This window comes from Vidua macroura, chromosome 1 (genome assembly GCF_024509145.1).
Source record: "Vidua macroura isolate BioBank_ID:100142 chromosome 1, ASM2450914v1, whole genome shotgun sequence".
In the NCBI taxonomy this organism is placed as follows: Eukaryota; Metazoa; Chordata; class Aves; order Passeriformes; family Viduidae; genus Vidua; species Vidua macroura.
In genome coordinates, this window is record NC_071571.1 from 125,323,238 (window position 1) to 125,395,326 (window position 72,089).

At 41.9% G+C, this 72,089-nt stretch overlaps 1 protein-coding gene across 6 annotated transcripts; it reads right to left on the reverse strand.

Annotated features, from left to right (window-relative positions):
• Positions 1 to 13,431: 13,431 nt before the first annotated feature.
• On the reverse strand, positions 13,432 to 54,450 carry TPD52 (tumor protein D52). Of its 6 annotated transcripts, none has more exons than XM_053977283.1 (8): positions 54,341 to 54,450; positions 25,590 to 25,705; positions 23,811 to 23,959; positions 22,813 to 22,914; positions 21,762 to 21,788; positions 17,419 to 17,460; positions 16,004 to 16,052; positions 13,432 to 14,894 (listed from the first exon to the last, which is right to left on the reverse strand). In XM_053977283.1, exons 1-8 carry the CDS (start codon positions 54,360 to 54,362, stop codon positions 14,778 to 14,780), a joined length of 624 nt encoding a protein of 207 aa, XP_053833258.1. In that variant the 5' UTR covers positions 54,363 to 54,450; the 3' UTR covers positions 13,432 to 14,777. The 6 variants fall into 6 exon arrangements, with proteins under 6 accessions (XP_053833258.1, XP_053833281.1, XP_053833265.1 ...); XM_053977306.1 differs by lacking the exon at positions 54,341 to 54,450 and adding an exon at positions 30,718 to 30,967; XM_053977290.1 differs by lacking the exon at positions 21,762 to 21,788.
• Positions 54,451 to 72,089: the final 17,639 nt, after the last annotated feature.

Below are 72,089 nucleotides of genomic sequence, written 5' to 3' on the forward strand. Positions count from 1 at the left end.
AACCTGATAAATACTTGCACTTGCAATATACATTACATGACTTGCTTGTATTCTGTAGTACATGGAAGAACAGAGAGGCTGTGGATGCCCCATTCCTGGAAGTGCTTAAGGCCAGGTTGGATGGGGCTCTGAGAAACTTGGTCTAGTGGAAGGTGTCCTTGCCCATGGAAGGAGGGTTGAAACTAGATGAGCCTTAAGGTTCCTTCCAACTCAGGTCATCCTATGATTCTATGAAATCAGACATCTAAGATGAAATATAACTCAGGAGCATCTTTTGGACTTGAATGTGAACAGTAATGTGAAGACAGGAACCATCTCTTCTCCATCTCTATTCTAGTATTTGACAACCACTGAAAAAAAGTACCAAATTACTTGTTATTCTCTTATTTGCCACTGGCATTCATCTTGTGCAGTACTAAGGAAGACAATCTGCAAATTGCTCATTAATATATGCCACTCATATACATAAACAACACATACAATTGACACCAGCATGACACCATTGATTCAAAAATGTATAAGGCTATTTTAGAATTTTTTTTAAGCCCAATGCTTAATTCTGCAATATGTACCAAGGAAAACTTTAAAATACTATTATTTAAAAACTCCAAATGTTTATAGATAAGACAGACAGGTAAAACTATGAACAAGTAGAAAATAGGAAGATCAGATTAGGCAGAGCTGTATAAGAATAAACAAGGACACAGAATTTACCTAGCGTACACATAATTAAATATAAAAGCCACAAAATTCACCTACTAATGCTCATAAATAACAGCACATCATCCCACTTACAGCACAGGCACAGTTATAACCAAAGACAGCATGAACACAGAGTCTATTCTTTAAAGTCCACTGTCTGTTTTACATTTATCCTCCCAAGAATACAGCTCTTTTTCCTCCCCAATGAGTGGCCTGAGGTTTTGTTCCATTAGAAGAAAAATCAAAAAACTGAAGTTTATGCTGTTTCCCCACAGATTCAATTTACAACCCAGAGTGGGAAACCACAAAGGCAGGGAAGACCTCTTCAGTTTCCTTTAAACAAGAGACTTTTCCACTTTATTCTGTACAAAAAGATTAAAGTGAAGGACTGATTTAAACTTCTTGTTAACAAAAGGTTTTGAAGACAAAATACTGAACAAAGTTTAAACAAAAGCAAGATTGGTGTTATTTAATAAAACTACTGAAGGGAAACAGTCCAAACAGAAAGCATAAAACAAGGATTTGTGATTCAAAGCAGTAATTTAGGGAAAAATCTAAGATTAATGACTGCAAAGTCACAAAGAAGAGCTTTGAAAGCAGTCAAGGAGAAAACTGGAAGCTTCCTTGCTAGATATTTACTAGATATACAGATGTATGTGTATATATATATATATATATATATTTATAAAAAGCTTCATATTAATCACTTCCTATGCAACAGTTGTTATAAGGCCACACCATCTAGCATGTTCTTAATTCTACAAGGGAATTATTTTAGTTATAAGGATTCTAGTCTAATATTAATTATTTAATATCTACAGGCCAGTAAAAGAAATAACAGTGTAACTAAGAGTTCCAGCAGACACCATATTCCTTCATTTCTTCTCAGTCTGAGTAATGACTTGAATTGTACCATCAATGGTAGAAAACTCCTAATTCTATAGTTTTCAAATAAACACAGATAGTATTTTTACTCAACTTTTTAAAGTCAAGTTTTGAAAAAAGTAGGAAAGGGGAGAAGAAAACAGAACCACTTTTTAATACAATGTGGTACTACAAAAATGATATTCAAGAAGAACACAGTAAGCACCAGATTTTCCTCCAAAACTGTAGCATTTGGAGAGAAAAAAATCTTTCAGATTTTATGATTGGAAAAAGCAAGGGAAACAGCTCTGTTTTGCCTATAAGAGGATGAGGTAAATTGACTGCTATGTATTCATTCTTTATTAAATTTTTATTAACTTTCAAAAACTTTGCATACTTCAGGTTTTAATTGTCCAGAGTTATTTCTTCTAATTTTAAAACTGCTAGTACCCCTAAAGAACAACCAGAAAGCATAGCAAACTTCTGCTGTTTCAATCAAAAGAGGAACATCCATACACTCTCCTCAGCACAGTGAAGAAATATGGTTTTATTTTAAAATGCAAACCACACAAAAGTTGTCAGCTAAAGAGATTGGAAGAAGCTGAAATGAGGCATTGATGAGGAGCAGTAATTAAGTGTTTTGGCAAACCATCACTTCAACGTCCCTCCAGATATTAAGATTTTTGGTGGATTTTAGATTTTATTGTCAAAGCCTAATAGCATTTTGCAAAAACTCCCTCATGAAAGCCCTTGTTTTTGTTCATACTTCAGGATTAGGCTTTAAGGAGCACAAAATTCCACTCTCGCTGCTAACTTGAAGGTAGAATCTCGTAGTGCCTGCTGCATATGTGTGCTGGAAGTCTCAAAGTCCCAGCATACCTGTGAGCATACTGAACTGAACTCTCTGGAGGAGAGCACCCTCTCCCCTGTGGGGTATCTCAGACAGCATGATCTACTCCATAAGCCTTCTTTGCAGCTTGGACAGAAGAATCTGACAGTATTTTAAATCTTAGTTGTAAACCGGTGAACTTAGAGCTGCTCGTGCCACTCCATTTGAAATCAGCTAAGCTATAAGCATTGGAATATGAAGAATATCCTACTTAGTTATCAATTTAGACCTAAATAAACTACAATAACACTAATAAAAAGCCTCTAGGAAATCCCATTTAGATAGTTACATCGACTGGATATCCAACTGCCCTCAAAAGGCTGAAAACACCAAAGGTAACACTGGAACAGGAACTTGGATGGATGTTGCTGTCTTACACATATCACAACTGATATTTTTTTCACAGAACAGTTTGGGCTGGAAGGGACCTTAAAGGCCACCTAGTCCTAATGCCCTCTGTCAGGGGCAGGGACATCTGTCACTGGACCCAGCTGCTCAGAGCCCCATCCAACCTGGCCTTGAACACTTCCAGGGAAGGGGCATCCACAGCTTCCTATTCCAATGCCTCAGCACCCCCACCATTCTTCCTTTGGTTCAACCTAGATCGACCCTCCTCCAGTTTTAAACCACTGCCCCCATCACTACAGGCCCTACTAATAAAGACTGAGAGAGACTTTTTACTTTATGTTAAAAGTACACAGAAAGGTCTTCCCAGAGCCTTCTCTTCTCCAGGCTGGACAACCTCAACTCTCTCAACCTGTCTTCTTCACAGCAGCAGTACTCCAGCCCTGCAATCATTTTTGTGGCCTCCTCTGGACTTTCTATATCTTTCATATACTGGGGACCCCGTGACTGGATGGAGTACTCCACGTGGGGTCTCACAAAAGCAAAGGGTATTTATCAATTTTTAAGTCCACAAATTTACCTGAAAGACACGTTTGCTAGGGTAAATGCAAAAGTCTCTGGCTGAAATTCAGTGCATTATGTCAGTCAAAGTCAGCCTACATGGCCCCAGTGATCATCTCCAGCCTAAAAATCAATAGTCTAAGCTTCAGTTACATAAGTACACATTGTACTTTCAACAATACAAATACCATGCAAGCCATAAAGCCTGGCACATAACTCCTAAAGAAAAAATGTAAGAACAGTACTGCTTCACTGACTTCCACGTAGGAAGAACTGTAACTAATTAAGAAAGAGGCTACTGCACAAAAATATCTATAGGAGTATTTTGAAATTCATGTAATGCAGGAATAAATTATTTTCACTGAAGACTATCTTCATTTTGTCCAAGTTACAATTCCTGTTTACCAACCTTTCTCATCCTAAAAAGAAAAACTATGGAGAGTACTAAACTTCACTTTTACCAAGAACAGGATTATTCATATTTAGTAGCATTGTCCAAAGGAAAGCAAACACAGTTATAGGAAGTTATAACGGTTGTCATACTTGGCAAAGACCACTGGAAGATTTTGCCTGGCTACGGACACAAATGTTAAGCCAACTTCCCATAGTGAAATTATACATTTTTAAAAAGTGTTTAAAATCATATTATGATTGCAGATTAGGAAAGGATTACACTTCAATTTTAAAAACAACAGAAGTTTCACCATACACTACTGGATATAAATTTATGTTAATTAACAACCTTCCATCAAGCTCCATATTTTGGTACTCACTGCAATGCTGACTGATGAACACAGCATATTACAAACCTAGTTTAATTTTTGCACACCAAATAACTTCTAATTAAAAATATCTCAGCTGTGCAGAGAACACATGATATGCTTGAATGTATATATTTGTATAATGTTCATAATAATGAACAATGTAATACTGTGAACTAAGCACATTTTTAAAAGAGATGCAAATAACAATTAACCAAATACATATAGTACTGAAACAATAAAATACCATGGTGAAAACTACCTTGTCTCTCACAATTACACTTTTCAAGAAGGATCATGTAGACCCCAAAAGAAAAAAAAAAAAAGATCACAGGAATAGGATTTGGGTGCTGTGCCTAATATTCAACAGGTTTTCCTGAACTGTACTTTTAGTATTAAAACTACTTTGTTGCCTAGAAATCTCCATTGTTAAAGCTATTTGCAGCTTTTTCTCTATTTGAAGATGGGATGGATGCTTCTTAACCTTATCACTGAGATGCAGTATACAAACTGTCCTTCAGCTCATGAAAGAGCATAATTATTCAGAATACTTTGTAAATGTATTTAACTTACCAGTACCTTACTACATGCTACTAACTCAAGTGCAGCAGTACTGTTCACAAAACAATTGTCAATTTTTTCAAATAACAGACTCATTTCATATGTCTTACAACAAATAGCGTGCTACCAGAGTAAATGCAAATTAAGGTGATTTTTTTTAGTCAATTATGGCTATCCCTGCCCATTATCAGAAAAGTCAAAGGTTTACACTATTGTGTTTGAATCTGGGTGTTTTGGTATTATAAACAGTGACACACATGACTAAAATTTAAAGACATACTTTTTTTTTCCTGTGCCTTTATGTAACTGAGCATGCGCTTAGGAGGAATAGCATAAAACATTAGAGGATATCTGGGGAGGGGAAGGTCAGCCCAGCTGTATCACAAAAATTAATTATCTGCTACTTCTAGACCCTTTTTTGAAACTTTTTCATCAATCAGCTGCCCATTTAAAACCAGAAAGTCAAATTGCTAACACACTATAATGCTACCCAAACCACCAAGGCTTACCCAACAAGTCTTATAAATGTACAATCTGCTGCACTGGTTGACTCAATACCAGCTTCTTTGTGTTTGTAGTAAAAGGAAGGTTTTCCATTTATCTTCACATTTTGACTGGATACACAGCAAAGAAACTGCAAAACAAGACTTTCATAAAGAATTTCAAATGCAGCTTTGAAAATATGCTGTTCACTAGCCAGGTGGATCATTTACTAAACAACGCTGAGCTAAGATTTTATTTCACAACACAAAATAGCACAGAATTTGGTCACAATAAAGCAGCTTGTTTTTCTTGAAATTAAATAACTTCTATATAGAATTTAAAACATGAAGTATTTATCCATATATTTCTTTCAAGGGTAACTTTATAGCAAACAAATAGAACATTAGCATCTAAATCACAGAAAGTGGGTGAACCTACTGCAATGGATTATGTCAAAAAGAAAATCTAACCAGATGAGCACACACAGTCCTGAGAACAGCCCATGGTGTTTTGAGCCCAGTATCTGCCTTTCTCCATTTATCACTACCCTACTCTTCCAGGCACTTCTTTTTTTTCCAGGTTTCTGGGGGCAGAATGCGGTTTCAATAGTCATAATAGGAGAAAAACTGGGCTCTCCCACAGCAGCAGAGGATGTAAATATCCTGTTGATAATAGTAACCACTAGAAAGGATTTCAGTTCCTATTTAACTGTCACATTATGGTTACATGCACCTTCTTCCAGATATCTCACATGCAGTCAATCAAGCCTAGACAGCTGTCATGCACTTCCTTTTCTCCATTATAATGGCAGTCCCAAGACAGTTCAGTTTTGGGGATTTCACTCTGACACCAGTCATCAAGGGCATATCACCTACCACTCATGGACCTCCAGCAATGCCAAAGCAACCAACTTGCCAACCCAGAGCTATCTGAAGGAGCGAGTTCCAGAGACAACTTCTCCAGAGCTGTGATCTTCATCTTCCTCAAGTCAACCAAGGACTAAGGGCCCAGGGTCTTCCCGCATGAATTTGTGTCCCCAAGTACACAGTTGTGATAGGCAGCAGTGACAGTGTCACTGTACTATAATTAAGTCCTCCAAAGGGCAGCATGCATCATTCCTCTGTTGTCCAACACCAGAAATCCTGTCTACTCCATTTCAGAGAGTGTTGCTCCAACACCATGTGAGTTTTACAAAATCCTGTCATGCAAGCACTTCTGTCACATGCAAAGCAGGTCATCTGACAGACCCAGCTGTGCATTCAGCTGGGACAAACCCAAGTCAGAACAGACAAGTTTTGGAGCCTCAGCCAGAGCATTCACAAGACAGAACTACTTTTGCATAGAGGTCAAAAGAAGGACAAACAGGTTCATTCCTACTTTAATACAAACCAGCATTTCAAGCAGATCCAGCTGAGAGGATGCTGACAAGATTATGACACAGTCCTTATTTAGCACGAACCTGAAAGCACCAGGATGTGTTCACAGCACAGCACGAGCACACGTAACCCAAGTTTCTCAAACACAGAATTACAATCTGGCAAAGCAAATCAAGAGAAACTTCCAGGTAAAGACTACTCACTCCAGATCCCACAAACCCCACAACTGGCAAGTCCCCCTCTCAGTTAGTCAGCAGTTTCCAGCACCTGAATGCTGGCCAGAAGATAATCCACCTAAAACAGTGACCTCTGCACTTGGCATATAGGTTTTATAAAATGCTGTTATGTTTGTAATCAAACAAAGAATGTTATTTACTAGCACTAGCAAACCACTGCAGTCACACAAAGATTACGGATATACTAAGAAATATTACACTATGAAAATCACAAGTGAAAACTGTACTAAATATTAATCAGCATTTTTGCTCTCAAATAACTGCAATTTCAGGAAAATCACCTTCTAAATGCTAACTTAGGTGGGAAGACAGATTGAGACAAATATTTCCCATCAATTATTAGATGAAAATAATTTAATTGTTTTTTTACTATTTGATTTCAAAACATCCAATGTAACATATTTTTTTAACCTGAGGATGCCCAGATACTGCACAAGCAAGACAACTACACATTCTTTATAAAGATACCCATGTAGCTTTCCGAAATGTAGTACATTCCTTTTAAACTGTCACTTTTGTGTTTTAGTTTTTAATTCTCCCCTAAAACATAAACAGATGAAACAGCTCTTTGTATGACCTATGAAAATATTTTTTCATTTTCTTTCTTAATGAATACTGATATTTTATTTTTTAAATAGTGACATTTAAATACACAGACACCTTCCTCAAATTTACTAATCCTTTCAGCGAAGAACCCATGGCTAAGTTAATTTAAAAACATGTATGTGCCTTGAAGAATAATTTCTAATCTCTCTTTCAGAAATTAGATATTATAATGTACTGATACCAATCCAATCCCTTCTATCTGAACTTTACACAAAATCAGTTACGTTTCTTCTTAACATATGCTTTCCCTTCAACCACGGTATTCAAGGAATTAAATAGGAAATCCCTCAAACGTGCTGCTGTTGCTGCATCTGGAAACAAGCAGTGCCCTCTGCTGTGCCGAGCGGGGATGTTCACCCAGCCCCGGCGCAGCATCCCTGCCCGGCTGGGGCCAGCAGCCTGGCCGAGCAAGGTGCTGCAGAACCTTCCTTCTGAGCAAGGACAACTTTCTGCTAGTGTCACCAGTCCCTCACACGCACCTGATGGTTGTACTCTGCTACTCTCACATGAAAACGTCCCAACAGAGCAGCTTCGTCACACTGCGACACATAGAGCGAATTAGCAGCAAAGTTCACTTTATGACAGTCCATTTCTACCTAAAAGAACACTTGACAAACTTCACCACTCACATCTGAAACATTTTTAGACTACTTAGTTCACAGTGAAGAAAAAAATGTCCATTTATTCTTAATTAGTGATGTTATTCTTACATTTTCTTCAAACTTTGGTAACTGAGCTAAAAACACAGTTCAAAAAACATTTCTCTACCTGTATCAAAAACCATCCCATCCTTCCTAAAGACAAGGTTTCCTATTTTACTAGGCAAGCAGCTTTAAATCATTAATGAAGGTAACATTTAAAGTATTTGGTCCTTCTGAAAGATTTCTTTAAACAATTCCATAGAGAAAAAAAAAGAACTTTAAACTTGTCTTTTTTTCTTTGTTGTTTATAATGAAAAACTTAAATATAAAAGTGCAGAAAACAAGCACAGCAAAAAGTGAGTTGCCTGCTGTAGACATATGTCATGGGCTTACCAAGTTGCAACCTTTTCAACAATTTTAATCAACATTTAGGTGCCTTGTCTGTAAGTTTCACTATTAACAAATCAGTAACAACAGAACTGTAAACTCAAGGTGAAAGCTAAAACAGAAACCTGAACCCCTATAAAATTACCAACACAGAAGAGACACCACCAGGTAGTTCTGAGGTAAGTTCATTCCTGAGAAAAAAAAAGAGCTACATAGGAAAAATATCATCCCCATGCTTTTTGAATCATCTGAAGACAAACACATGTCAACATGACCATTTATCAAGTTTATCTATATTTGCCTAAACTAAGCCACCGCCACCCAAATATCAGCCAGTTGATCTAGTTTCAAAATTGAAGGAACAGCTGACATAGGAAACCCATACAGGAACTGTTATCAAGCCTCTTCCCAAAAGAAAGAGAAACACAAAGAATCCAAACACCAGCTCTGGCTCTTACAGGATGAAGCACAGCAAAAGACAAGCAGCACTTGTCGGCTGCAATAAGGAACCCAAGTTTTCCTCCAACTGTAGTTCAGGTAAGGGATGAGCAAGACCACATTCCTCCTCCTTCAAAGAGCAGATCCTGCAGTTGCTGGGACCCCAGGAAGGCACTGCAGGTAGAGCCACCATAGCCTCTTCGGAGGGAAGTGTGTGCTTCTCTTAGAAGGATCTTATCAAAATATCTTCTAAACATTTGAGTTTTACCATCAGCATCCAGTACATCATGGATCATCCAATGCATCCACCATAAGTATTACCCAGCTTTACCAAAGTAGCATCAGGGTTGCTCACATCTACGGAAAGTTTATTTACCAAGTAACATACTTTCTAGCAATCAAACATCAGCTAAAAGTGGAGATAATGGGATTTCAAGAAAACTACACAAAATGAACAGATTACACTGCAGTCAGATCCCTTTCATTTCCCTCTTGTTTCATGCCACCTTCCACTGCCAACTCATTCTCACCAAAACCCACTCCCTCTTCAGTAAATTACTCAAAGAGCAATCAGTGGATAAACATTAATCACACTCAAACTCACTGAGCACTACCTGGGCTGTGAACAGCATGAAAGTAGACTCATGATAATCTTCACCTCATTATTATGCTTTCAACATCAGTAGGCACTGCAAAGCAAGCTACTTTCCTTCCTCTGGTTCAAGTGAAAAAGTAGCTCAGCAAAGTGTACAGAAATTCAGAGCTGCGGTCCAGATATTCATTTTAAAACCCTAGTTTGATTTCCAGTAATGCATTATTTGTATTTGTGTATGCAATTCACATGTTGTGAATAAAATGTAACATTTGAGTTAGTTAAGAAGCTTTAAAGGCTTGATAACAATTCATTTACAGATAGAAAGAGATTATATAGTTAGAAAATGTTTCCAGCTACTCACTTCAATAGAAAAACAAAAAGGGAAAAATTTAAATCCCCAAATCCCCAAAGTAGCATTCAGTATCTGCTACAGCTACATCAAGTGATTCTGTTCTTAAACTCTTCTGTGGACATCTCCTTGGACACCACCTGAGCCCCTGGGTTAGGCAAACCTTTGATCTTTGCACAGCCAGCCTTGCTAGTGTGGATTTTCAATGGAAAACAGAATGTTATAAATTGTGCAGTAACTTGGGATATCAGGTCTTGGATTCAGTGACAGGCATCTCCAGTTCTACACCTGCAGTACCAAATAAGTCCTTGTCATAATAATTCACAGCCTTAATCTCCATATCCTACCGAACACATTTCAAATAATCTCAGACACGGGTGTAGTCAAATAGAACTGAAAAAAGTTACAAAAAGATGACTGTCAAGGATAAACACCAGCATGGAATCACTTCCACCTGAGGAATAAGCAGAGGTTAAGGGTTTTCAGTTTGGAAGAGATATTCTGGAATATGTCAGGACACACACAGAGCTTTTTCCTGTTTACCTACCTGTCTGCTAACAGGCACTGTCACAATCTGTGGGAAAAATCAGCATGACAAAACTCAGTGCATTGCTAGAGAAAGTGATGGTTATTCACAAAATCTCTATGTTTATTTTACCACTCCGTCTTTCCCAAGTTCCATCCACTCACATTCCCATACCTCTGGATTCCCAACAAGCATCTGGGGAAAACTCATTTGGGTACAACACTAAGAATGAAGGCTGCCAGCTATCAAGGCCTCACCACACCTCTGACATTATTCCTGTTTGGCAATGATGAACTAGATTTTGCACAAATCTTTCACAGCCTTCAGGAGTCAACAGGTGTTGACAGGGTGGTCCTTTGCTCCAGAATTCTACTTACTGCAGCCTCAATAAACAGCAGACTGCTGCTCATTGTCACTCTCTCCATGACTGATTCTTGGTGGAGTAACAGGAAAACAAATGGCACATAAGATATGGGATACAATTCTGTAACCCTCCTTGTGCACTTCAGGAGCAGGGTCTGCTCCTGATGAATCATTCGTGCTGCAGCTTACCAGAGTGCAGGCCTTGCCAAACACACCATCCTAATTTTACAGCCAAGGACAGCTTCCCAGAGAACTGTGGGTTTTCACAATAACATGCAGCACCCTTTCAACCGTTGTCCTGGTAATTCTTAAGCTGGCTTCACACACATACAATTCTACAGGTGTTTCATTCATAAAAGCCTTTATATTTCCACTAAAAGTCTCTGGAATACTGGTTTAACAGGTCTTTGATCTAACCCAATAAAATCATTAAGAGATTTTCCACATCCTCCCTGCCAGCCTGTAAAAAGCCAGAACAAAGCTTTGCCCATGCAGCAGTACCTTGCATTCTACGCAACCAAAACTGCTTGCATGCTTTCTACATTACATTTTTGTAGGAGCATCTGAAAAAGAAATATGAGCTGTCCACGTTTCTGCGGGCTATTTATTAGGCTGAAGTGGTGAGAAGAGAGAATCAGAGTTGTTAAGGTTGGAAAGGACCTCTGGACATAATCGAGGCCAACCCTCCTGCCAAGGCAGGGTCACCTGGAGCACATCACACTGGAATGTGTGGGTTTCTGGGTTTCGAGTGTCTCCAGAGAGGGAGACTCCACAACCTTCCCGGGCAGCCTGTTCCAGTGCTCTGCCACCCTCAGTGCAAAAAAGTTCTTCCTCGTGTTGAGGTGAAACTCCCTGTACTTCAGTTTATGGCCACTGCTCCCCATCCTGTCACTCTGGCACCATCCTGCTGGCAGCTGCCTTTGAGGTATTTATATGTATTGATAAGATCCCCTCTCAGTCTTCTCTCCTCCAGACTGAACAGGCCCAGCTCCCGCAGCCTCCCCTCGTAAGAGAGATGCTCCAGACCTCTCCTCATCTTTCTAGCCTTCCGCTGCTCCCTCTCCAGCAGCTCCTCGTCTCTTTTGTACTGACGAGACCAGAACTGGACACAGCACTCCAGATGTGGCCGCATTAGGGCCGAGGACGCTGCTCTGGCTCGATCCCCTCGCGTCCTCACCTGCCGGGGACCGGAGCCGGTGCCGCTGCCCGGGCGCTGCTCCGTTCGCTGCAGGGGAGTCTCGGCGGCTCCCGGCGCGGCCCCGCTGGCCCTGCGGACCGCGGGCAGCAGCACCCGCCATGGCCGAGCCGCGCGGCCCCGCAGCGCCGCCGCCATCACTGACCGGGGGCGGTGCCTCCGCCCCGGGCGCAGGCGCAGCGCGCGGCGCTGAGGCGGGCGGCGCCATCTTGGGTGAGGGACGGCGGGCGCCGCGCTGCCCCCGAGCGACAGCAGCGGGACAGGGGGGACAGAGCTGAAGCTGCGCCAGGGAACGGGCGGGTTGGACATCTGGGGGAATTTCTTCACGGAAAAGGTTATTACACTTTGCAATGCCCAGGGAGGGGGTGCAGTCACCGTCCCTGGAGGTGTTTAAGGAACGACTGGACGTGACACTTCGTTGAATAACCTGAGTTGGACAGAACCCACAAGGATCACGGAGTTCAACACCTGATCCTGCACAGGACACCCCAAGAGTCACACCATGTACCTGAGAGCATTGTCCAAACACTTCTTGAAGTCTGTCAAGCTTGGTGCTGTGACCACTTCCTTGGGGAGCCTGTTCCAGTGCACAAACACCCTCTGCGTGAAAAACCTTCTAATACCCAGCCTGAACATTCCCTGACACAACCTTCTGCCATCCCCTCTGGAGCCCCACTTAGTGCCATGGTCTACTTGACAAGGTCCTGTTTGGTCATAGGTTGGACTCCCTGCTCTCAGAGGTATTTTCCAGCCTAATTAATTCTGTGATAACTACACCAGCCCTGAAAGCAAAGCTTCAGTGGTCACAGCAGCCCCAAAGCCACCTGCACACGAGGAAAGGAAGCTGTGGGCAGAGGAAGATGCAGCAAAAGCTCCTGGAGTGCAATAATGTGTTACAATAAAAGGACTGCCATGTGGCCTTAAAAAAAAAAAGGCTTTCCTTCAGAAAACAGAAAGCTCAACTCTGGACTAGATGACCTTTCTCTTTGTCATTTAGATAAATAAATAAAAGACCCATCCAATAAGGATCATGTTCCAGAAGAACCTGCCCTACATGGTACTGACCCAAAAGAGTAAGAGCTCCATTCTCTCTAAACCATTCAATTCTCTGTTCCTTTGTTAAGTTGGACCTGTCAGAGGCTGAGGGAATATGTCAACCTGTTTTCTAACTTTATGTAGTGGCAGAACACTAGAACATGCTGCTGAAGAAGGTCCTGGATTCTCACTCTCTGGAGACATTCAAAACCCACCTGGGCACAGTCCTGTACAACCTGCTCCAGAGGTGACCCTGCCTCAAAAGGGAGTTTGGACTAGATGAATTCCAGAGATCCCTTACAACCCTAACAGTGCTGTGATTTGTAATTTTATGTAAGCCACTAGAAGGCAACCTAGGCTCACTCTTCTCTAGAAATGCCAAGCTCAGCCATGCAGAGTCCCAGCAGTACAGTAGTATCTATCAGCACTGCTCTGAACCAAACTTAAAGGACTGCTTCAATTAGAAATAAAATTTCCTTACTTATTTACATTATCTCCCATGTTCACAGGACAATACATTCCTCACATATGCTTTTATTAAGCTTCTCACATTGTAATTAAGCACACATTCTACATCTGACATGCTAGCAAGGTTGTCAGGAGCCAACTTTTTTTTCCTCCAGACACCTGTGGCAGTTGAAGTTTCATGGATTTCACATAAATGTAGCAAAACTTGTTTCCAGTTCTAAGCATGGTGATAAAATGTTCTAACCATGTGGCAGAAACACATAAAACACAACAAATTTGAGGAGTACAGCAGACAAAACATGATGTAGGAGGACACATCTTTTAGGAAAGCTAAGCTGAGCAATGACACTGTGCACCTCTCAAAACAGACTTCTGGGGCAGGGGTGTTGCTTGAGGTACAGGCCTTAAATACATAAAATAAGAGTAAGATGGTATAGCAGATGTTTTCAGGGTTCAGCCTACAAGAGAAACAACATTAGGATATAGGAGCAATTCTCTTGATGACTGAAAAAGAACCACTTCTGGGGTCAGGCTTATTCTTCTATTCCATGCTTTGTCAGTGTGAATATGACACTACCACATGTGAATGAATCTATCTGTGACTGGTCCAGTGTTCAGATGAGTGTTATCTTACCACAGTGACATCCTGTACAAAAAAACAAGGCTGAAAATGCTATGGTGACTGAACCAAACCAGCACTGAGGCATCTTGCTTCCATCTGCGTTGGTCAGAAGTTTCTGAGGTGGACAATGCATGGACAGATGGGTAAGTTTTACATGTTCTATTATCTATCCACACCTGCTGTATGAGGAACACGCTCAAAAGACAGTACATTCCTACTCATGTGTGATCCTGCTGTAACTTGTGTAAAGCCTGCTGAAACTGAAGTCCTTTCTTTAGCTGGGAGTGATCCTTTCTCCTTGTCCAGTCTCCTAGTCCAGTGTCCCTTGCAGGCAACACTCAACTGAAACAATCACAAGGGAGCGAAGTAACAACCTTCAGTTTGGCAGCAGCAGTAGATTCATAAGGATTAAGTTGTGCAGTAATTACAGATTGAAAAGAAAATATGTATCCACAGTATCTGTACAATATAATTAACTTCTCAAAAGAGTTTCTTTCATTGCTATATTTTAAAGGTTGTCTTCAAATTACAGGTAAGTCCTTTAAATGCTTGAAAGGCATAGAAATTCCCCTGCCCACACAAAACCCCAAACAATGTAGTTTAGTTTCAAAAATATTTTGAACCCACAAACAAGCTTGGTATCAGTTAATCAGGTAAAATAACTACGTGCTAAATAAAAGCACATCTGCTGGAAAGAGTGCAGAGACTGTTACAAGTGTGCTTGGTTTTTCCTTGCAGCATCTGGCAGTGGGTAGCACAACAGAGGCAGAAATCTCAGTGGGTCTCTTCCTCTGTCTGTTCTGCAATAGTTTCTGTGGCACTAGCATTGGCAGCAGAGTTGAGAACTTCTCCAAAGTCTCCTCCAGCAGGTTTGCTTCCTCCAACTTTAGACTAGAACACAGAGAGAGCCCCAACAAAGCACAATAGTTAGTTGGCATGTCAAAAATGCTTAACTGTACAAAACCAGTACGTCTGGTTTAACAACTCTTTTCAACAAAGCAGCTTTTCCAGGTCTAGGAGACCTCCACAATGTTCTTAAAATAAATCTGTATGTATCTGGCAGAAAACACTCAAAGGGAGATGAATCTCCCTTTGACTTTGAGATACATGAAGCAGCCCTTATTCCAGGGCTGATTCCAGAGTCCAAAGGTTGACACACCCTCAGTTACAAACGGATAAAGGTATGAAGCCTTTCAAACCATGCTTATTTAAGAGATTCAGAGTTAAAACTCGCTACTTTATTTCTCAAGAAAGAACTCTGGACAGTTTTGAGTCTGAAGAGCAAATCCTGAGATCTTCAGAGGAGCAGAGCAACTATGTTATTTCTAATGTAACACGTTTGCCTTTTCACTCCCCTCCACAGCATATGCTCTGTGGGACTGCAGGGGTGGAAATGCCAATTAGTTGCAAGAGAAGGCCCAGTTCCCCTTGCTATCACTTGCATGCTTCTCATCCAGCCCAGTGTGCCCAGGAGAAGTAAAATCTGGTTCTGATTACACAGATTAGTTATTTTTTAAGTGAGTTTTTAGCTGGAGAAGTTATTAATGGTGGTTTCTGGCACTTGAGGCTTTCAGGAGTGAAGCTAAAATTAAGGTGCAAAGGCCTTTTGTCTTTTATGCCAGAAATGAGAGATGTATCCCAAGGTATTCTCCTGTGTAGGACACTAGTCCCGAGAAAGGCATTAAATAAAAGCCTAGATAATTTTGGATACCTAGATTAGATATTAATTATTTTGCATACCTAATACTAGCTGTTTGTGCAGGTCAGCTGGCTATACTTTCTTCTAAAGGCATCCTCCTGTATGAGGTACAGGCAGCCCATTACTTTATTTGCAAATCATTAGGCAGAGAAACCATTTCCACAGGACTTAAAAAGATGTTCCTCTAAGCACCTCTTTAACAGTTTACCAGTAACTAAAAAATAGGCTGCCCAGAATCCACTTGAGTCTTTTCTCTACATCCACAGCTGCACAATCATCAAAGTGTTTTAGAAATTCTTACCTTGAAGTTTTCAACCTTTTCCTCAAAGGATTTGAAAGTAGGAGAATTTCTACAAAAATAAAAAAAAAGGAACCACAGTATTAAACCCACATCTAATTAACATATGAACATCACAAAACAAGCAAGTTCCTTTTTCCCAACAGTAACATGAGATTTGTTTGGGGCTCTTTCCCTTTTTTAAAGATAGCCTCAAAATAGTTTACATCTGAATCCCCCCAAGTACTACAAAACTAAAATTCAAACATACTCAAATTGTAGGCTCACTTTCATCTTTGTCAATTAAACATTGCCAGGTCCAGCGATAGGATCCTTCCTATCAACACGGAAGGGAGAACTAGCAGGTATTTTAGGTTTAGCTTATTATTCGCAGTCATTTCAAACACGTTTCTGGCTTAAAGCATTTGTTCAGAAAATCTTAGTCATCACTTCTGGTTAGCCTAATTCATTATTGCTGAAGAGAGCTCATCAGAGTTTTTCACTTTTTACAGGAAAACTAGTTCAGTTTACTTTGCTACATGTTCAATAAATAAAACATGGTTCACAGTGGCGTTTTCTGCTAACATGTTAAAATTTAAGTGAGACTCTTCCTTGCCTTCAAGTGCCAAAGGCAGCCGTAATTACAAATAGTAAGTTCTGCATACAAAAAGCAGGACAGCTTGGGATTTCCAGTGCTGAGGGCTGGTGTATAATTCATTAGGGTCAGAAGAGTGACTTAATGCTCCAAGTAGCTGTCACTGCCACATGCAAATTTGTACAACACTTTGTACACTTTTTCTGCCTTTACGTAGGATGGAAAATGCTTGCCTTCAGTGGACCAGGACTAAGGATTACCCAAAAATGTATTATATAAATATTGAAGACAAGGGTGTTTTTCAAAAGACGCCTACAGCTTCCCTTCTTCCTTTGCTTGGCATCTGTGTAGGTCACCCACACTTAGCTGCGCTCTCTTCCCTTGGGAAAGCACGCAGTGACACATGCATCAAACCAGACTCTCAGGATACAGAGGGACATAGTGCCAAGCAAGCGGAGAGAAAAGGCAAGCACCCCAGATCACCAAGAGACTTTTTGTGAAACCACAGGGTTTTTTTACTCACTTTCATTTTCAAAAACATATGCCAAGCTACTGCCTTTTAAACTTGGAATCCCTTAATAGCATTACCTCTAATAGACAGGGAAAAGCTGTTATAGTTTTCCAAATAGTAGGGAAATGTCACTTTCCAGATGTTTGTTAACCACCTCCGTTAACCAGAAATAAAACAAATTTTATCCTATATGTTAGTACAAGAAATCCACTACAAACCTGGGTGGGTTTTTTTTGGTTTTTATAAAACTATGTTAGCTGACTTAAGTTCAATCTGACTTGATTCCACACATGAAAATAAGTAAACCAAACAGCTGGATTATGCATACATTACCTCATAATAGGCATACTAATTGAATGTTGTATGGAGCGTATACTAAATGCCAGCATTAAGAGAAAAGAAAGTCACACGTTAGTTTAAGTATTACATTGAGAAGAAATTGGCTTAGAGAGCTGACTTCTGTAAACAATCTCTGGTAAACAGCCAAACAGTCTTACACAGTCTTAGTAACTACTTGGGTTTGCTTTCTTAAATTGCTTAGCCATGCACACACACATACACAAGTACATCAAAGCAAAAGCTGCAGCAACCTTTTTCTCTTTTAGAAAGATTCAAGTGCCATGCTTGTTAGTACTTGTTCTGCTTAGCTGCAACAGTCTGTCTGCTCCTTAAGCTTCTCAAGCAACAGGAGTCATGCTGCATTTACAGTTTTGGCAATAGCAGTAGCAAACACTTGAGAATCTTATTTATCAGCTAATCTTCCTACTGAAAAAATTATCTCTATATCCAGAAGGCTTCCATTTACATTCAGTACAAGTTTTTTATACTCATCGATACAAATTATCTACTCATTAATCAACAAAAGCAGTCACATCAGTCAGTATTCAAGGTGAGGTTTATGCTGGGAGCAGGATAAAGTCCTAGTCCTGTGTTCTGCAATTCACGGAGGATTTCTATAACCTGCCAGTGTTGTTATACAGTTATTGTTTGTCTAGCAAGAAAACACATCTACCCCTAGAAGGTAATTGAATATAGATGAAGGAGCTCCTGAATAGCCTCAACACCACTACCACACATTTAATTTAGTTCCCTACAGGAAATCCCTGTTTACTGCAGATACAAACAAGCCTTACACATTAAATAATTCTTACCAAATACCACAACAGTAACTTAGAACTATTACAAATGATGATCTCAGTTTTTCATAACTATATATGGAACGTTGAAATTTGTCTGGGCTTTATGATGTCTTTCAAGAGAATACTTTCCAGGCAGTTGCTGGGGGAGGAGAGGAGGGAAGGGAAACAGCTCTCATAAAATGTACCACCAAACTTACAATTAGCATCTCAGCACTATCAATGGAAGATACATTCATAGAAGAAAAAAAGTTCTATGTTTATTGCAGAAAAAGTTTTAAGAGATTCTTTATGAAGGCTTATAAGTAAAATACCATGATAGAAAAAAAGGTTGGGATCCCTTAAGGCAAATGCACAACTATAGGTTGATTTGTAGTTACAGCATACTGGGAATCAAATACACAAGGCCAGATGTTTTCCTGACACTTCAGTAATGCATAGCTATGTTTCATCTATTTCCCCAACCCCATTTCTCCTGTGGTTCATTCTTATGGATGGTCTGGCTTCCAGAGGCTTTTCCAGATCACAGACAAGCTGATTGTCTTCTGGACTGTAATATATATTCTTCACTGTAATGTGGATTACTACAAGTTCTGGGCTTGCTACATGGCAGGTTTTATTATAGAGCTACACTGACACTAACTAGTTTCAGTCAATGCTCAGCCAATTTCCCTCATGCTGCAAGAAGTTTCTCCCTGCAAGAAGTTTAAGGCTAAAGAGGATTAAATACATATATTTACAAACTGTAGAATTGTAGAATAGCTCACACCGAAAAACAACAACCTCTAGTGTATCACAGATGTTTTAACATTTTAGTTACAAGTTTACGAAAGTTTAGTTTCATCTCAGACATCATTTAATAGAAGAACTATTCACATATTTATGAAAAATTTACTTGCTGATGGACAATACAGTTCTGTATACCCTCAGTATCCAGTTTGCAAAATAACACCATAAGATATTACATAGTTTTATCATATAATGATCTGGTTTGCAGGAGAACTGAATTAGATAAATGCAGTTGATTTTTTTAAACATAAACCACCTATTCTTCAGGTAATGCAAAAGGCACAATTAAGCCTTGAACAGCTTTATGAAGAAGAGAACTTTTATTTCTTTCCCAAATGACAGAATGCCACACTAAAGCACTCACTCAACTAGGCCATCAACCTGGGCAGTTTGAAAGACAAGCCCTCTTTCCAATGTTTGAAAGTAAACCCCTAGCTTAAAAAAGACAATAAATAAAAAAGGCACAGTAAGCTGCTCTCCAGTCTTCCATGTATTTTGTATTGTATTAAAGCTTTCTTATCCTCTACACAATAATTTTTTGAAGCTACTCCATTGCCCCACATTTTAAAAAGGCACAAGGAGGTATGCCAGAGTCCCAGTCTAGAAAATATAGCTTAACATATACAGTAGCTAGTTACTTTGTAGTTAAATTTCCAGCTGATATGCTGATATGTTATGGTATTTAGGAATCCATGATCATAGATTAGACTTCTAAAGCAAGCAAAGAAAGTTATTCTGCAATCTCAGACAGAGGCAAAGATGGACTTTGCTCCATTATAGGGATGCAGTGCAAGAAGAGCAAAGTCATGACTGCTCAGAAGCTACATCTTGGTACTACTGCTTTGCACAGAATACTGATGTTGCCTACAGAAGGAAGGTTAGCTCATCAAAACTTCAACAAATTCTTACAAAGAGAATAAAGGTATTAAGGGAAACCTAAGATGGAAGAGCGTTCATTTTCATCATTAACAAAGAGCAGAGGAAACAAATACAAAAGGGAAGCAAAAATACACTGACATTGCACTACCAGTCCTCCCTTACTCTCCATTTCAGTAGTTTCCAAAATCACAGCTCCAGGAGCTGCCTCACTCCCTTTTGCAACTCCCTATTAAATCACTTTGCAGTGCCCAAATAAAGACCTGTGTGATGTTTGCTACATGGAATATGTAGAAATAGTCCAACATGGAAGAAAACACACCACTATAGCTGAGAAGTCCCTCAACCAAAACAATACAAGGGAAGGTGCAGCCACAATGAAGCCAGTGTAAGAGTTTAAGAACAAAAATGCACATGCGTATTCAGTTTAAGTTCAAATAAGTATCAGGCCCATCAACTCTCACTTCCAGGAAAGAATTTAGGCATCTAAACCTTTCTGAAGCTCAGACTTGCCCTTGAGTAGTCATATAACCTTCGGACCTGAATTCACTGGCTGAATTCCAGATGAATTTTGTTCTCATGAAAAACATCTTTAATATTTTGTTTCAAGTGCAACTAAGATCTTCAACAGCACTAATTCTTCACACTTTCATTTTGTTTTCTAAACACAGTTACCCCTGAATTTATAACAATACCTTGCATTCCCGTCACCATGATTCTCCCTGAGAAGCACACCAAAAGTGCAGACTTCTCTGATACTGTTACGTTCTTTCCCAGCGGCCTGGTTTCTGATAAGAGTACTCAACACCCACGAGCCACTAACTGGAGTAATCAGGACACTCTTAAGGTATTCCTGAAGTAGAAGACAGCTCTGAGTCTGTGCTTGTCCTTGTCCAGTGCAATAGTCCAATACTAATTGGGGAACACTGCAGCCTTATGGTAGAAAAGTGACTCCTGTTAAGTGAGCAGCTGAGCTCTGCATCCAGAAGGAACAGAGAAGTCTTCCAGGTTCCCACTGTCTCACTGATGCTGAACAGGACATATTTGAGACTGGCTACTATTCTTATACCTGATCAAACTGAGCTCACTTCAGAGTCTGAGTTCTCATAGCCTCTGCCCGTCTCCTCCCCTGGGACAACAGCTCCCAGTTAGTACTCTAGGAGCCAAATCCCAACATCTTTATAGAGATCCTACTGCTGTCTTTAGCTACTTAGTGGGGGAGTACAGAAAAGATTAAGTCAGACTCAGGTGTGCATAGATGGGCTGAGAGGCAATGGACGGAAGTTGTTACACAGGAATTTTAACTGCTGAACACACTGAGTATTTGCTTAGATCAAAGGTAATGTAGATGAAGTAACTAAAATACTGGCACTGCTGAAGTAATCAACTCAAGGACTGTTTCACTGAACAAACTATGAACAAAGAATGTATAAACTACATTTAGACTCTAGTAATTCAGTTAGAACCACAATGCTACACAGCCATTGTAATAGACACAAAAAGGGGAAAATCTCTACTCTGCTACAGCACAAACACTGCACAGACAAAGAAGGAGGAATCCTGCATGCCATTGACCTCAACACCATATTCTGTCTCCTGATAAAAAACCTTGCAGAATCATTTGGTGGGTTTCTTTCTAACAAGGAAGAGAGACTAATTAATTATGTATACTCAAGATTTCATGTTCTGAGATAGTTACCATGTGAACATGAAGAAACATCTTCCCTGACATTAAAAGGGCTTCAGTTTTACCCTTACTAACACTGAAGAAAAGAATAAATTACCTTTTGCAGACAAAATGTAAATCAAAAACTTTAATGGAGACAGCCTGACTACATGCTTAGTTTTGAGAAGCAATTCTTGTGCCCACCTTACCTAAAGGAATGTGAAAATGCCTGTAGTCTGCACAATGCCAGAGTAAGCATTAAAGAGAGAAATGAAGTTCTGATAAATCTAAAGAAAAATCTGTAACTGTGTAGCTGTACTCAAAGCATTTTCTCACTAGACTTCAAAAAGCAAGAAGTTAATGGCAGCACTTTAAAATGGCTGATTTTATTACACTGCTGCCAAAGCAGCAATATTCTGTGAGAATGTGTGAATTTTTATTTGCCCAATAACTGAAAAATAAGTTTAAAACAAATAAATTACCTGTGGAGATGAATAATTGTATAGGTTCCAGTAGTAAGAATTATATAATCAAGGAATTGTAAGCTAAGCATCTTGACTGTATTGCATCCAGCAGGATTTTTGCAAGCAGCTCAGAATAGTTCTAAAAATGACTTGGCAGACTTACCTAATGTGTATGAAGGGCTGTGTCATTTGGCACAAAGTCAAAATACGTTGCATGCCAAGAATAGTTAAGAATTAAAAAGTGCCAATAGTCTCTTAAAAATGTAATAAAATCAAGCCACTTCTATAAGGCAGAACAGCTTAGAAAGAAATAAAACACACCTGGAAGGAATCAACACACAAAACAAAAACAAACAAAAACCCAAACAAAAACCAACAACGACTAAAAATAGCAGAACAACAAAACACAAACAGTTAAAGATATTAGTTGTTTAAATATAATATTCCACAAGCTGAGAAAGCGAGCAGAAATGACAGTGCTATGTGTATCCCACAGAGGCAGGCAGACAGTGCCACCTGCAATCACACCAGAGAAGTAAGAGCAGCAGTGGAGGTAGTAGCACACATCACTTCTCTTCCCTACATAAAACACACACCACACAGAACTCCTCAGCATCAGTGGGGACATTCAAGCAGATTCTGCAGCGAGTCTCTTACCTCCCCTAAAACAGTTGCTGAAGGCTCTTGATAGATTAGCTATTAGAAGCACTAGGTATATTAACAGCATAAATTTATTGCAGCGATCATCTGCTTAAATAAAAAATGCAATTACTTGGGAAAAGGTAAATAAACCTACCTGACATCTTCAAATTTCTTGGTTATGACTGAACCAACAGAAGAAAAAGCAGCAGAAGCCTTCTGACCAGCCTGAGACAGGGTTTCTGATGTTCTCTTGTATCTGTTCAGAAAAACATTTAGTTTTTAGTTATTTTAATAAGACACATAAGGAAACTTTTAGTGTGTGTCTATTTGTATTAAATGCAGAGGTACACTTCAGCTTTGGGGTCAAATGGAAAGCCTGCTTAAGATATTATTTTGAGCCTTTGCAGTCCCTTCTGGCTTATAGCATCTCTGCCAGCTCTGACCAGATGCAGTTCACCAACATGCACCTACTACCCCACCCCTAGAACAGATGCTATCTGCTGTTGTAGGATTTATTAAAATACAAAATAAACTCTCACAGAAAACACCCCAATCAAGGAAAAAAAGAAACTCAAAAAAAACCAAAAGAAAACAAAACACAAATAAACATAACTATGCACACACACCGAAAAAGGTCTATTTTCTGTGCAAAGTATCTAAATTCTTGTACCACACAGTTCTGTCAATAAAATTCACCATAAAAAGTCTGAGGTACATCTTGTGACATTCTGTGGTTATTAATTGCAGAAGGCAGCTTGCTCTAGACCTTAAGCTAACAATTGTGTTTGGCAAGAACAGTAACTGTGACTTCATACTCTTGCTGTATGGGCTCAGTTTACAACAATTTTTCAGGGTGGAAAAGAAGGTATTTTGTTGGATTTAGGACACCTTGGTATCTCAGACCTATCAGACCAAAAAAAGTGTGCTAGAATAGCCCATATTTTGGTCAATCATTCCTCTTTCACATGAGATATGGCTTGCAGTGTTCTTCTTTTTGAAAAGTCTATGTTGACTTACCCAGAGAAGTTTTAATACAACTTAACTTTGTGTTATTTATACTCATTTCACAAGAACAGACTGTTTAGACATGACACAAGATCTAAACAGTTTTCAATTCAACAGTCTTAACAATCATCATGAGCTGGTACATACGCTGTGGTTGATGTAACATCTTGCCAGCTTTTGGTAATGTTCTGCTTTAGTTCCTGTAGTGAGTTAATTCCCAGCTTTCTCTTGATTTCTGCTAGATGCTTCTCTTTGGCAGCTAGCACTTGTGAGAGCGTCTGGATTTCCTCTTCCACCTGTGGCATGAGAGTTGTTAACACATGGTTAGCAGTTAACAAGGAATACACCCAACCATTTAACTATGTATTTCTTTAAAGCATCTACTAGACATCAGTAATGGGAGGGCTAACAGAGGTTTTTAACATTGCCTCACAGTCATTCCTAAATACTAAAAGGGAAATCTAACAGACACTACAAAAGCTAGTGAGAAAGTAATCTACCTGCAGCTAGCTGTTACTGGAATATATACAAGGAAGTTGGTAACTAAAAGATTGCACAGTTAGAAATTATTACCTATGATATGTAAAGGTTGAAGATTAGTCAAACGTGGGACAATTGCCAAGCCTGTATTCTATTCTATATCAGAAGATATCCCAATGTGTGACCAGTATCAGGAAGCTCAGAGTATGTCTGATCCACACACACATTTTGTCTCCTTGCTTCAACAGAAAGGTCCTTTTGTGGCTTAAGCCAGCACCTGTAGACTGGATCCAGCCACAGGAGTGACTTCCCCAGAGCATGTGTGGAAATGGTGTCAGACTGAGCAGTCAAAACCCACACAAGCACACAACACACAGCACCTGCTCTGTAACTAGAAAACAATATTGTTTGTATACTTCCTTCTTTACTCAGATGGTCACTTAAGCCTCTCCTGGAAACATGACCAGAGATGTCAGCACAGTTCTACAATACCATTCTGTGAGCTTTATAGAAGTGACAGAAGCACTAAGGTAATATGTATAAAGGCAAGGGCATCCCTCCAATCTTACATCCTCATCCAGGCAAGATCACCCTAGTTTAGAGCAGCAGGCTGCCCACTCATTTAAGCTCCTTACAGGAGTACAGCTCCTTACTGTACTCCTTACAGTATCTTCAATGCATCTCTGTTTTGGACATCTGTCTGAAGTCCAGCATGACATATCCTAGCAGGACCAGCCCACCCTCACTTATCTTTGGCATGAAATGGTACTCAGGACTTCCAAATACATGAATGTATTAAATGTGCTTAATTTAAAGTTAACCTTTGTTTGCTAACCTTAGGCTTAAATTAGTGTCTTCCATAAGGGTCCTAAAGTCCCATACAGCTACTAAAGAAAAAAGACTGGCTGCTTAATAAGGCATGACTTTGGCATGTATCAGGCTTGAATATTTGCCTGTCTGTTCTTCAAAGAATGCTACTTTTTCTCACTCTTAAAATACTCTGTTATGGACAAGAACACTAACACGGTTAGACATTAGCAATACAGCACATATACAGATACTACTACAAAGCATTCTTCCTGAAAGAAACAGCTTTAGCTACTCCACACCAGTTGAGACAATACTTGGGTTTTGCCTTCCAACCATGTTCTCTTTGCTGATTTACTCCCTTCTCACTCAAGGAAAAAAAAAAAAAAAGGGTTAGGTATTTATGCATCTTAGTTTAAAATCTATACATTCAGCACTTCCAGCTTAATTCCTCATCACTAGAACTAGCTGTTCTTTTCTCCTTGACACCCTTCCTTCCTATCTGTGCAGTACACAAGAGTGCCAGCTTTAGACACTCACAGAATAACTGTGCAAAGCATTAACTGTATGTTCAAAGATAACATTATCCCAGATTTTCATTATCAAAACAAGTTTAAGAGCTATTTGCAAAAGAATTACCTTGGCAAGCTCTTTTCTTAGCTCATCCCGTTCTTCTTCTGAGAGTGTTTCTGCCATACTGATTGTAGCAGCAGCATCCTCTCCAACCTCAGGTATAGAGTCACTCCTCAGCAGCCCTTGAGATGAATAAAGCATTAAAAGTCAGATTATCACAAGTCTGCCAAACAGCAGCTAACATTAGCACACAGCTCTTTTGTGCCAGTGCACAAAAAAAAACTGATGAGAGGACACCAAAATCATGCTCCCCAAATACAGAAAGGAAACCAAAGGCATTTTATATTTCATTCTATCAAGCTCTATTAAAGCTCAATATAATGGCAACTACTGCTATAATAGGAGACTGGAAACCTGTTGAGAACAACACATCCTACTACTCTGTGAGAGAAACCAAGACACAGAACGCTACGTCCCAACCAGTCTTTCCTACACAACCCTGCCCAGGAGTCTGTGCACACTCTGGTCTCTCATTCATCTGGCACAGAAACTCTGGAAGTGCTGGAGATGCTCAAGGCCAGTGCAGAGGCTCCCTCCCTTACTACTCTCTACATCAGATTTTAAAGTGTCCATTCTGAGCACACTGGGTGCAGCCACAAGCCAGGTTAAAAACAGTGAAGAAAACTACTGCACTGCAAGTATGAACTCTGTACCCTGCTTGATCTCCCTGTCCCTAGTAACTGGGACCACAGTGCCAAGAAGGTTGCAGATATCATGGAACTGGAAGTAAGCTGCTGGTTTGCACCTGGACCTTAAGACAGATGGCACACCCAGGGACAGAGCTTGGGAACAAAAGGCTGTTGCTTCAAAGCAGGAGAGTACTGAGAAGGGACTGATACAAACTGCTGCCTCTTCCTCTTCCAAACCCACAAACCAAAACTCTGCCAAATTCCTATACAAACAACAAACATCCCCATGGTTTTCCTCAACTATTGCTTTCACAGCTTCAGGGCAAGGAAGGAGGATGATATTATTTGTATTACTACGATGCAATAACTTTAATAATTTGGTTTTTTACTCCTTAGTGCTTGCAGTAAGACCATTTTAAACACCTTTTATGCAACAAAATTTCCAGCAAAAGAGTTCCCATTTTGAGTCTTTGTAGCTGACACTTCAACATAAAGTTTGCCAAAATCAAGGAATTCTGTCCTAATTACAGAGACTAGCTTGCAGGGAGACTGTGTGCTGGAGTGGTTGTGGATTCCCAGAAGTAATTCTCTATTCAAGACATAAAACAGCCTTATAGATAATAAAAAAAAAAAAGAAGCCAAATAAAAATCTTAAAAGAGGAAAGAGATCAGGATTGTCTGTTAATAAGGAGCGAGGAAGAGTGTGTGTATGTATACATATATACGTGTGTGTGTGTATAGATTTATGCATGTGTGTGTGTATATGTACAAAAATATATCATTTATCTAAGTTGAAGATGCATTAAGTAACATTTCCTATTAATTACTATAGAAATTAACCATCTAACCAATAAAATTCCATTCTCATTTCAGGAGCTTCTGGTGGCACTCCATACTATCCTTTGGGAATCAAAAACTCATTAATCACCACTATGATTTTGCTGTGAGGTTTCATATCCAACAGCTACATCACAATCACCTTAAAAATCAGGGGAAAAAAAGATTCTGTGAGTCTGTAATTAGTTGTATGCATTCTATGAAACATGGTCCTAGCAGCTGCCAAGCCGAAAAAAGAAGAAACCTTGTTCTTGGATCAAATTACTCAACTCAGGTAAAAGTCAATTCCACAAATTCTTTCCAAAACAGTATGTTGTCTGCCCGTATCTGTGTCCAGAACACTTGTCCTCTAGAAGCACACTGCTATATGGATAGGACTTTTGTGAATGCTGTTACTACCAAGTGCACTGAGAAGGAAGCCTACAGGAAGAAAATTAAACCTAATTCTGCATTTATTCATGAGATCTGTGCCACGTTTTCCCAGAGATTTACAAGTGTCTTCTACACAAACATAATGTAGGTCCTGTGGGTTTCCCAATACACTAATTTGTGTCAAAAATCTAGGGCAGTAAGAACTTCAAAGTCTAATGGCCAAACCAAAGCATAGCACTATGGCACCCAAAACAAAGGAATATGTCTCACAATCAGATATCTTTTGTTTTATGCATCAACGTATTTCCTTAACAGTTAAGAATACCACACCTTTTTGTTAAATTGCTATTTAACGTATTAATTACATAAACCTACCCTGAAGCAAAACAATTTGAACTGTGCTTCTCCTCCACACCCTACACCCCCTCAGTATGTTCTACTGTGACTCCTGACCTTGCTCTCACCTGCAGCCCTTCAGGGACCACTTGCTTGCCACCACAAAGCCATTTCAGAAAGTTTGCAAGTACCAAAATCACCCTGACTCCAAGAGCATTAGCAAAACCAGCTGAAAGTCTGTTCAATCTGATTATGAGAAGTCATCTGGATTAAATCACCGAAAATAGATCAAGTGAATCCACCAGTAAGAAAACATGCCAGACTGTCTCCTGCAGCAACAGCTTCCATTTGGGGAACGTAGCTTCTCTTTGGAAAACTCATTTTTAAGACTGTTCTGCTTCTTGCCTATCAAACAGAATTTAAGGCACAATGCAAGAAGCAAGGGAACGATCCCTCTCTCCTCCCCTTCACATTCCTGGAGTTTTTAGGGAAACAGGAAATCACTGCTATTCAGACTCCTCCATAGCTCACCCTGCACAACTGACCATGCCTTCCTCTTCTTGCCTTCTGAGCCCCTTCCATTTATTACTTTTTTGAGCTCCACATTAAGTATACTAACACTTTCCCATCAATCTTCATTCTGGCAGCTCCGCTCTCTCTCCTGTCACTGCTCACCCCTCTGTTCCTTTTGCTCCCATTCCTCAGTTCAATACCTGCAGGACACAGGGATCATCCATTCTATGGGCAAGGCTGCACTGGGCCATCTGACCAAGGAGCAGTTTTCTACAAAGCTAACAACCCGCAGACCTCCACAATGGTGTGGCTACAATCCAAATGTATCCCATAAACTAGGGCTGACAGCCAGTAAGATCCTGGCATTGAAAAAACTTCATAAGGAAACGTGCACAGCCCACCTTAGATCTTTCTATGGGGCAAGAAACCAGGAAATCAGCAATCAGCCAACAGATGGAAATGCTTTGGCTCAAACTACTACTGAGAGAGTATTTCTCACTTGTGATCTTTTTTGCCAACAGAACTGTTGCTATTATTATTTTATATTGCTATGTAAAATTATTATTACGACTTTCAACTTGTTACCTTTCATTATGTTAGTTCTCGTGCATCATTAGATTGTGAAGGACTTAAAATTCAGTCATTTGGTACTCTGTTATAACCAAGTTTAACTGAACATTTCATGTCTCTCAAACAGAATAAAAATCTGTTTGGGGATAAAAATCATAAAGACTTAGATAGTATTGAGAAAACATACCTAGCTTTAAGGTCAGTTTTTACGTCTGTATTCCCAAGATTAACATATTTCCCCAGCAGTTTATTAGATCTACTTAAATGAACCAAATAAAGACATGAGCAAGTTAGTTGATTAGGATTCCATGGTTCACATTCAGGGAAATGGCATTTAAATCCCTATTATTCTGCCAGGGTAGGCAAAGCATTAGAGTAATTCAATTAACACTCAGTTTTTCTGATTTGTGGTTTGCTTTGGCCAGTTTCAATTCAAGTTCATGCTCCATTTTGACCAGAAGTCCCTACCTCCCCAGTCTGAATTCAGAGATCAGCAGCAAACAGGAGCCATTTTAAGAAGTACTTTTCATTTTGGTTGAGCAGCCTCAGGGTGGGGGTGGGTTAACCTCCACAAAGCTTTTTTTTACACCAAGATGTTCTGCACGCAACACTCAGAATGAGCATTGTGGTTATCACTTGTCACTTTGCCATTGTGGTTGGCAAAGCTAAAGAAAAAAGGTGCGTGTTACAGTTCAGGAGAACAAGCTGTTGCAAAGGTATAAAACCACTCTTAACATTTGAGTAACACACAGTACTCCAGAGCATATTAACTATGCAGTATATAAGAAAGATCAGATTTAAGTGCTTCCCATTTATCTCAGTGAAGAAGCCAAAGAGAGACATATTTCTTCAACCTGGGGGAGAAAATTCTTGGGCTTCTCCCAAATGCTAATTAGATATTCATTCAAAGTGAATGAAAAAGAAAATAAAGCCCAGAAAAGGCTGGTGGTAATGGTGATGCATCATCACCTGACACAGAGAGTTGCTTCCCCTCTCCTTTAGAAGAGCTGGGAGATGCAGTAATTGCAGAAGTGAATGCTGACCACTGTTTCCCAGTAGCCCCTGGCTCATCAAGTTCACTGAGAGGGTTGTCATAGTTCACACAGAGGTTCCCCATGGGATGCATGTTTCTTTAAAATTTTAAGTAACAAGCCCATTACGATAAAATTAACACCTGTGTAACTTTGCTTTGCCACACCTGAAGTAGGTCTAAGCTTTCTATATTTAAAATTACTTTGGAAGATTACATCTGGCAACAAGGAGTGGAAAGGAATGACGACAGTAAAACCAGACTAGGATGTGTTGAAAAGCACAGCTATAGTTGCTCTGTACAACAGGCTACCAGCAAGAAACTCATTGGGTTAAGCACTAAATGGATGCCATTGCAGCACAGCACAGGGCAGTCCCAGTGCAGTATCTGCAGGTGGAAGGTTTGCAGCATTTTAAATGCTAGGTGGAATGGAGTAAAGGTTTTAGAGGGCATTTTTGTTAATCAGTGAGATTTTCAGTATTAAGGCAAAAGCAGATTTTAGACTATCCAGAGCTCGGAAGTCTTACTAAAAATGCAATTTCTACCTCCTCCCCCAAAAAAATCTAATAGTCAAACTAGGCAAATTATTCCAATCTAGGAGAAGTTTTGTTCCTAATTGTTTTTGCCACTTCATTTTCCCTCAAACTGCCTTTCTGCTGAATAAATAACAAATAATGTAAAGCTGGTAAATGTATGAGATATTATCTACATGACATACTGAAGCTAACACACTACCAGAATTAACAGGAGGCCAACTTTTATAGATTTTTAATTTGAGAAGTTTTATAGGTATTAATTGCTACACATTTCATGTAGAGATTTTAAGGAAGGAAGAGAAGGAAGTTACCAGATTTTGCCAGTGTAGGTGATCCAGGTGGAGAAAGGTTTATGCCAGGCGACAAGTAAAGATAATTTCTGTTCACTCCAGCATTGAAATCGAAGGGTGATTTGTAATCCTCATACAGATCCATGCCAGACAGTTCAGCGTGCGCAGCCATCCTCTTCTTCCACTGAAGCATTCATCTTCGCTTTCTGGGGTGACCCAGACATCAGGATTCAGAAACCCTCCATTTCTGCACATGACACTCACTGTGCCTCCTCAGAGAATTCAGCTCTGCTATATATGATAGAGCTGTCTAGCAAGTGATTTCTTAGCCATCCTGTAGCTGCTGCTGTTTACATGGCACAAAGTTAAGTTCCTGTAAATTTATAACTGAGGCAGAACTTAAACAGACCGTTCCTTTAACAAACATTCACAGTGCACCACTCATGGCTTCTGGAAGAGCCTTGGTCCTCTGCAGAACTGCATCAACTATGTTCAATCGTTTAAATAAAAAAAGGTCAGCTGACTGCAGCTACACCAGGATATCCTTAATCTTCTAGGACACAAAAGGATTACCAGCCGTAATCTATCCTATATACCATCTGTGTTGGACTTTTTCCTCTGATTAATGGAAAATTCTGTGTGCATAGCTATTTCTCCAGCTGTTTCCATCAGTGTAATAACCACTAGTGAGAACTCAGTCTCTGTTGCCCAGGTTTCACACCATAGTGCAAGTTCAGAATAGGAGAGAGCAGCATTCCTCTTTGAAAGCTGGGCTATAAACACCTCCTAGGTTTATTGATGAACATTCTAATGTGCATTATGATTTTTGCTCATGAGGCTAAACGTATCTGGGTCTGAGGGGGTTTTGTTCGGGGGAGGGGGTTGTTAAATATTTATGAAGTACACTGTCCTATGTCCTTGGTGCTTCAACCAGCATTGTTTAGAGCAGCCAGTAACAGCAGAAATGCATTGCCTGAAACGTATTTATGTTTTGACACATACACCATAAAGAAAGATAACTTACATAAGCCATCTGACTTCATGCCAGGCCTTTACGGTTCAACTCTGGGAAGCAGAAATGCTTCTTACCTAAAAGAGGCACTCAGCACAGTTTTGCAGCACTTCACTACATTGTTTTATTTTTATTTCAAGGTCAGCTTCTTTTACTGAAAACACAAGATTGCTAGCAATGTAGATCATCTTTAGAGCTGAGCAACAATTTCCTCCCAAACCCCACATCTTCACCTGGGATCCTCACTGCAGCCTGCACACAGAGGAGCATAATCAAATGTAAGTTAATCTTTTCCTGCACAGTAAGGACAGAGCTGATTAGGCATTACTGATCAGGCAATATTCCAGAGAAGTGAAGGAGCCTTGCAGCATTCCGACGTCAAGTCCAAGCAAAGTAATTCCTGGGCATATGAGAAGAAAAGACACCCCCCTTCTGGAATTTTAACTTCCCATTTCCACTGCAGTCAGTCAGTTGCCACAGGAACAGACCTTCCAGCTAATTAAAAAGCAGATCCTTTAGGCTAAAGACCTACATTCACTTCTGGTGCAGAGTACCTGCAGGTTCATAACAATGAGAGTGCTGGAGCCTGAAATACAGGTCTCTGCTATTTTCCAAACCCACTGAAAAGAAAATAGAATGCCCCCCTGCATTTCTGACACGTGGCTGTGCCATCTGCCAGAAATACTGCAAAGTTCATCTGGCAAAGGTCAAAGCTTTGGTCACATATTGTAGTTAAAGCATCCAGAGGCAGCAGAGAACTGTAACACAGCTACAGTAATAATATACTCTATTAACCAAGTTTGTTAACATGAACAGCTACAGATTGTGCTTCACAGCTTTCCCTTGTATAACTCAGCAGTCAGGGGCTGCCTTCTGAGCAAAAGGCTCAGGCAGTAGTTGTGCTAACTGGGCTAGGTAAAATGACAAGTTATCCGATGTGGCACACAAAGAGCTGGGTGTTTTCTACCATCACTCTCCCAACGCAGAGAGAAGGGGAGGCTTACATCCTAGGACTTTTTCCTAACCCTAGATAATAATTCACTTTAACACTGGTCAGTGCTAGCTGGCTACAACTGCAAGTAGTTGTTATAGGAAAAAGAACCCCTTATGAAAATCTGTTGATCCCTGCTAACAATCAAGAACACCATTTCCTAGGCATTTCCTGGAGCAAACATTACATTCCTGTTTTTACAGGAAATTCCCTACATTCAGATTTACCCATTACCAACCATTCCAAAAAATCTGGTACTCTTCCTATATCTTTATAGTGCACAAGTTGGTTTCATGTCCCTAGAGACATCTGGATTGCCAGTCTCAACCACTGACCTGGCCTGCCACCCCTACTGACAGAAATCTGTACTGGCCAAACTCTTCAACACCTCTTCAGAGTAGTCAGAGACATACAGGATGTAGCACACTGCTGGAACATATATGTGGCTTACAGGGAAGATTTGCTGAATTACAAATCTGAGCCGCCACCTGAGAGACTGAATTCTGCTTTTGTTCCTCCTTATGCATAGCCTGAGCACAAGCCCAAAAGTCACCCAAGACAATCTCTAGTTTTTAGAAATATTACAGATATATTACTGTTCTAAGGTCATTGCCAAGAGAGGGACACCATGCAAGTGCTCCCTACTTCAAGTTCCTCTCTTTGCTCAATTATAGTGGCCATACAGATGGGTTGCTACAGCACCTACCGAACACATCACCTAAACACATCAGCCTCCTGCTTTCTTACCTGCTGCAGTTTACAGGAGTGTTGCTCCTTTCTTTTACCAGGTACAAATCCCATCTGGTGATGAAGGAAGCTGTTTTCTTCCTCATCACTTAGGGAAATTTGATGGTTTCAAACTGAAGTATAAGTCAATCTCTCTGTAGAGAGAAAGGACTGCAGTCCACCCTTCCAAATCTCCTGTAGGACAACTTCTAGGCTGTCATTCCTAACTCATCCACTTCAGGGAAGACAATCCCTAGTTTTAAGAGATCCCCTGCCAGCCATAACAATCATTTTATCTGCTTCTTCCCCAGAGTTCCTTAGCACATCCAGGGATTCACGGCAGAGCAAGGCAGCACTCCCCCACACTGCCTAAAGCCAGTCTAGAGAAAATAGGTTCTGCTCACTGTGGTGCATTTGGAGGAGGAATGAATCACTCTCCAAGAGATTTTCCAAATTCAAGTGATGGCCTTAGGAAACAAAGCAGGATGGTGATGACAGACAGCAGCTGCACAGAACAAAAAAGCAAGGTTTTTCTCTGCAGTGTGAAGTTTTCTGACCAGTTTAGCAGCTCTTACAGTCACAGCAATCAAGATTTCTGTACACTATGAAAACAGGCACATTATGAGGCCTTTCTAAAGGGCCCTCCCATGACTAAAATATCCTGCTGGATGGGGTTTCCTCTCCTTCACAATGATTCAGAGAACTTGCAGCTGGCTGGAGGTGGAACTGAGGTTGTACAGCCATACCCTTAATAGATGGATGCTGCCTTCCCAGGGTTGGGAAGTGCTGAAGCGTAAGTTTAGGCTTCTGTTACATGGCTTAGAGTAATTAACTGTGCATCCTCAAGTATCTCTGTTCTTTGCCCTGCATTGCAAATTCAGTTTTACTGTGTACCTTGGTTGTTACTGCAGATACCACCTGCAAGGTCTTGATACCTGCAAAGCAGATACCTGCAAAGATTTTGAAGTCTAAGGAAGGAGCTGTTCCAGAGCGAAGTAGCAGTGTTTTTTTGCTTACTATGCAAGGGATTAAACCCGAAGATTTTGCTGTTCCAGAATAAGCATTCATTTGCCCTTAACACCTCAGGATAACTTAGAGGTTAGTACTTAAGTAATCTATGGCATTTTAGAAGCTGGTGTCTGAGAGACTGGCACAAAGGTAGATATCTTATGTCAAGGATGCTTGAACCAATCACTGACAAGTTCAACTGAATGTCCAAAGTGTCTCAGGAAGGCTTGGCAAGCCTCAGCAAAGCACTACCATCACAATTCCTACCATAAACGATGTTGTAATCTCCTATGTTAAGGTTACAGAGTGTACTTAAAGCTTTCCCAGGTAGCTATTTAGCATTAACAATCAGTAAAGATTGTGCACCTCATGAACCATAAGGAAGGGAACTCCCTCCACACCTAGAAAAGCTGTTAAGTTTGAGCTAACACTTTTCATCAGATATTTGCCTGCTTAGTCTCAGGCATGATTCTTTCTTCAGCTAGCACCTGCTACCCAGGTCTGCAACTTTTAACATTTAAGCAATGCAATGTAGTATTGAAGCACTTCTACCTTGATGGCAGCTGAGCAAGGATAGGAATTCATGGTAGCCTTGTGGAGAAACTGCTTTTCCCACATATAGGTCTAGCAGAACAACAGTTTGTTTATACATGGAAACCTTATATCCCTCCTTCCCTACAGAAAGTAGGATGAAGTTTCCTGAGGAAGTATGAATGAGTACCACCTCTAGGCTTCGAAGAAACTGAGCTATGTATTCAGTAGTGTTTAATACAACAGTTAAACCCAGGAAAGGCTACCACTCATGCCTCAGGACTGGAGGAATGCAGAAGCTACCCTAAGACATGATCTAAACAATATTTTGGACAAAGCTATCCAAATAACCAATCCACAAGATCTACTCTGATAGAGTGGATCAGAGAGTTACATAGGCACCTTCACCACATTGAACATCCTGTGTTTGTGTCCTGATTATACCTGGAGCTGCCAAACTTGTGCACCACAGCTCATACTTTTGGCAAGGCTGTCATGACTCCAGCACTTAATCAAGCAAGCAAAAGAAACCGAGGGAAAATGATGGGAAGACTGTGTTCACAAAGAGGGGGAAGAGGTGCAAGAAGTACTTGCTCTTTGGGGGCATAGCAAAAAGATTCAGCCTCTTCTTTCAAGGTTGCCTGTGGAGATTCAATTGCCTTCTCAGCCTATACTTGGTCTGAATTTCAATTTCTGCAGTCTCCTAAGAGGCAAGATTGATAAGAGGCCTTCAAGTAAGTGTGTCTGGGGCAAAGATTTCCAGCCAGGTGGTGTTCCACCACCCCCATCTTTCCGAGGAGATCCCAATCAGGCAGCAACAGTCAGGTTCCTCTCCCCACTCCAACAGAGTTTTATACGGCATAAGCCATTTTAAGAGCCATAAAGCTATTTAAGCATCTTAAATCAATCTAGATTCTGTAGCATCAATTTGATCTTCTAAGTCTTACCAGTTTACAGACAAGTAAAGCCTTTCAGCACCTGATCTGAGACCTTAAAACTGCATTAAGAGAAAAAGATGCTGTGAAGTAAGAGGACAGAAACCCAAAGAATAAACAAGCCTGAAATTTGTACATCAGTGCTCCTATTTTCACATTGTGCTATCTCCCCTTCTTTTATCAGCAGACACTTCTTTCAGTCCCCTGAGATTTGTGCATTACATGAATGGAGCTGCACAGCTACAGCAATTCCTGAACAGTACCAGCACAGGCTTCTGCAGCCCCGTTATTAATGGTCAGCAGGGGTTAAGTATCTGCTGAAGGGGTTACGTATCTGCTGTCTTCTAGCAGGGTACAACTCAACACCGTATTAATCTCAGTACTTCAGCCTCCTCCACATGCTTTCTCTGGACAAGCTCTGCCTGATACAACTACATCATTCAGTACAGTTCTTTGTACAGAAATATCTTCTCCAGCACTTTCTTTAGCCTAAGTGCTGCCTTCACTTACTCTTATTAAAACAAACAAAAAAATCCAAAGAAAAAACCACCACCAATAACCACCACCTCGTCAAAGATGTATCTCCCTGGAACACAAACATTTCCAAATGTTACAGGTAGGGATCACAGGGTTGCCAATATTGCTCTTCTCTTAAACCAAAGTCTCAGCCCACAGTATTTCAGACAGCTGACGCATGTCTTGGCGAAGGCAGCAGCTCTCGTCTCTCCTCTCAATCCAATTATAAACTCAGACTAATTTCCTGAGCTCTTGTGAGGGAGTAGATCCACGCTCCAGCATATTTTGTGACTAGACAAGCTGACACTACAGTAAAACACTTAACCCATTCACGTCAGACAATATTCTCTATATTTGCACATATTCTCTACTACCTTGCAAGTGTTTCAGCATTTAGAAGATTAGGCAGAAATCCCAGATTTATGACAAAGTTGTGTATCTCAAACAGTGCTCAAAGCTCACATTTTTCAGCTCCAACAGTAACAGGTGAAAAGCTTTCTGATCTACGGAAAAGGACGAGGCCAAAACCAGAGTACCACCACAGAACCAGTGATCAGAGTTTGCACTGACTTTGGAGAAGTCAGATCAAACTCTGCAAACACAGAGGAACAATTCTAAGTGAGATTAACAGAGTCAAAACACTGTCAGGTAGATTTCAGAGGAATGTATTTAGTTACTTCACTTCAGCCACTTATCCCAGTTATGCTGCCGTTCTCTATAGACTCCCATCCCTCAGGCAAGAGACTGATCCTGTCAAAAATGTAAAGAAACAGTGCTGAGCTCCAGCTAAATGATAGCTGGAAAAGATTAGGAACACTGCAGTGCAGAAATGGGATTGTCTCAAGCAAAGTTTCAGTGTGTAATCTTGCAATCTAATTAAAAGTTTTATTTGAGTGACTCTGGAGTGACTCCCAGCCTCCCTCAGAAGACAAGACTGCTTTTCTGCACTCTTAAAGCAAACCTCCCTCTTTTAACACAGCATCCCAGAGCCTCCACTTCTGAAAAGCAGCTCCAGAAAAGTCCACCATCACGACCCTATGTTACCAGGTCCCACCATGAAATTGGCACTGAGGTTTTAAGAACAAAGCAAATTAAATTACACATTAAGCTGAATTACATATAATGGTATTTAAAAACAAAAATACCAAAAAAATCACCCTCTGTAGTCTTAGCAGTACCTTAATAATACCGACAAAATCTTCATTGCTTGTGGTACTCAGTAGCTCCCACCATGTAATTACCAAGTTGATGCCTGGATTTGATGTAGCACAGAAATTCCATCATTTACTATCAAGGGCAGAAGTACAGAAGCAGCCAAGCAGCACACAATTTGATGCAAGGAACACGGGTTTAGGGTAAGTACTTCACAAAATCCATTCTTGAAGATATTCAAAACCCATCTGGACATGATCATCAAGGTGGACATGGATATCAAGGACCAGTAGTCTTTAATATCTTTATTGATGACACAGATAGTGGCATCAACTGCACATTCAGCAAGTTTGTAGATGATACAAAGCTGCACTGTGTAGGTGACAGAACAGAAGGACAAGGTGCCACCCAGAAGGACCTGGAGAAACTCAAAAAGTGGGCCCATGAGAACCTCATCAAATTCAACAGGTTCAAGTGCAAGGTGCTGCACCTGAGTCAGGACAATCCCAGATACAAGTACAGGCTAGGAGAAGTCCTTGAGAGCAGCCCTGCAGAGAAGGATTTGGGTGGATAAAAAGCTGGACATGAGCCACCAGTGTGTGCTTACAGCCCAGACAGCCAAACACATCCTGGGCTGCATTGAAAGCCGAGTGACCAGCAGGTCAAAGGAGGATTCTCCACCTCTACACTGCCCTTGAGAGACACCAAGTAAAGCACAGCATCCAGCTGTGAAGTTCTCAGCAAAGAAGGGCACTGACCTGCTAGAGCTGATCCAGAGAAAGGTCACAAAGATGATCTCTCTATGAGAGATCCTACAAAGAGGAAGTTGGGGTTGTTCAGCCTATAGAGGACTCCAGGGACGCCTTATTGTGGCCTTCCAGTACCTAAAGAGGACTTGTAAAAGAGGAAGAACAACTTTTTACTTTGTAGGTAGATAGTGACAGGACAAGGGGGAACAGTTTCAGACTAAAAGAGGAGAAATTTACACTAGACATTAGTAAGAAATTATTTTGTCAGAGGGTTTTTTTCAGTCAGGCACTGGAACAGGTTGCCCAGAAGTGGTAGATACCCCATCCCTGGAAGTGTTCGAGACAAGGTTAGATGGGCCCTGAGCAACCTGATGTAGTTAGTGGGTGGCATCCCTGCCCATGCCTGGGGGTTGAACTGATGAGCACTAAGGTCCCTTCCAACTCAAATCATTCTGTGATTTGGTCCTGGGCAACCAGCTCCAGGTGGCCCTGCCCTAATAGAGGGGTTGAACCTCCAGAGGTCCTTCCCACCTTAACTATCCTGTGACTAACACAATGGCTGTAATAGGTCACAGGCTGCTCCTTCATATTATCCAAGGATCCTCCAGGGACCTCTCTTCTTCAGGAACACAAGGGGTCCTGGCACCCTGCCTTAGGGCAGGTCTGTGGCCCACCCTTCATCTTGTGAAGTAGATTTACAAATACCTACCTGCTGACAGAATAAAGTACCATTTTCTCCCACACTTTCTAAACTGAGATATGGACAGAGACTTCATGGGAGACTTTTCACTTTTACACATCTACCCAGTGTACAGGAATATTATGATGGCTGACAAGCAAAGCAAAACCATTTGCAGCAGCAGAGACTATGCTGGTTTCTGTTATGAGGCTGCAGGAGAAAGGTAGCTGACAGATTCTGGGAGGGGAAAAAAGTTTCCTGTATTTTCATAAAAGGAACAGGCTTACATTTCGCTCACTAAATGAATGAGCAAGCAACTTTTTGGGCCTGACATGTGACTTCAGATGCAGAAGCAGCTCTTGGCAAGTACAAAAGCCATCTACTTCCACCTGACACCCCTTCTCCAGGAGGGAAATGAATGTATGCCTCTGCAGCAGGAAGAGTTCACTCTTGTACAGAAAGAAAAAGTTGCAGTAGACAAACTACTGGTGTCATTGAGCTAATGCTGCCTTTCAGCAGGAGCCTCTCCTTGTTTTACCCTTTTATCAGTTGTACAGAACCCAAGGAAAACTAGGCTCAAGTTAAGTCTTTGAATTCCCTTCTCAGACTCCTCAATTTATTTTTTATTTTTCATCCACTCCAGTGCAGTTTCCTTTACTCCTCCACTCCTCTTTCTACTGCATGCTCTCAGGGTCCCCTAGCAAAGTTCCTCAGCCCAAAAAAAGCTGATACAAAAGCTTCCAAACACATGTCAGTTCATCTAGAAATGTCAGCTTGCCCTTCAGAAGCACTGGGAGAGTCACTTCTGCGCTCAGGACACAGTAATTTTTAGCACAACCACACAAATCTCCTCAAAATAGTCAGAGCACAGTAATCTCCACATGAGCTTCCACAAAGGATGCACACGTAACACCAAAAGGAGTGACATTTTCTAGAAGTACTGCTAATTTTACCACACATAAGTTACTGTTGCATGGTTAAGGTGCACTCCTGCTGTATCCTGGCACCTTATTCTGCTATCCAGGATAAAGATCAGCTTTTTGCTTAGCAATAATGACAAACTACCAGATTTTTTTCCCTTCTCAGGACTTGACTAAGTAAGTTCACGATTTTGACTTGTACTGTCAAACAAGTGCAATTACATAAAACTTAAAGTACAATTTCTCAAAGGCAAGCAACTGCAAGTAGCAAGCTGTAGAGAAATCCTATTAACATTTCTACTCTTGGCTTATCTGACAGCATAGTATGAAATATCTGTGAAACTGTAAAACTCTGCCTAGTCAGCAGCAAAGTGCATTAGTACCATAAATTCAGAGACATATATGCCTCAGAAATGTTTCAGGTCATAGGAACCTGCTCCTGATCCCTCTTCTCCAACCAGTCATTTCACATCTTTAGGCCAATAATGGGTTTTGCTACAAACCCTTCAGAGAACCAGCCTGTTCATGAGGTACCTAAAAGCTGACAATAGACACTGAGCCACTTACAGCTTTTCCAAGCAAGTAAGCCCATAATGAAGACAAGCCCTTATTATTCATCTACATTTCTCACACTGCAGTGTTTCAGTGCACCCTCCTAAACTTAAGAAAGTAAGACCTAACAAAGCAGTGCTAATGGCACACTACCAGATTGCTGGTATAAAGTACTTGTGCAGCAGCTCACTATTACTGGGAATCTCTCACTTGAAAACCCAGAATAAGTTGTGTTGTTTTCCCTGCAGCATCAAAGAAGACACATTACCTATTCCTTTATAGATCAGCACTTTATCATACACCCATTCAACTGTGCAGTATTTGAAGTGTCCTGTTCCAGATGGAGTATGGCTGCTGCTTGCCCATACTGCTAAATTCCACATCCAGCTGGGAGGCACCAATTCCTACAGTACATCCGAACAGATTTGGAGCAATAGCTATCACTTCTTAAAGGACCTTGGACACATCCTGCCAGGCCTGCAAATTGTACAAACTCAGGATGTGAGCTTCTGCACTGCTCTTAATCTCATTTAACAGATAAGAGGGAGAATCCTACCACTGTGCATGCAGCAACCAGCAGCAATTCACTAACAAACCAACTGCACTGACCAGCTTTTTTTTTCTAATATAATGCAGATAATGCATCTACCTTTAGATTATTATGACCACTGAAGCTGCCATTATATTAATATGTACTCTGAGATTTTATCCAATTGATATGTCCTTGACTGACTTTTAATGCTGCTTGAGCTGACTAAATCCTGTTAAGAGACATTTGCCCCTACTCCAAGTCATACTAGGTCAGTAAATTAAATGAAACTGTTAGCATAGAGAGATACTGCTGTCATATAAATCAACAGACAGTCATAAAACACTAATCACTCCAAAAGCTCAAGGTGGCAAAGATAAGGGTCAAGCAAGTTTGTTCAGTGATGATTCCACAAAAAGATATAAAGCTTTAAAGGACATCCAAGTCCTAGAAGACTTGAGCATACCTGCTTCCATCAGATCAGACTTTGGACATGAGATGCTATTTTTTGATGCTGGGTGACATTACGGGCAAGCTGTACAACCTATGCAGGTTCAGATCATGAAAGTACTAATCTCTCAAGATCTCCAAGCAATATTAATATATTTATGCACCATCTAGTTGTGTTCCAGTCTATTCCATACAAAGGACATTTTTCCTAAATATCAGCATGTTTACATAAGTGTACAGGCTCCTCATTTATATTTCACAGCGAAGTAAGTAGAATGAGTTTAACCGTTCATTTTACTGAAATAAATTATACTGGACATAACTGGAAAGACCTATCTAATGCACACAAAGTCAGGCAGGCATTTTTCCTGATTCTGGTGCAGTTGATGTGATGAAAACTACACGGGCAGGTGCAGGTTTAAAGAACCAAAGTTTGAAGGATATTGAGCTTCATCTCTAAAAGTAGACAGGAAATGAAAGAAAGGAAGGGGAGGGGGTGACTGGGGTTTTTTTTTTTTAGTTTTATGTGGGTTTGGTTGTTTGTGGTTTTTTTATGTTGGGATTTGTGGTTGGTTTTTTTTTTTTTTTTCTGGTAAAGAAAGCACGCCTCCACTGATTTTAGTGACCAGCTGCTCCAGAACTGGCCTGTTCCACAAGTTGCCTCTTCCCAGTATTTTGACCTGAAACAGAACATCAGTGCAAACTCCAAGAATAAAGCTTTACACTGCGATGTGAAATCTGAGTTTAGCATCACTCCCTATTGCACATTACCACACAGCTCATTTCACAACTGTAAATGTCAAACAAAAAAATACACGTATTCATAGCCATTCTGAGTACTGGTCATGCCCTAGTTTAATGGCTCCATTGTGTTTAACAGATTAGTCTGGTAAACTTTTCAATCTTTATGGTTAAGGACTGCTCTAGCTGGTACCCAGGTTATTGTTACATCAGATTTGGCCCATCACAGCTCGACCATCAGCGCAAAAAAACACCCAGAATAACTCAGAGCTTAAATAGCTATGAATAATGCAATCCACATTTTTTCATTCTGGTAAAAACTTGACCAGGATATTGAAGAGGTGGAAGTCGAAACACTGCCTTGCATACTGCTAGTCCTCACCTCAGCTGTTAATCAACAATGTGCCCCGTTACAGGGAGCTGTGATACACCATTATTACTAAGAAGCCATCACATCCCTCAGAAATGCTGCTGGCACCACCTTGCATGACAAGGAAACAAGGCCTCTCCAGTAATATTACCTTGGAACAGGAAGACTACTTGGCACTTGTCTATCCTTAATTCATCAGTTTTCCCGTCTAAAAATATTAAAAAGTATTCTCAGCTCCTCTTCACAAAACACAGAGGTCTTGCTTTGACTTTTGTATCCCTCTTCTCACATTTTCACTTTCTCAAAAGTTACTTTTGAATAGGAAAATACTCTTCATAGGGGATTGGCGGGAAGTACATTTCTGGGATTCACCAAGGTGAAGACTGGTTTTGAATTGTAAATAAGAAACAAAAGCATACTAAAGAAAGACTCCATATATCAGTGTGCTAACACAGAATGAAAGTCTGTACATTCACTCCAGTAAAGCTCTCCCTTTTGCCATTTATCCAAAAAACACTTCCCCACCACAGAGGAAGTACTCAGCACGTCACTGTGCCGATTCCATTGACACTCAAGTTGTTTTCCTTCTTATGCAATCTCCAAAAAATCTGTCATGCCAAAAAACCTGCACAGTGACAGGCATGGAAGCCAATCGAAACCACTCAGCTTCAAAGCAGCAACTCCAAGAGGTTTCACTTGCTACTGTTCAGAAACGTGCAGAAACTAATTAGCCCTGCTCACTGCTGCTCATGAACCATAGTGCTCATGTTCATATGCAATTCACACACGAAGGTGTGTGAAAAGGTGTGTGTAAAGCAGGATGCCCCAAATACCCTTCAAGGGTGGTGTAAGTTTCCCAGTTAAAGATTTGGACAGTATCTGTGTTTTACCATAGAATGGTTTGGGTTGGAAGGGAGCTCCTTAAACTAGATCAGGTTGCTCAGAGCCCCATCCAGTGTTTCCATTGGACCACTAAAAATCTCCAGTGTTTTGAGGAATCAAGCATCCACCACGTCTCTGGGCAACCTGTTCCAGTGTTTCATCACCCTCATTATAAAAAATTTCTCTCTATCTAATCTGAAGCTACCCTCCTTCAGCTTAAAACCACCACCCCTTGTCCTATCACAACAGGTGCTGCTAAAAAATCTGTCATCATCTTTCTTATAAGCCCCCTTTAACTACTGAAAGGGTGCAGTAAGATTTCCCTGGAACCTTCTTTTCTCCATGCTGAAGAAGCTCATTTCTCCCAGCCTTTCCTCATATAATAGGTGTTCCATCCCTCCAATGATTTTTATGGCCCTCCTTTGAACCTGCTTCAACAGGTCCAACAGGTCCTGTTCTAGAGACTACAGAACTGGACATAATACTCCACGTGGGTTCCCATGGGATCCAAGAAGAGGGGCAGAATCACCTCCCTTGACCAGCTGGCTGCTGTTGCTTTTGATAAAGCCCAGGATGTGTTATGGCTTTCTGGGCTGCAAGTGCACACCGTTGACTCATGTCCAGCTCTTCATACACCAGCACCAGCCTAAGTCCCTCTCTGCAGTGCTGCTCTCAATCCCTTCATTTCCCAGCCTGTACTGATATACTGCAGGTTGCCTTAACCCAGAATCATTTACAGGAACAAATTCCACACTTAAGAGTGTGAACAACCTGCAGCTCAGAAGTTGGTGTTTTAAGCAATGCACCCAGAGGGGTGCATTAGGCAGACGGCTCACCCACCATTGCAGCCGCGCTATGAGAGCACCAACCACCTTCCCTGCAGGATTGCTGGACTGTTAAAACCAAGTCCTCAAACCACATTTGAACCTGAAGGATCCTCACTATGTATACACCAGCAAAATCATGAAACTCCTGCTTCTTTACAGAAGTGCTCTGTATTGTCCAACCAATCCAATCAGTGGGCAGTTCGTGCAGCCCAGCACACAGAGGCCACGTCCTGCAACACATGCAGCGCCTCTCTGGCCCTTGTTACGCACCTGGTGAGCTGCTGGCTTTTTCCTTCTTTGATATTAAACAGAATTAAACAAGTTTATATTGAATGTCAGCACTGCTGGAAATGAATAATCAAGGATGTATTTGCAGTAGACTGATTTCTTTGGGAAAAGTCAACTGTTGAAGACACCACAGTCCAAAACCGAATTCTTCGCCCTACACTAATCAGAGATTCATCCAGAAAAACAAAAACAAGTAAGTTAACTGAGTATTTAAAGATTAAACTGAAGGGCAGGAAAGCAAAATTTGTGTGCATCTAAAAATCAAGACTATATTCAAAAAGAGACATTCAGTCACTGCATTTCACTTTTCCCAAGAAGCATACTACTACCTGTTTAGTGTCCGCACTAGTTCTGCTACATCAAGTGTTAACAAGATCGATATATAAAGCTCAAGTAGCAGTTCACAAAGTACAGACAGGTGTCTCTGTTGTACCTCATCATTTACAAGAAGCGCACTAAGAAATTCAAATGTATTTTAGGGAGGCTAGTATTTAAGACTGATTGCTGTAAACAGTTTTTTAAATGGTAGCAGCAACTGTTTATTCCTTCATCAGAGTTTTCAGGCAAGGAGGTTTAGAGTGGGTATCTAAAACACATCTTTACTGCAGTTAATGACTGCTTTATTGGAGAAAATAACAGTAATGTTTCAGAGTCTTCCCCTCCTTCCAAATTACTGCACTTAAATCATATGACAGTAGCAGCCAGCTAGAAGTGCAGTAGAGTTTTTGGCAGTTAAAGTACATAAACAACAACTTCCATAACTCACACGATCCCCCAACAAGCTAGGGGCTGAGGTCCCCACACACCCTGAACCAGGAGCTGGTGGAAAAAGATACTGTGCAAGGATCCAACTGTGGCCTGAGCCCTGGAAGAAGTAGGGACCAGACCCACAATGTGCTCAGTCTTGCTCAACAAGATCAGGGCTGAACACCTGCTTGGCAAACAGCAGCATAGCATCAGGCTGCCATTTCAGACAATGGCAAGCTGGGGTTGAGACCTTCTTTAGATGTCCAGACAATTCTCTTTGGGGTCCTCTCCAGGAACTTCTCTTCCCTGCTCCTTCAAGTGTCTCCAGAGGTGGTGACAGACCACATGGCAATGCTCTGAACACAGCAGGTGGACTCATCCATGACATACTTGGGATACCAGAGCTGCACAGCACCTATAGAGTCTGCCCAGGCAACAGACAAAAAGGCTTGTCACAACTCAGAGCACAAGAAGGTAAAACATACCTGCTATGCAGGCACCAAAGCAGTCTTAAGAGAAAGACAAGAAGTCATTTCAGGTCTTTCCTTTTACTCAAGAACAAACTCCCTGTAGAAAAACAAAAAAAAACAAAAAAACAAACAAAAAAAAAAAAAACAAACAAACAAACAAAAAAAAAACCCACCAGTTTTGGAACACAACATTTGCAAGTAGCCTGCTGAGGAGACAAAACAGAGCATGAATGGTGCTTTTAAGAGCTCATAGCTCAAAGCAAAGCACATTGCAGTAAAACAGCCTGTTTTCCTTCTGCCAAGACAGTGACATCTGGCAACAGGAAAGTCAATATTTAAATCAGGCTCCATTCCCATCCCATGCCTAGGCTGGTACTACTTCTGATGCTCCTCATCCCTGAATGCACGTCAGCTGCTCAGCAAAGCCTCTTCAGGGACTGCCTGGTGCAGATTTTTTTGGTGCTATGGAAACAGCCTGCACAGCAGCGTGTGATCTGCTCACGCACACCAAGGCCTGTGTGTGTGCAGGCACAGAACTAACCTCTGCCAGCAGTACTCAAAGCAACTCTGAGCAGTCAGCAGGTTAAAAACAGTGATTGATCTGGGGCCTTTCTGCTCTGCCTTCACCCTGCTTTTCAAGACTCCTCAGATGTAGGCAAAACACTTTTGAGATGTGCTGAAGGGATTTCTCTTCTGCATAACAGTAAAGGAGAAATCAGACACTAAAGAGAAAGGTGCACTCTAGTCAGTGGGAGCTGTGCCCATTTCACAACCCCAACCCTTCTTTTTAGTAAGAAGTACTGGTTCCTACTTAAAGGACAGCTTCTTTAAAGATGCTTATAGACAAGTCCTTGTACAGCCCCATTCCTGGGAATCTGTGTGAGGAAAAGCAAGGGACATGTCAGGACTCTGATGTACTCCTGCAGGGACTACAGGGTATCAGAAGATGCGAGTTCATGGCCTTCTTCAAAGGCAGCCTGTCCTGGCAGCAGCTGCAAATATATGTTATTCCCAGGGACTGGACTGCTGTAGAACACTGCAATGAACATCAGACAGAGATGACTAGAGTAGAAGCATAAGGGGAGTTTCTTTCAAATTCTGCTATCCTGATCAAATTAATCAAGACTTTCTAATGTCATGATGTGATACACATTTAGGCAGAGAACAGACAAAGAGACATGAGTAAGATCACTTCTTGCTCATCTGGGGATCCCTGCTAGTAGTTTAATTAAAACACTTTAGGCAAAAAGTAAACAATGCAAAACAGTCACAAGCAACATTCCCAATGCTCACAACTGAAATACACAGCTTTGCCAGGCTAAGGAGCAGTTAAAAAACATTACTTACAAAGCTTTGTTTTCAACCTTTTAAAGTTTTTTCTCATGAACCAACATCACTGCTATACATAGAGTCCAATCCTAGCAAAGCACAGGAGAAGCATCTGTCTGAAAACACCAACTCCAGCCCAGGTTGCCTCCCTTGGCACATCTTTTCATCCCAGGGATTGGGGGGATGAAGCACCACTTCCCTCTAGCTGCTAGACAAGGGAAAGCTAAACAGCAAAAATACCTGTTCTTCTGCCTCTGCTTGTCTAACCCACCACCCCCAGGAAACTGCAGGTGCTCCCCAGCCTCTTCATTACTCCACAGTACAATACAGGCATTGCTAGTGACAGGACAAAAGCTTTGAGCCAAGCTTGCAAGGCCCCAGGACTAGAGACTTGTCAGGCTTGCTCTGTCTCTACCCTTTGCCTGAAGGTTTGTTTTACTTAGTGCATCTCAGAGTAGAGACACAGAATATGAGAATATAGGCATGCTACAAGTAAGGGAACACAGGGTTGACAATGGAGATCCCATGGCTGTAAGAAAGTCATCGGTCACCAGTGGAGACGTGCAGTTGGACAAAACTATTCTAGAGATAACAGAGAACAAAGGAATAATATCTAACATATATAAAAGGCACTTTATATAATAGATTTGATGAAACATGGAGCTTGCAAAGCCATGAAAGAAACAGCAGATGTGTAAACAGCAAACATAACAGAAGGATTCCAGTGGATCCTACAATGAGGAAGAAACCACCACCATTCTAGTCCTCCCAGAAAAGGAGTCACAATATGACAACCTGCTCTAATATCCTTGCCACCACCAAAATGATACTACCAGCCTCAGAAGCCAGGGGGAAGATGAATAAACCACCAATAAAAAGGTGCAGAAACTAAGTTTGTATGTTAGCTTTATTATTACTAAGACTTCATGTGCTTAATAGTCTTTTTCTAAACTAATTATTGAATTAGACTGCTAAAATTTCAATCACACTAACAATAAACAGGTTTTCCTTCCATGTACACACACAAAGTGTGCTTTCTCTTTATCTATGAAGTTTTTAAGCACAGTACACATTTGTTGTTCTGCTGGGAGGCTACAAGCAGGAGAGGGGTCATTCAGAACCTGTCACTCCAAACCACATGTGTCACAGCATGTACCTACAGACCTCAGTTCTGCAGAAAGGGAGCATTCCAGGCTTGGCCAAGGCAGCATTTGCTGGGCCAGTCCACTGTCAGTCAGCATCCAAGGACACTTACTGCTCTGCTCTCTCTGCTCTCACACTCTGGAATAGAGAAGTCAGCTAGCAAAACAGGAAAGCTGCCTCTTTCAGCAACAGCATTCACACCACAGCAGTAGCGCTGGTTTCTCTCTAGATAGCATCAATCCACCCCTTTCTGCTCACAAGCAAGTAACAGCACAATGAGCATTTTTCCACACACCAGCATTTGCTGTGGTGCTCCCCCTACCCCATCCAGGGACCAATGGCTGCAGACTCCTGCAGCTGTACTTATACTTGCACTAGCAGAAAATCCCTACAGCCATCTATAACTCTGCCAGAAATATGTGTTTTCATAGAAGGGCAAGGATACTCCAGACCAGTTAGCCTGACTCATGGTATAATTCTGCCAAACAGCCAAAGCCAACACACAGCTATATATTCTTTCACTTCTGCTCCCTTAACCAGAGGCAGAGGATAAGGAGGAAGACAAGTAAGAGGAAATGGCAAAGTGACACTGAACCTTCAGGAGAGATCCAGATTAGAAAGTTATGGGTAGCTGGTCTGTTACTGCAGCCCTTTTCAAAAGGGAAGACTTGCAGTAGAAAGCCTGTCCTCCAATACAAGGTTTTTCAGTGAAGGTTCCCTGGCTAACACACCCAAACACAAGCAATTTTGAAGACACTCTCCACCTTTAACAGGAAAGAAAGCTGTGCCTCTGGAGACTTAAATTGAAGCTGACACAGAGTGACTGTGTTGGCTGAACAAGAGCATTTCAATTTAGTGCTTAATCTCACTTAATGCTTGCTTTCCCTTTCAGTCATGCTTTGTTTGACATTTTTCTGCTTACTCACTGCAGGATATTAAAAGAACAAGGGTAAACACCTCCCTTCCTCCATACAGGAAATCTCAAATCAGAAGTGCCCATATTACAAAGACTCCAGTGAAGGAAACAGTGGGGTCATCATTCTCCTACCTGGAGGGGAGCATCTTGCAAAAGCACAAAAACCCCACACCCATCAGGTGTCTGCTACATGGCTCAGCAAATGACACTGTTGTTCTCTCCTATTAAATTAAGGAGGAGGTTAGATTATTTTCTTTTGGAAATTAGTCAAAAAACATTGGCTTTCAAGAACACTCCCTGCACTGTATCTGCTGCCATGGAAACATCACTTTTTGAAGAGATATAGCACATATCCTCCCCTACCTGCAGCAATGTCCAGCACCCTCAGGAATCAGCAATCCACAAACAGCTCACTGATTTTACATGGCAAATCTAGTCCCTTGTTTTCCTGCAAGACTTTTCTATACTGGCTAAGGGATTTCCTGCCAAAAAAACTGCCAGGACATCTTCCTGTTAAAGGAGCAAACAGTTGTGAAGAAACAGGACAAAGCCTTCGCAGCCTTTACAACACTAAGGTCAGCCAAAGCAGATTTTGGGATATCCTTACCCAGCAGGGTCAGTGCATGGCAGAAAGCATCAGAAGCCCCAACATCCACTTCCTCTATCACCCAGCTCCTCCTGGGACTATACTGACATCTGGCTCACAAAGCAGAAGTTGTTAGTCAAAGGCTGCTGTATTCAGCAGCTGTAGAAGACAAGGGGAAAAAATGTACATACAAGAAAGACAGGAGCATGAATAGAGATACAAATGACATAAAAATGAATAGAGATAACATTCCCAAGGCAGAGTAGTGCAGTATGTGGTTACTGAGAGCCCCTGCAGATGGAAGGGGCTGTGCTCTGCAGCTTCCAAGCACAGTTCATAGCAGCTCAACAGCACTCGTGCCCGGGCCAGGAGAGGTGTTAACATATGGCAGCCATGAAAACCAGCTGTTCCCACTTTACCCACAAAGCATCCAGATCAAGCAGAGCAAGGCACTTGCTCAGCCTCCACCAGCACATTCTTAAACCAAAGCCAAGCTGCACTGCTTTATTCTAGGCCAGAAATGTCAGCCTGAGCCTCCGAGGCCTCCCATTGCTTTGGTGGGCATTTGCAGTGGGAGAAAGGGGGAACTCGTGGGCTGCTTCAAGGTGTGGGAAACAGAAATAAAAAGGAATTGCATCAGGTTCATGTCAGATTTTAAAAGCCCCGAGCAGTTACAGCTTGGCCTCATTGGAGGATCAAAGGACATAGATCCTTAGCTAAGCTTTCCCTGCACCAAAAGGTCTGAGAGTAGACCTTACTCTGCCGGAGTGAAGGACTGTATTGACTGCTTGGGACAGCATTCCTTGTAGGGAACAGGGAAAAGGATCCATGCACACCACAAGCAACAGATTCTTTCCACAGTTGGAGCACTGGGTGGGCCCCCTTCTCCATATCCTACTGAAGTGGGTGTGAGTATGAATGAAGAGTTCAAGTCACCCTCCAATGCTCAAGCACTGCAGAAGGCAGGAACAGCTGACACTGCTCCAGCCTCCAGCTGCCCACCCAACAGTTGTGCATCAGCTGCTCCAGTGTCCCTCCAACACAGCACACTGATCCCCCACATTTCTGTACCTCATTCATGCACTGGTTGAGAGAGGATGACAACAATGCCATCAAATAACTCTGTAATGCCACCCCACCAAGTCAGGACCCTCAGCCTGAGTCAGAATAAGGTTTTCCCCACCAATACAGTTTTTCTTGCAAAAGAAATTAAAGCCTGCTGCTGTTCAATGGGCCTACTCATTTAAGTCTTCTGATATTTCTGTCATCTTCAAGTCACTGCTACAGACACTCAGCTCAGAGAATCATTCTTTCTTTGCAGTTCCTACAACAGCTGTCCACTTGTATTTACTTACAAGTGTTTGATTTCACAATTGCACATTAAGTGAAAAAAAAATCATACAGTACTGCAAGTACCTAGTGATAAGAAAACAAACAAAGCAGTAGGAAAAGGTGCAGCTTTGTCCAATGGATAATGGGGGAAACCTTGTCCTACTGCCAGCAACAAGTTCTTTCTGCACGAAAAAGAATATTAAAGTCCATTCTGTCAGCCCCAAAAGTGCAAGTCAAGGCTCCAGGAAAAGATAGCCTTACATAGTCTCTCCAGAAATCACATGTAGTGTTTTGGGACTCCTTTAAAGTACCACGAAAGCCTGAAGATTTTGAAAGACACCAGATTACATAAGTGAAGTGTTGCTGAAGCATAAGAGGAACCCCTGAACAGAACATTGGAGACGGAGCATTACCAGATAACTGTGCTGTGGTGCATGTGTTTGTGAGACTGCTCAGTGGCACAATTTCCTCACTTAGAACACTGCTTCCACTGTAGGGGCAGCTTCATCCTTATTTTTCCACTGGTAAACTGTATCAGCACCAACAGTAACAGCAGCAAGTCAGAGAGAGACTCTTTTTGCAAGCAAAATCAGGTGTGGTTGTGGTTTGGATAGGGCGTTTTGTTTTCTTTTGGCAGAGGGGGAGTAGGGAGGAAGAGGGGACAGCAGCATCTTTGTGAAAGCAGAACTGCAGTTATTAATCTATTCAGCAACTAAGCCCATACAGTGAATCAGATTTTTGTTCATGACAAGTTAAAGCAAAGCAACAGAAGAAGGAACTCCTCATCTCAGGGTAATATTATATCCATTTGGCTTGAGCTGACACTACTGCTTTGGTGCCTTTAATCACAGAGCAAGAGACTCAGAGTGCTTGGAGACCTATTTCCAGAGCTGTTGGAGTGCACTGAGAATCACATGGAGCCATCCAGCCAGTCCAAATATCCTTCAAGGAAAACATTTCAAGTGAAAAGTTGCTCAGTGATTCTGATGCTGCTGGTGGTAGGCTAGGAACAACATTTTAAGGACTGTTACCAAACCTGACTGCTCAAGAGAGAGGAGAGACTTAAGCACGTTCTACACCTGGAGCATTAGCTTTGTCTAGTTTGGCTGCAGTCTTAACCATAACCTAGATTTTCTTCCTACCTCTAAACTACAGCTATCTGAGAAAGCTGTCACCATAATAACAAAGAGTGCAACCTCTGACTCGCAATTTTAAACAAATTAATTTCTGTTTGGAAGCAGTAATCCAGAATGTTTATGCTGGCACCAGAGACAGGACCTGATGGCCTGGACTTTAACCATATATGTTGGCTTTAGTGAGTAATAATATTTTATCATTAAGCAGATTCCAATGCAAGCACTCCAGTTTGCCAAGAAAGGTGGTCTTTGAAGTCTAATTGTCAGGGTATTAGAAGCCTTTAATTAACTGGCACAAGTGTGTTGACTATTCTAGATTTTCCCACTGTACCTGCAGATTTCCACCTCACCATGAAGAGAAAACAGCATAATTACTCCAAAAAGAAGGCAGAGGAAGAAGGTGTTGCACCACGTTTGCTCTGTAACAGTCCCTTACATCACACTAGGTACACTATTCTGATAAACATCCTGAGGTGCAACACCCTCTTTATAGAAAGCAATTTATAACAGAAATGAGTGCAATAGCCAAACAAGCCTCTGGTAAGTGTCAGGACTGTCACTAACGTTTTTCAAAAGATCATGTTATTTTACTCTCTTTTCCTATCAGAAGTTGTTCAAGACCCTGCAATTGCAATAAAGATCTTTACCTTTTTTATAGGAGAGCCTCAAGAACTTTGAGACAAATACTGAAATCAGTATTTAATCAGTATTTAATGCTCCTGCAGTTGGAATTAAAATTCTGAAGGGACTGACAGTTGTGCTATTTTCTGGCACAATTCTGTTTGTTGGTACCCAAGAATAGGGTTTGGGGGTTGTTTTCTTTCTTTTTTTGGGGGGGGTTTGTCGGGGTTTTTTTGTTTGTTTTGTTTTTAATTTATACTTATATTGAAGATAGACACAGGACTTCAAAATGGTTGAAGGAACCTCCCTGAGGTGATTCAGCCCCTCACCAGATTACCTTCTGGTCAGGCAGAGACAGCCTGACCTTTTCTGTAAGCACAGAGAAACTCAGAAGGGATTGTTAATTGTACAGATGTACTACACAATCCTCAAAACACTTAACTGGGAGCAAATCAAGGCTGGTGCCTGCTCAGCTGGCAGAGCACAGAGCTTGACCGTGGCAGAATAAGGGGTACGTTCCCAGCAGCTCCTGCACCTCCAACATCCCACGGGCCACAAGTGTCGGCTTCCTGCCATCCCAAGCAGGAAAACCCTGAATGAAATCAGCCCAAGGGCACAGACACGAGCTGAGCCAAGCACCCCTGCTAGTTCACTGCAGCTAACTTAGTGACCTCAGCCTGCCCTACCTCGTCCACGGGAGAGCAGCTGGCGTGTCGTTTAGTACCACACCATATAAAAGGCTCCAACTATTCATGAATGGGCTGGATAAATGTAATACACCTCTGTGGGATAAGCTTATACAGCAAGAGAAGGTGCTTTGCTTGCATTCATGTCAGCTTTCATCAGGACACCAACTATTATCTTGGGCAAGCAGACCCAAGGTTTTTGGGTCTCAATAAACCATGAAGTTTTAGGAAGTGTTGCAGCCACGGCAGCCAGGACACCAGTCTTCTCAGGCAAAATGCACACCAGTGAAACACCACGGAGCCACAGAGGCGCCAGCCCTGCTGCCGCTCAGGGGCCGAGGGACAGCTGCCCAAACAGAGCCGCCAGCTGTGGAGCAACGCCGGGCTGGGGAGAATTAAAAGGGAACAAACCCTGCGAACAGCGCTGGTCAATCGAAAGTTGCACACTCGTATAATGGAAGAGCTTTACTGCAGGGTGAAAGTAGAAAGTTTATTCTGCCCGCGAGGCGCCGCGGGAAGGCCGGGATGCGCTGCCCGTGCATCCGCGGCTGGGGGGGCCCGGCAGCCGCCCCGTGCTCCGCCGCCCGGCCCCCGTTCCGCATTTCCCGAGCCGACGGCCGGCGCAGCCTTGCCCAGGCCGCGGGCAGCGCCTTCCGCACCGCCCCGGCCCCAGCGCTGCCCGGCCCGGCAGGGCTGAGCTGGGCAGGGCAGGGCAGGTCGGGGCCGAACAGCGAAGCGCTGCGAGAGCCGCCGCCGTCCCCGCCGCGCCAGCGCCGCCAGCCGCCCGGGGGGCAGCGGCAGCGCCCACCCCCCGCCCTACCTTGGTCCCTCGGGGGCTCCATGGCGGCCCCGCGCCCGGCCCGGTGCCCGTCGCGGCTGCCCCGGCTCGGCTCGGCTCGGCTCGACGCCCGCCCCCGCCCGGGTGGCAGCGGAGGCACCGCCCGTGCCCGCGGGGCGGGACCGCCGCCCGTCACTCAGCGGCGCGTCCCGCCCAGGTGAGCGAGCGCCGCCCGCCCCGCGCAGGTGAGCGCGGCACGGCCCGCACAGTGAGCCGCCCCCGAGGCAGCCCCTCGGTCAGACCCTCACCGGCTGTACCCTGGCTGCACCTGCGCTGCTGCACCTCGGCGTGTGCTGGCTGACGCCGCGTGGCACCGGCTCGGTGCGGAGAGGCGCAGCCAGCCTGCTGCCCGCAGCTGGTGCGACGGGCAGGAGGGAGCTACCACCGAAGGGATCCAGTTCTCCGAATTTGTTCGGTTGGATAAGATCTCTGGGGTCACTGAGTCCAACCTATGACCAAACACCAGCTTGTCAACTAGACCATAGCACGAAGTGCCAAATCCAATCTTTGCTTAAACACCTCCAGGGACGCTGACTCCATCACCTCCCTGAGCAACCCATTCCCACATCTAATCCCCCTTTCAGTGAAAAAGTTCTTCCTGATGTCCAACCTAAACCACCCTGAGCATAGCTTAACTGTGTCATCTTGTCCTGTTGCTGATTGCCTAGCACAAGAGGCAGATTTCCACAACCTCCTTTCAGGTGGTTGTAGAGAGTGATCAGATCACCCCTGAGCCTCCCTTTCTCCAGCCCGAACAACCCCAGCTTCCTCAGCCATTCCTCACAAGACTTGTGTTCCAGACCCTTCGCCAGCTTTTGTCCTTCTCTGGACATGCCTCAGCACCTTTGTGTGGCTGTGGAATCTTCCTTCTGGTTGTATATCAAAATATACCCACCCACACAAATTGTGCAGCATTACGGAAGTTAAACTGTGATTTTATTCTCATTTTAGTGATTGCCCTGCAAGACTCACTAGCATTTACACTAGGCAAGCTAATGCTGTGGCTGCCTTAAAGAGACTTCAGCAGCTGAAGAGAAAACCACCAACTGTTCTAGCTGCAATCCTAGCTGCAATCACAGCTATTTCTATTAAAATATCATTAAATGCAGAGAAGTTTTCATTATGCATTTTGACCAGCAGCCTGTCTTACTGAGAATATTAAGGTGCCAAATAAATCTTTGCTTCACCCTTTTCAAATCCCTGGCCTTGACATCTATGGATTTGATTGTTTGGAAAGATCAATGTTTGTGCAGAATGAACGGCAAGGCCTCCATGGCAGGGCTGTGAATAGCCAAATTGTCCCCAGTGTTCAGCATGCACAGTCACATGCTAAAGCAGAGCACAATAGAGAGTCATGAGGTGCCAACTCAGAATGTCCTTGCTTTGGATAACAAACAGCGGCAGCAAATCCAGGTAGTTTTCGATCCACAAGGCAGCTGAGGAATGTGAGCTTTTGCTAGGAAAAAGGAAAGCATGTTTATATTCTAGGATATGCATAGTTGTAGCAGGAGGTTGTTAGAGTGGTGCCATGAAAATAGGAAGTCAATCAGAATATATCCTGCATGTTTATATTTTTTCCCAGATATATGACTCAACACAAATTCATCCCACATATCTCAGATATGTTTTATGACAGTTTCAAAAAATAAATTCAAATAGATATTTGAGAGGGTTCATCTGCTTCTATTAAAAAAAAAAAAAACAAACCAGATTTTTTCCCCCACAGTACTCCACTTGAAGTCCCAAGCTTTCCCACTGACCAGCTGATATGTGATACATTGTCTGTTATCACAGTGGAAGAATATCAGTAGCAATAAAATTTGCCCTCCTTTGCAGGTACTTTTCACTACCAGCAGGCCTGGCAGCTCTGAAGTGCCTGTCAAGAACCAACTTGCAGAGCAGTGAAGTTGTGAGCATCTCACTGCCTCTTGTAGGGGAAGGGACATTTCACCAGCACATCCATAAAAGCTAGAGCTAGCCATCAGGAAAGGACTACTACCTGGAAAACTGATTCAGAAACCTCTGGTAGTGACACTCCCACCATCCCACCTGAGTCTGAATAGAGTAGAGTACTGCTGATTCACTCACCACCCACCCAGCTGAGGACACCCTGTCGAATGCAGCCTGAATGCACAGTTTTGCTCCCAGTTTGCTGAACTCAGTGTCTAAGCTTAGAAATAGCCCCTTCCCAGTCCTGCTGGATACTGTACTGTTCCATTTCTCCAGCAGCTGTGGCCCTCTCAAAGTAGCAATGTGATACCAGGTCCCAAAAAGGAGATGGAATTGTAACAAGCATCTATTACTCAAACTGAAGCCTGTTAAAAGTTGCCTACAGGCTCCAATTATGATCACAGAACATAAACACATGAACTGAGAAGAAAAGACTGCATCTGTCCTGAAAGTCCCGTTGTGTCTATGAAAAAGGACAGAAGTGTAGGACAATGGGACTAGGGGTGTACTGAGCTCAGTGCCTGCGACTTCTTGTTTCCTTCAATCAGTTATAAAAAATAAAAACAAACATAGGCATGTACAGCAACCTGGTCTAGTGGAAGGTGTCCTTGTCCACTTTAGTGGGATTGGAACTAGATGATCTTTAAGGTCCTTTCAAACCCAAGCCATGCTATAAAAGGCAAGCCTATTAGAACTTTGAATCACCTAAATACAGGACTTGAAAATACTTTGTCCTGAGTGATATCGGGCCTGTCCTGTGTAAGGGATGTTTATTGCCAGGGAATATGAGTAGAGCAACAAACACAGAAACACCTGACATTATGGCTGCATGTCACATTTAATTTCCCACTCATGACCCTGGAGCCTTCCCAGCGCTGTGCCATACTGATAGGCTTAGTCTCCCACTGTGGAGTCAGAGCCCAGTTTTAAAATACATTCCCTCTAGATCAGCTGTTTTTTGAAAATAACTGGCAAGGCAGTCAGAAGTGAACAAAGGCCAAAGTGTCAAAGAATTAATACTGCCAGAGTGAATGTATATTGAAGAATATACATTTAAGACTAATTTATTTCCATTTTGTTTCAAAATGCAGTAAAAGGGCACCATTGGCTTGACTTCTTTCAAAGCCTGGAATGATTTTATTAAGCAAAACCTCTGTTCAACTGCTTCTTTTAGGCAGAGAATTAAGCCCTTATCTCCCATAAATGTGTTCCAGGCTCAGGAGGAAGTACTCTGCCACGGGATCATGTGGCAGAACCCCCAATGTTCATGTTTAGGATCATGTTCGGAACCTCCAATGGAAATGGTTCCAGTGCATATAAAAGAAGTTTACAGGACCAAAAGAGTGTGACATTCAATTTTAGTGAGAGAAGAGCCTTATTGCTCAACTGTGTTCTACTAAGGACATTTATAAATATTCATTGTGATGAAGCTAAGCACACCATTCTCTGGCTCACCTCATGGCCCCTTCCTCGTAACCTCTGGCTTGGGCACTCTCTTGCAAAGTAAAAAATTTAAAGCCCCCTTAGCAGAGGAACCACTAGTATAACAGGTAAATAAAAACTGCAACAAATCTGTATTTACCATATGCCAGGTGAAAAGCACTGGGATATTAGGGGAAGGAAAACAGACAAGCAAGCACACTCCCTCCCTCTACATTATTGCCTGATGCACCAAGCATAACCCTGAAAGCACTTAACTGGATCAAAGTCCTGGCAGTCAAAAAGGGACATATATTGGATCAGAAATACTATGCAATATATCCCTCCTGAGGAAGCATTAAAAGTCCCTAAAATCAGATCTACCTATGCCAAATCAGCTGTACAATCAAAAGGAGACACTAAACGTGTAAGAGCCTTTTTAGGCTGGTATCATCTGACTCACAAGTCAAAGAGTTTACAGTTTTTCATGATGTATTTCTTGCTAAAACTCTTCTGTGGAAAATAAATTCTTCATACCTATTAGTGTCTACAGGTCAAGATCATACCATGTACCCACTGGGATAGATAAGCAGATGCCTAGTGGGATTCTAAAATCCCATAGGCTCCCACCTCACCACAAGCAAAGTGCAGCATGTTGCCGAAAATATCTGTGGGTTCCTTTCCACCTCTTTAAATGCCTGAGTGTCTCCAAGTCCAAGGCCACTTTTGAAACCAGTCCTGAACTGGTTAAATGCTGAACATCCTGCACTTCTAACCATTTGAGTGAGAACACATTGAGGCCAGGGCTGTTGGAGATGCCTCCAAAAGAACTTGGAGGCCTTCAGCTGAGTAGACCACCACAGAGAAGCCTCCAGGAGCATTGCATAGTGGTCAGCTAGCTGTGAGACTGTTATTTGTCCTGGGTCAAATCCCAAAATCCTTACAGGAACTAAACCTTCCATCAAAGGACCAAGCTTCAACTGCCTACATGAGCTTGTTTCCTGTAACTAATCTGACTGGGTGCATGCAAAAGACTGTTAACAGGGAGTTTGCACCTCCCCTATAGCAGCTTTTGGCACCCACTGTGTACAGCTGCAGCAGATGCGGGGTAAAAGGGCTTGGGGTGGGAAGTAAACATTTTAAATAAATAAATAAGTAAATAATTCTAATCCCATGTTAAATCTGCTGCAGGGGCACTAGAGGGAGGGCTAGAGCACCGCATGAGTTTGGAATGTGCATGTCTCTTGGTTATTTCATTATTTTCCAACAAAGGAAGAGTACCTATATGTTTATTTTAATTAAGTGCCCAAATCTCCAAACAAATCTTATTTTGCATGAGATACATACAAGAAATTGAGCATAGATGTGCACACAGATGCATGAATGCTGTAAATGTATATCTAGGAATACCTCATATTTCTTTCCCCCATCTCCCCACCCCTGCTACTTTCACTTGTGAGCAGAAGAAATGTTTCTAACTTCTCATTACCTATTTATCTTGTACCACAACTGTCTTTGATAGCATTTGCTCAATTATAGCTCCAGGAATGATGTGATAAAGTGTTCCCAAGCCTTCTAGCTGTTTCCAGTTATGACATAAATATATTGATTGGTGAGCACAGTCTTTTCACCATGTGTCATCATCTACAGCAAGCTTTATTGCTGTAGTAAATATACTGTAGATAAAGCCTTAGCTAACCTAAATCCATGTCAATTAACTGCTGCTAATTAGTTAGTCACAATTATTCTATTTCAGAAAATAGATTAAATGGAACATTTTAACATTCTAAAAATGATACTGGGAATAAAATGAGGTCATGTCTTCAGTAACTCATTACTAAATTATTTTTAAGGCTGCAGTGTTGTACAGTTACTACATGATAATTAAGAACCAGAGAATGTAGGCTTAAATTGTAGTTAACTGTCAGTATGCTCTTGTGAGATGACTATGTACTACCAGGTCTACTTTATTACTGGTAAACTAAAACACAAGTATTATTTAATATTTTTTAGAAGCAGACAAAAAAAAAAAAAAAAGAAAAGCAGAACTGGGGCCAGAAGAAATATGTAGGAGTGCAATTACAAGGTTACAAGGGAGAAAAAAAAGCAATGATCCAATTAACTAAAATTGCTGCAAATTGTTTATGTATTTTACAGGCAGAAGACTAATGTGAAAACCTGCTTGCTTGCATAACAGAAGCTGTAGGACGCCAGCCTTTTGAATTCCCTGAGACATTTTTTCCTTATCCATTTTACAAACAAGAAGTCAAGGCTCATAGTTCCTTGATAATGTAACATCTAGCCTGTTGAAGAGACAAAATCTGTGTTTCAGGCTTCTAAGTATACAGCTGTTTTCATTGAAAAGGCATACCACTGAGCTAGACAATGTAAAGTGAAAATAAGAGCAACAAATTAGACTATAAATACTGAGATTAAACTTTCATTCATCTCATTAATATTTTACTAGTAACACTGTCTACTCCCTGCTGCCATTATTATAGCGACTAGGCAGTTCCATCACAGTCTCACTTAGAAATGTTTCCAGTAAGAGATGCACAAATCAGATATAGCTCATATAAGTTAGTCTTTCCTCCAGACTGTTGTGAAGCCAACTATGCTACATGTCTTAACATAGTTCTTACCTGATCTTATAAAGCTCGCTTAGAAACTCCTTGCAAAAATCATGCCTTGAAATTTCCCCAAAGAAGGCAGACCATAATTCCAATTTCAGTCACAACAAAACAGATAAAGCAAGTCTCCTCCCTTCTTTTCCCACAACATATCTGTTTAAACGCAGCACAGATTTTATCCAGTTTTTCAGAGAGCTAAAACCTCCACCAGAACTTTTCAAAAATGGGGTGGCTGCCTGTCAGCAGCATGGAGGCACAGGTGTGGTTCTGTGAAGTCAGGCACCAGTCAGCCCCCAGCCCAAGCAGGTTCCAGTTTTCATTTTTTCCCTTCAAAGAGAAAATTGCTGTACTAATTTCATTTGCAATAGCCTTATTCATTTGCAATAGGTTTTGTGTCTGAATTATACATTGGTGCATATGCTAAATGCAAGCATGAAGGCATTCTTGTTTGTCCATGCATTCACTGAGCTTTGTGCATGTAAGCAGTGATAAAGCCACACTGCTGCCTGATGGCAAGCAGTGCATGTGCAGTTACCTGCCCACTAACCCAAAGGAGAATTTATGCCTCTTAAAGCAGTACCCTGCCCTCCTACAGCACTAGCTGGGCCACATATAGATGTTTATGCCTTCATTCCAAATTTGTATCTCTCAGCTCCTTCTTGACCTCAGGTTGTCCTCAGTTCATGCTTTGAGACCTTCAGTCGCAGTCCTCACTGCAGCAGCAGCAGCTCTCCAGATCAATAGATAGACATGAACTGGGTGAATAACTGTGAAGCTCCTGTGTCTGAGAAATTTCCCCTACTCTCCCAAAACTGTATTTTTTCATTACACATTCTTCATTCCCATTACTGCACTAAATAAAGAGTCTCAGTTTCTCATATGAATCTGACTAATAGTTAGACTTTGTTTCAGCACAGATTCTGTTTCCTTCGTGGCAGCAGAGGCTGTTGATTGTGTACTTGGCAAGACAGCTTTCCTTTGTTACTTTGGAGGAAAGTCATTCCAGGCATGTCGATGTGCCTACCTCACTGCAGGGCAGGACCCCACAAAGCAACCCAGAATTTTGGTCACAGCCTTGTGCTTTTAAATTTCCTACAGGTGGGTCCATTGAACTCTTGGCTCAAAGCAGGGAGGTGCTACACATAATGGCACTCACTTTGCACTGCAGTAAGGGGTGCTACAAGGGCAAACTCCTAATCCATTCTGTAAAGCCCTGGGAGATTGCAAAACACAGCAGGAGGTCTGAGGAAACAGCTGATTGCCTGCTCTTCCTTCTTCTGCTGAAAGCATTTGTATGTACTCCCTTTCACTCAAAACCAGAAATCAATGCATGACAGCCCCCCTACACTCACAGACATCTCTAGGTGCTGTAGCTCAAAGGCATAGAAGAGTGTGTAAGTTCAAAAGCTGTAAGGCAGCATGTCCTGCAATTCACAGGTTCATGATAATTAATCATTTAATCGAGGTATTCAGAGGAGTTCTATGAGCAATATGTTGGTTTGCTGAAGGAAACAAGCATGTGAAGGGTTTTGTTGCTCAACCTGGAGCCAGACCCTGCTTTTCTGGGTGAAATACTATATTTCTGTCTGTTGTCTCAGAACACTGAAATCTCTATTTTTATTTCTCTTGTGAAAATTGTACATAATGGTATCTTCGGTGTGCATTTGACTTAATGTATTATCTACTGCTGTCAACATAAAACAGCCTATGACAAGGCCCATAGTTTCTTTTGCAGTTCTTATAGGGTTTATCCTTAGGGTTAATAAAATAAATCATTATGTGGCTCTGTGTCTCCAGCCAATTTCAGCATTAAGAGGAAATATCAGAGATAACACAGCTAATTCTCTTCTGTGTACCAAGACACAGTCAGAGTCAACTCACTGGTGTGCAGTTTTCACTGTTATCAAAACAGAAAATGAAAGGGGAGTTTAGCATGAACCCTGAAGAAATTCAAGGCATGCTGCACATTCTTTTTCCTTATTGAGTAAAGCAGTAAAAAAGAGGTTTGTCTAATGGTGAAAAAGTAATTAACATCTGAAGATGTATCCTGCTCCTGTGAGGAAACTTGATATTTTGCAGAGTATTTCTTTCAAACTAGTCTCCAAGTGCCTTGCAGCATTAAATATATTAGCTGAAGAACTAAATAATAAATAAGGGCAGGGGAAGACAGAGCTTTTAGAAAAGCTTTAAGTGGTCATTTCTTTCATATTTAAAGAGGATGTACACTACTTCTGCTCAGCCCTGCCCACTGCCCCCCTCCAAAATAAACCAAAGCAACAATCCTCTTTAATTGGCTGATGATAAGTACTCCACCTATTTACACACTCCATCTTTCTGCACAAACGGGCACACAATAAGAGAAGGTGTGGATATTTAGGAAGTCAGTTTCCACATGGATGATTTTCTTGGTTTTTACTTGCTTTAGCTGCATGACTCTTCCAGCGACCCATTTCTGTGGCAGCTGCCACCTCACTGCCATTGTGCTGTCTCTCTGTCCTCAGACAACATTTGGAAGGTGCCTGTATATATTTATCAAGCCAGGGAAAACTCCAGCACCCTCCATGTGATGTTTATGAGCTTCCCCCAGAGCACCTCCAGGTGCTGTGCAATGTATTTTTACAGGGGCTCTAGTTTAGCAGTCTGGTCTGCTGACAGTGAATTCCCTTCTTGCTTTTCCATACATTGCTTGCAGCTTCCCAGCCAGCAAGCCCCATGGATCCCTCACCCCCATCAAAACAGCAGGAAAGGAGAGACCAGCAGACCAAAGAGCAAAACCAGCCCTTAAGACAGCAGCTGGAGGAAGACATTCCTAGGAGGCATTGCCAGAGACAAAAAAAAGACAAAGCTCCAACAGCCTTCCTTTCTCATGAAGCTTCTTACATGGCTTGTCTTTATTTACTTTGTCTTTTCTTCTTTATAGTCAACAGAAATACTAAAATGATTGGGCAAGAATGTATCCTTTCACAGCCTTAATGAATGTGTGTGTGCTGAGCATGTAAGCAGTGGTAAGTGGCCAGACTCCAGCCTCCTTATTGCCACTGTTGAAGACAAGATAAAGTCTCCAAAATCATGAAAATGGTTTTTAAAATGGCATTTGATATAATTCCAGTTCTTTTAACTTTCTTTTCCCATCAAGAACCTTAGAGGGAGCTTGATGCCCTCAGACTCACCTTTCTGCCTTCTGGGCAGCTCTAATGACACAGTGCTGTCTTCATCTAGGTCATGTGCAAACTGGGGTCAAAACAGCTTAGTTAATGCTACTTCAAAAAGAAAAGAAGAAAAATGGAGGTGAATCCATACATAATCAAGAACTGGGAGACAGTGAAACTCAGGCAAAAACCCCCAAATATTATGTTTACATCAGGCGGCTATGCTTCAGAAGGGGATTTGCCCAGGATCCTGGCAAGGAGACTCCATTTTTCCATCCCTGTTTAGAAATATAATTTTCTCCACCTTTTCCTACTCTCTTTGACATATGTCAGTCAGAACTGCATCTCATTAGTATTAATTAAAATTTTCACAAGTCTTTAGCAGGCTAATTGTTGAGTGACTTCACAATAAAAGAAGAAAGCAAGTGTATTTTAATTTTAAGAATACATCTGGGGGATTAGAACACAGGTTTAGATAGAGGAAGACCTTCTTAACATACTTCTTGCTCTTTGAAGGCAGTATGAAAACCAGGGGTGGGGTTATCCCTGTAAATAAAATAATCCATTTAGAGGAACTGGTCCATCCCTGGTGAAGAGTCACACAAAAATTATGTTATTGCTACTAATGCTCCCACTACTAAGCACATCTACCACTTTGGGGGGACCATGCTGTAAATGTGGCTTTAATGTCTACTAAATGTCTATTAATGTCTATTAGGCTTCAAGTAGAAGGGCAGCCTGGCAGCTTCCCTTGCCAGGAACAGCTCTGCACACCTCTGCACACCAGTGCTGGGTCTGGACCCAGCAGCACCAGACAAAGTGCATGTGGAGCAAGCTCTCCTTCCTCATTCTTCTATACAAATACTGATGCCTCTGAAAAGAGAAAAGGTCTGATTAATGTGGTTGCTTTCATTTTATTAATTTCATGCAATGTGCAGGCATAAATATGTGTGGTGATAAGAAGCAGTAATGGAGAGGGCAACAGGCACATCGAGAGCCAGAGAGGGAACATGTGGACCAATTACAGTATTAAATACACAAACTTTTCAGTGCTTGTCATATTACTTAAATATTTGGAGGTGAGCAGTCACATGTTGGAGATGGAGCATATGTTAGGTCTAAAGAAAGGGAAGATTAGAGACTATGCAGAATCAGACAGGGAAATCCTGACCCAGAGGTTAATTCTGATGTTTCATAGGACTCCTCACTGGTGGAGTAACTTCCCAGTGTCTGCCTTGGGAAGAGGAGACTGCCTGCCTGCTTATGCAGGCCAGCAATTCCCTGCTGAACCAGCAGGAATATGATATCACTTATCTGTTTCTGAGGATGGAAAGAGACATTTACAGGGACCAGATCCCACCAGAGACCAGCAGTGTTTGAAGCAACCACTGTCAGATAATTTGGACTTGAAGTGACTGAATGTCCAGGGCTCTTCTAGACATAGCAGTGAACATACTGTTGGTGATAGAATGGGAGATCAAGAAAACCAGGGACATTTTTCCCCATCTTCATTCAACAAATTGCAAAGATCTGACAACAGACCCCCAAAGAAGCTCTTTCTCAGCAGCAGCTGGTACAACCTGAAGCCTGGATGCTGCTGGTCAGTGTTCAGGACCTCCAGTGATCCTATATCTGTGTAAGCCAAGATCAGTATTTGGAACTTACTGGTTTTTCCATGGGGCAGGAGGGAACTGCAAAGTTTTAGCTGTAAAGTAATACAGCTCAGGAGTATTTCAGGAATAAACATTTGAAAAGTTACGTGAAATGATGAATGCAAGAGTGTTCAATCATTCAGCTCTGAGCACTTACTGAGTTAGGCCTGTATTTCTGTGTGCAAAGCCTAAAAACCTGACTATGTTTATTTATTGATCTAGCAGTTTTCATTCCATTAATTGGTAAATTGCTGTGGGAAATGAGCAGCTTGAACTTTTCTGAACTCCCACATATTGGTTGCTCTAAGCAAGATCCAAGTATGGTGAAGAGGCTTGTCACTGCTGCAGTCTCACATAAAGAATATGTGAAGGGAAAAAAAAAGGCAAAACTATGTGTGGAAGGAATTTTTCACAATTAGGAAACGTTGAAATAGACCGTTGGCCTTGAATTTGCCAGAATGGAGAATCAAATGGATTTAGTAAAAGGCAAATAATTCACAATAATAGTGTCCCATGTTTCCATCTTCACCCAGAACAGATGTTTTTCTAGCTCCTAGCAGGAAATAATGGTCCTGAAGCAAGAAAAAAGGGAGAGAGGAAAGCAAAGCTCTTATAGGTAAAGCTGATGTAGATACTGCTCTGGCTTGCAGGTGGATGCTTCTCTCCAAAACTCTCAGAGCTAATCTGGCTAAGAGTTCACTTTGACTAACTCATGAGGAATCCCAAGGAAACCAGCTCTTGATTAAATTCAGGGGGATAATCTCATGCTTTGAACTTGACCTATTCTATTCTGGGTGTCCTGCATTCCTCACTCTGGGTTACAGGAAGATAAAGTTCCTTCTTCAAGCTCTTGGAAAGAGGATTGACACGGGATGAAGGCAAATCTCATGGAAAGGCTCCAGGGACCAAATGTCAGGCCACCAGCTCTTCAGTTGAAGAGAGCTAAAAGGAGAGGGCATCCTTGGCAAATGATTACTAAGGAGTAACAATTTGTTCAAGCCACTGAAAGGATTTCTGACGGCAGGAATCCCTCTCTTTACTTGACCTGAATACACATGTATTCCTTTGAATATTTTATGCTGTTCTGGCTTGTAGCATGCATTCCACTACTGTGCCCTGAATGTTGTTTTCCTATGTCATTTGGAACAGTCTCAAGAAACAAAAGATAAGAAAAATGGTTTTAAAGGAAAGAAAAATTGGCAAAATGGCCATTTCCATCCATAGTATCTGAGGCAATAGATGGGGTGGTAAAAAATATGTCTGTAGGGCAAAATTCTGCTCCAATCACTTTCGTGCCCACCAGAGACAGTTCTAATTTAAAGCACTGAGGATCATGCACGATGGAGCTGCACTTTGTTAATTTATTATCCCTCGCCTTAATCTGGTGTATAAATCATGACCCAAGGCAAGTGTGTAGAAACAGCTGTAGATTGCTACACAGCTGTAGATCACTATATATCTGTCCTAGCAGGTAAGCAGAGTTGATCAGGAGGTTCAAATATGAAAGAAATTTTACATGTCAGTTTAAAAAGCTCCCACATTTTCTATGTTAAAATATCACATCAGCCCACTAGCAGTCTCTCAGAGAAAAGGTAGAAACAAAATTGAGAGAGAGGAAGTTTGATAAATAAACTATTTTAAGTATCTATTCTCTAAGAATTTATCAGGATGAGATAAAGGAAGTGGTTCAGAATTTTTGGCCAGCCACTTTGTAAGTGATAACACTGAGTCAAAAAGAGAAAGCATATTTTGTTTGATTGGTTTTGGTTTTAATAAATCTATGCTGCATTGGTATGCAGAGTGATTAAGCTTTCCCTTTGCCATTCAACACACAAATGGCCAGAAACTAGCATTTTCATAATGAGTTTCATTTCTTCCTGGTTTAGGTTTCTGCCATGTATCAGTTGGCTCACCCCTCTAGGAGCATGAAACATTTACATTTAGGCAATGTGAATTACCCTTGAGTTGTTCCCTATTTAGGTACTGTCTGTGAGGATTCATACTTTTCATGTCTTGAACAGGAGTTTGCTTTACCTCTGATTTCAAGCAAAGTGTATCTGCAGACATGGCAAACTGGCCCAGAGATCACGTGAGGATCTCAGAAAAGTGTGCAAAACTTGTTCTTCTAGATGCCTGCTGGCAAATACTGGAACTGTGGGATGATAAGTCAACGTGTAAATAAGTTACTGGGTCTTCAGATAGAATTATCCTGTAAGAAAACACTGCCTTGCCTGGGAACTGTTCCTGGATACTTCCTGCAATATGTGAGGAATCAAAAGAAAACACTGAGAGCAGCAGAATCAACTTTGTGCAAGTACAAAATAAACATAGAGTTTCTTTCCGTTTATGTAGGGTGTAGGCTGTGTCCACCTGTAGGAGGATATTTCAGCTACCCACATGGTGTCCAGGGTGCACAAACTATCATGCATATTTAAAAGGCTTTCCTCCTCCTTAGGGGAAGATGAAAACAGGAGCTCCTGCAACACAGTGTGCACAAAGGAAGTATTTCACAGAGGTACCAATCAATAAATGATGAATTGCTCTGGGCATATCTCAGCCATAGCAACTGTGCTCATCTGATGGGAAGGCTTTGCTTCACATCAGTGAAAGCAGCAGGGACAAAGTGCATGGGAGCCATGCAGGAAGGCTGGGGGGAGCAAGGTAGGAGAGAGCAAAATAAGTAGAGACTGGGAAATGTTCAAGAATGTTCGCCAATGATGATGACAACGATGATAATAATAATAATAACTAATAATAGTAAAGGTAAAAGGACCTGCTTACACATAAGGCTTACTAACTATTCTAGGGCAGGTGTGATAGTGAGTAGAGAGCAGTATAAATTGTCAAATGTATCTAAAAAATGTGGTTTATTTCTGGGCTTTGGGCACTACTGGTATAATACATCCAAAGCCATTTCTTTGTCTCAGTCAATGTGCTAAAAATCCCAGGCCTAAGGGTTTGAAAAATCATTTTTTCACTACTAAAATCTCAGTCCATTACTATTAATTTAATCATCTGCTTGTGTGTAGCTGTTGCAGACATTCCTTTATATCCCCAAAATGACTTCCTAACTATTCACATTCAGTTGATGGGCAGGTAATAAACACCTCACAGGTCACTGACTGATTTAACTAGGTTCTAGGTTAAAAAATTACAAGACTGCATTGCCAGTAAATCTTCACCCTGCAGTCCCTTGTGCAGATGTTTGGAGCAAGAGTAGCATCCAGTGGTCAAAATGTTAATTACATTATATTGAGGGCATTGCATGCTGGAAGTATCTTAACAGCTCCAGCCTTCTTACAGCAAAAAAGCAGGTGAGCAGAAGCCTTGAAAATTCAGGGTCGTGCTTACATTGCACAAAGGAAACCTATGCAGAGTAACACATCTGTCTTTCTACAAGGTTGGTGTGTTTTTCCTGCTCATGCCAAATGAGATCTACTGACCTTTAAGTTTGTAAATTCTGAGGAATGGATGGATGGATGGATGGATGGATGGATGGATGGATGGATGGATGGATGGATGGATGGATGGATGTTGCTGCACATGGATACCGGGCACCAGGTCATGTTCTAAGGAAAGAAGGAGGAAGGTACTGCAACCTTGGTCTTGTGTCTGTGGAATGAAGCCTTGAGCACAGGGCACTGCAGAGCAGCTGTGCTTGCAGTGCTGTGACAAGGACCTCAGGCACCATGCACAGCTGAGGGCAGCACCTGGAGATAGGATGCCAGCACTGCAGCGGGGAATAGGTGGGGTTTGACTCATAATCAAGAGAGATAGGAGAGGGGATGCCCTTAGGAGAGGGCAGCATCTACCTGATAATTGGTGAGGGCAGGTGGTTGGAGCTGTGGAGGTGGAATCTGCCTTCCTCCTCCACAAACCTCTTTATCTTCACCTGGCCTGGGGAATGAGAAATAGGGCCAAAAGGTGAGTCACACACTGAGAGGACAGGCCTTGTTTGGGCTTTGTGGACTACAAGAAAAATGTGACCTCAGATAAAGGCTCTGCATGTGCCCAAGGGCATGGAGAAAGGAGGTGAGTTTCTTGTTGTCAGTCAGGAGGAGAAGCTTCATTAATCACACTGCAAGGGAGCTGCCACGTGTTCACGGGGGGAGGGCTGGGTTTAGTCCTCCTGCAGGTACCAGCCTGAGAACAGGGATGTGCTATCCAAAAGGAAAACAAGGCTGTTGGAAACTACTAGACTACTAGACTAGGATGTCAGAAATTTAGCAAGTGATAACTTAGGTTTGACATCTAGGGCTAATTTTTTCCCCCCGAACTGCAAAAAATGATAAAAATTAAAATAAATTAATAAATAACAAATAAATAAGAAGCTGGCTTTAGAAAGTTGACCGTTCATGTCCTTGTGTCGTGTCAGCATCACAGATGAAGGATCCCAGGAGCAAACCTGGATGCAGCTTTATAGGTGTGCACAGAGCTCTGCCTTTCCTGGACAAAGCACTCTGGTCTCCCCAGCACCAAGGGACTTGTTTTGCTGCGTTTCTGTGGCCTTTCAGTGCACCATTACTCTGTGACCTTGAGGCAGTAAAACTTGTCTGGGGCAGTTAATGATTCTCCCTGCTCTCATGCAAACATTAGCCAAGCTAGAGGAGAGCCAGCTGCGTGGGCTGCCTCACTTTCTTTTCTTTCCTCCTTTACTAACAGCAGATATGTTGCAGCTCTAATGCAGAACCACACTTTCCCAAAGTGCTGGAGAGAGGAGTTCTCCTTCACTGTCTTTCCTGCTGTGTGTGCCTCCCCACAAAAATACTGTGAAAAGGTCGGATACTGATGCATACACAGGGAGAGTTCACCCCAAGGGCAAGAATGTTACTTAATTCCAGGCTGCCTTGCATGCCTGGGTGGATGTATTTTCAAAATTATTTCCTTCAGGTTCACACTATCTGATGTGAAATGGAGCACCCCATTAGAAAAACCTTTTACAGAACAGCTTCTCACTGCTTTCCTAGGAATGCATTGTGGATTTTCCAACATGTATGTGCTTGGTGCAGTGATGTCTCTGTGTTATGATGAGCTCTGCATGCTGCAGGATTGCTCAGCAAGTCTTGTTGGACTACATGGCAGGGGCAACTTCACATCATTTTATGGGACAAATTGAAGGGTTCTCCTCTCCCCACCCCACCTGACTGCTCAGGTAGGCTGTGACAGTTTCATGGTACCAGCAGATGGCTGTGGGCATGGCAGCTCTACATGCTGTGATGGTGTTAGGGTGCTAAATGCCACTGCTCGTGTCTCAAGATCTCTCTGGTATTTTCTCCAAGGGAGAATGAATGTCATCAAGCAGGTAGATGTTGAGTACAGGATCACGTGGGTCTCCCACACATGGGCTTGTTCTCACACTGTGGGAGCCCAAAGCACCATAACCTCCTCTCTGATGCATGGTAACCAAACCAGCCTTTCTGCACTCACCCTGAGATAAGAGTACACCATCCTTTCCTGCAGAAAGCAATGAAGCCTTCTACGGCCTCACAGAGCAAAACTTGTTTAACTCTCCTCCCTGAAGACAAGACTGAAAGAGCCTGGGAAGATGAGCTGTACACAGCAGGTATTAACAAGAATATTAAGAAAACAGACCAGTATCTGTTTTGGGTCATAATTTGCACTGCATCCTGCACAGCACATAGGAAAGCAAAAGAGAGAAGTGCTCTTTGGCTAGGACATGAAAATTTGATGAATTTCCAGAGGTTTTGGTATTTCTTCTGAAAACCTGACCATGTGGGACACATTGTATGGGGTGCATACACCTCAGTGCTGCACCACATTTGATTGTGTTAGGAACTATCAGTGTGGCCTGTTGTGCTTTTGGTGGCATGTGGATATTAAGTGCTGGGGTACAAGGCCAAGGGAGGTTCATGATCCATACAAAGGCTGTCCTGAAAATGCTTTGTGAATTCTCCATGAGAAACACAAAGTATTCATAGAAATACTTCTATTCATAAACAGAATGCAATTAAAGTATCCCTAAAGTGCATGTACTAAAAAAAGCAAACAGCAGTAAATATGATAACATGTACACTGGGGAGATGTTTAAATTACTGAAAAAAAGTACTGAATAAAAGGGATTTACACTGAAACCATGTAAGTTTGGGAGAGGGCTCACAGTCACAGTGGGCACATTTTGAGACTGCACAGAGATTTCTTGTGCCAGGAGCAGCATGGCTCTGAGGGATAGCAAGAGTCAGCTCATTCCAGGTTGTTTAGTTTCTGTGGTAACAGTGCTAAAAATCTGATCACATCCCATTCTGGAAAGCCATGTCCCAAGGACGCTGCACATAGATGTAAGACCCTAGAGGCAGTGATTCCTTTCCAGATATTCCTCTCAGGTTTCATAGTATGCTGATACAGGAAAGCACCCTGGCAGGAGGATCTGGTATCTAATGGGCTGCACATTGGCTGTGGGCTGCTTTGCATTTTATTGATTCTTGGCAGAGGCTGTACTGGTTCTTGGCTAGAGGACTAGAAGTCTAATTAGCAGCATAAGCAAGGCAGGTCTCAGGGATCATCTGGGTGAGAGCTGCTTGCAAAGATAGGCAATGGGGTGCTAGGTGTTTGGACTCTGCAAGCCTGCTTGCCTGTTAGACACCATACTCTGAGCCAGCACAGAAGTGCACCTGTGAACCCCCATCAGAACCTGGCAGTGCCAGTGCCAGAGCTCCTCACTGGGGCCTTCTGCCACTGCGCTCAGCCAAAGGCAGCACAGGCATCTCTACCCAGCTAGCAAAAAGGAGACCTGACTGGCAATGAGGAGAGCACCCTGCTACAACCTTCTCTGAATCTGAAATACATTTTATCTCCCTTGTGGGCATGATCAGACTCCTCATCCAGTTACCAGTCCTGTTTTGCAAGCAGTTACAGAGTCAGAGGGGTTTGTGGCTTTGCTTTCCAATGTGCTTGTTCCTTGTACTTTGCTTGT

Coding starts and splice junctions, on each gene's coding strand:
- TPD52 (XM_053977306.1), bottom strand. CDS start 30,889: ATGCTTCAGTGGAAGAAGAGGATGGCTGCGCACGCTGAACTGTCTGGC. Junction 22,915..23,810: donor GATGTTACATCAACCACAGC/GTATGTACCAGC, acceptor TTTTCTGAACAG/ATACAAGAGAACATCAGAAA. Junction 21,789..22,812: donor AAGAAATTTGAAGATGTCAG/GTAGGTTTATTT, acceptor GGCATTGTGCAG/ACTACAGGCATTTTCACATT.